This window comes from Rutidosis leptorrhynchoides, chromosome 6, assembly GCF_046630445.1.
Source record: "Rutidosis leptorrhynchoides isolate AG116_Rl617_1_P2 chromosome 6, CSIRO_AGI_Rlap_v1, whole genome shotgun sequence".
Lineage (NCBI taxonomy): Eukaryota > Viridiplantae > Streptophyta > Magnoliopsida > Asterales > Asteraceae > Rutidosis > Rutidosis leptorrhynchoides.
Genome location: NC_092338.1, coordinates 297,420,343 through 297,492,431, shown reverse-complemented (window position 1 = coordinate 297,492,431; position 72,089 = coordinate 297,420,343).

Here is a 72,089-nt window from a genome sequence, read left to right as displayed (position 1 = left end):
TTGCAAGTTTACTTCCAAGTTTTCTAAATCCATTCCAAGTAATCATCCAAGATCAAGAAACCTTTGTTACTTACAGTAGGTTATCTTTCTAATACAAGGTAATAATCATATTCAAACTTTAATTCAATTTCTATAACTATAACAATCTTATTTCGAGTGGAAATCTTACTTGAAATTGTTTTCGTGTCATGATTCTGCTTCAAGAACTTTCAAGCCATCCAGGGATCCTTTGAAGCTAGATCTATTTTTTTCATTTCCAGTAGGTTTATCCAAGGAACTTGAGGTAGTAATGATGTTCATAACATCATTCGATTCATACATATAAAGCTACCTTATTCGAAGGTTTAAACTTGTAATCACTAGAACATAGTTTAGTTAATTCTAAACTTGTTCGCAAATAAAAGTTAATCCTTCTAACTTGAATTTTAAAATCAACTAAACACATGTTCTATAACTATATGATATGCTAACTTAATGATTTAAAACCTGGAAACACGAAAAACACCGTAAAATCGGATTTACGCCTTCGTAGTAACACCGCGGGCTGTTTTGGGTTAGTTAATTAAAAACTATGATAAACTTTGATTTAAAACTTGTTATTCTGGGAAAATGATTTTTATTATGAACATGAAACTATATCCAAAAATTATGGTTAAACTCAAAGTGGAAGTATGTTTTCTAAAATGGTCATCTAGACGTCGTTCTTTCGACTGAAATGACTACCTTTACAAAAATGACTTATAACTTATTTTTTTGACTATAAACCTATACTTTTTCTGTATAGATTCATAAAATAGAGTTCAATATGAAACCATAGCAATTTGATTCACTCAAAACGGATTTAAAATGAAGAAGTTATGGGTAAAACAAGATTGGATAATTTTTCTCATTTTAGCTACGTGAAAATTGGTAACAAATCTATTCCAACCATAACTTAATCAACTTGTATTGTATATTATGTAATCTTGAGATACCATAGACACGTATACAATGTTTCGACCTATCATGTCGACACATCTATATATTTTTCGGAACAACCATAGACACTCTATATGTGAATGTTGGAGTTAGCTATACAGGGTTGAGGTTGATTCCAAAATATATATAGTTTGAGTGGTGATCAATACTGATATACGTATACATTGGGTCGTGGATTGATTCAAGATAATATTTATCGATTTATTTCTGTACATCTAACTGTGGAAAACTAGTTGTAGGTTACTAACGAGGACAGCTGACTTAATAAACTTAAAACATCAAAATATATTAAAAGTGTTGTAAATATATTTTGAACATACTTTGATATATATGTATATATTGTTATAGGTTCGCGAATCAACCAGTGGCCAAGTCTTACTTCCCGACGAAGTAAAAATCTGTGAAAGTGAGTTATAGTCCCACTTTTAAAATCTAATATTTTTGGGATGAGAATACATGCAGGTTTTATAAATGATTTACAAAATAGACACAAGTACGTGAAACTACATTCTATGGTTGAATTATCGAAATCGAATATGCCCCTTTTTATTAAGTCTGGTAATCTAAGAATTAGGGAACAGACACCCTAATTGACGCGAATCCTAAAGATAGATCTATTGGGCCTAACAAACCCCATCCAAAGTACCGGATGCTTTAGTACTTCGAAATTTATATCATATCCGAAGGGTGTCCCGGAATGATGGGGATATTCTTATATATGCATCTTGTTAATGTCGGTTACCAGGTGTTCACCATATGAATGATTTTTATCTCTATGTATGGGATGTGTATTGAAATATGAAATCTTGTGGTCTATTGTTACGATTTGATATATATAGGTTAAACCTATAACTCACCAACATTTTTGTTGACGTTTAAAGCATGTTTATTCTCAGGTGAATACTAAGAGCTTCCGCTGTTGCATACTAAAATAAGGACAAGATTTGGAGTCCATGTTTGTATGATATTGTGTAAAAACTGCATTCAAGAAACTGATTTCGATGTAACATATTTGTATTGTAAACCATTATGTAATGGTCGTGTGTAAACAGGATATTTTAGATTATCATTATTTGATAATCTACTTAAAGCTTTTTAAACCTTTATTTATGGAATAAAGGTTATGGTTTGTTTTAAAAATGAATGCAGTCTTTGAAAAACGTCTCATATAGAGGTCAAAATCTCGCAACGAAATCAATTAATATGGAACGTTTTTAATCAATAAGAACGGGGATTTATTACTAAAGTGATTAAAAACGTTCCATATTAATTGATTTCGTTGCGAGGTTTTGACCTCTATATGAGACGTTTTTCAAAGACTGCATTCATTTTTAAAATAAACCATAACCTTTATTTCATAAATAAAGGTTTAAAAAGCTTTACGTAGATTATCAAATAATGATAATCTAAAATATCCTGTTTACACACGACCATTACATAATGGTTTACAATACAAATATGTTACATCAAAATCAGTTTCTTGAATGCAGTTTTTACACAATATCATACAAACATGGACTCCAAATCTTGTCCTTATTTTAGTATGCAACAGCGGAAGCTGTTAGTATTTACCTGAGAATAAACATGCTTTAAACGTCAACAAAAATGTTGGTGAGTTACAGGTTTAACCTATATATATCAAATCGTAACAATAGACCACAAGATTTCATATTTCAATACACATCCCATACATAGAGATAAAAATCATTCATATGGTGAACACCTGATAACCGACATTAACAAGATGCATATTTAAGAATATCCCCATCATTCCGGGACACCCTTCGGATATGATATAAATTTCGAAGTACTAAAGCTTCCGGTACTTTGGATGGGGTTTGTTAGGCCCAATAGATCTATCTTTAGGATTCGCGTCAATTAGGGTGTCTGTTCCCTAATTCTTAGATTACCAGACTTAATAAAAAGGGGCATATTCGATTTCGATAATTCAACCATAGAATGTAGTTTCACGTACTTGTGTCTATTTTGTAAATCATTTATAAAACCTACATGTATTCTCATCCCAAAAATATTAGATTTTAAAAGTGGGACTATAACTCACTTTCACAGATTTTTACTTCGTCGGGAAGTAAGACTTGGCCACTGGTTGATTCACGAACCTATAACAATATATACATATATATCAAAGTATGTTCAAAATATATTTACATCACTTTTAATATATTTTGATGTTTTAAGTTTATTAAGTCAGCTGTCCTCGTTAGTAACCTACAACTAGTTGTCCACAGTTAGATGTACAGAAATAAATCGATAAATATTATCTTGAATCAATCCACGACCCAGTGTATACGTATCTCAGTATTGGTCACAACTCAAACTATATATATTTTGGAATCAACCTCAACTCTGTATAGCTAACTCCAACATTCACATATAGAGTGTCTATGGTTGTTCCGAAATATATATAGATGTGTCAACATGATAGGTCGAAACATTGTATACGTGTCTATGGTATATCTCAAGATTACATAATATACAATACAAGTTGATTAAGTTATAGTTGGAATAGATTTGTTACCAATTTTCACGTAGCTAAAATGAGAAAAATTATCCAATCTTGTTTTTCCCATAACTTCTTCATTTTAAATCCGTTTTGAGTTAATCAAATTGCTATGGTTTCATATTGAACTCTATTTTATGAATCTAAACAGAAAAAGTATAGGTTTATAGTCGGAAAAATAAGTTACAAGTCATTTTTGTAAAGGTAGTCATTTCAGTCGAAAGAACGACGTCTAGATGACCATTTTAGAAAACATACTTCCACTTTGAGTTTAATTATAATTTTTGGATATAGTTTCATGTTCATAATAAAAATCATTTTCCCAAAATAACAACTTTTAAATCAAAGTTTATCATAGTTTTTAATTAACTAACCCAAAACAGCCCGCGGTGTTACTACGACGGCGTAAATCCGGTTTTACGGTGTTTTTCGTGTTTCCAGGTTTTAAATCATTAAGTTAGCATATCATATAGATATAGAACATGTTTTTAGTTGATTTTAAAATTCAAGTTAGAAGGATTAACTTTTATTTGCGAACAAGTTTAGAATTAACTAAACTATGTTCTAGTGATTACAAGTTTAAACCTTCGAATAAGATAGCTTTATATGTATGAATTGAATGATGTTATGAACATCATTGCTACCTCAAGTTCCTTGGATAAACCTACTGGAAATGAGAAAAATATATCTAGCTTCAAAGGATCCTTGGATGGCTTGAAAGTTCTTGAAGCAGAATCATGACACGAAAACAATTTCAAGTAAGATTTCCACTCGAAATAAGATTGTTATAGTTATAAAAATTGAATTAAAGTTTGAATATGATTATTATCTTGTATTAGAAAGATAACCTACTGTAAGTAACAAAGGTTTCTTGATCTTGGATGATTACTTGGAATGGATTTAGAAAACTTGGAAGTAAACTTGCAATCTTGGAAGTATTCTTGATTTTATGAAACTAGAACTTTTGGAATTTATGAAGAACACTTAGAACTTGAAGATAGAACTTGAGAGAGATCAATTAGATGAAGAAAATTGAAGAATAAAAGTGTTTGTAGGTGTTTTTGGTCATTGGTGTATGGATTAGATATAAAGGATATGTAATTTTGTTTTCATGTAAATAAGTCATGAATGATTACTCATATTTTTGTAATTTTATTAATATATATATTAATGTAATTTTATAAATGTTTTTAATCAACTAAACACATATTCTATATCTATATGATATGCTAACTTAATGATTTAAAACCCGGAAACACGATAAACACCATAAAACTGGATATACGCCGTCGTAGTAAAACCGGGGGCTGTTTTGGTTGGAAGAAGAACTTTGATTTAAAAACTATACTTCTGGAAAAATGATTTTTCTTATGAACATGAAACTATATCCAAAAATCATGGTTAAACTCAAAGTGAAAGTATGCTTTTCAAAATGGTCATCAAGATGTCGTTCTTTCGACGGAAATGACTACCTCTTTCAAAAACGACTTGTAACTTGTATTTCTGACTATAAACTTATACTTTTTCTGTTTAGATTCATAAAGTTAAGTTCAATACGAAACTGTGGCCACTGGAATCACTCAAAATGGTTTAGAAACGAAGAAATGGCGAGTAAAACAAGATTGATAAAAACTACTCATTTTACCTACGTGAAAGTTAGTAATAAATCTATTCCAACCATAACCTAATCAACTTATATTGTATACCAATTTTCACGTAGCTAAAATGAGAAAAATTATCCAATCTTGTTTTACCCATAACTTCTTCATTTTAAATTAATAATATCATATTAATATAAAAATAAATTATTAATATTGGATAAGTTATTTATTAATTTATTAAATAATTTGATCGTCTCACCAAATCAGCACACTTCCTGCCAATAAGAGAAGATGACAAGATGGAGAAGTTAGCACGACTGTATTTGAAGGAATTCGTCTCCAGACATGGAATACCAATCTCTATTATCTCTGATAGGGATGGCAGATTTATTTCAAGATTCTGGCACACATTACAGCAAGCATTAGAAACTCGTCTAGACATGAGTACTGCCTATCATCCACAAACTGATGGGCAGAGCGAAAGGACGATACAAACGCTTGAAGACATGCTACGAGCATGTGTTATTGATTTCGAAAACAGTTGGGATCGACATCTACCGTTAGCAGAATTTTCCTACAACATCAGCTACCATTCAAGCATTGAGATGGCGCCGTTTGAAGCACTTTATGGTAGAAAGTGCAGGTCTCCGATTTGTTGGAGTGAAGTGGGGGATAGACAGATTACGGGTCCGGAGATAATACAAGAAACTACCAAGAAGATCATCCAAATTCAACAACGGTTGAAAACCGCCCAAAGTCGACAAAAGAGCTACGCTGACATTAAAAGAAAAGATAAAGAATTTGAAATTGGAGAGATGGTCATGCTTAAAGTTGCACCTTGGAAAGGCGTTGTTCGATTTGGTAAACGAGGGAAATTAAATCCAAGGTATATTGGACCATTCAAGATTATTGATCGTGTCGGACCAGTAACTTACCGACTTGAGTTACCTCAACAACTCGCAGCTGTACATAACACTTTTCACGTCTCGAATTTGAAGAAATGTTTTGCTAAAGAAGATCTCACTATTCCGTTAGATGAAATCCAAATCAACAAAAAACTTCAATTTATCGAAGAACCCGTCAAAATAATGGATCGTGAGGTTAAAAGACTTAAGCAAAACAAGATACCAATTGTTAAGGTTCGATGGAATGCTCGTAGAGGACCCGAGTTCACCTGGGAATGAGAAGATCAGATAAAGAAGAAATACCCACACTTATTTCCAGAAGATACGTCAACACCTCCAACTGCTTAAAATTTCGGGACGAAATTTATTTAACGGGTAGGTATTGTAGTGACCCGAACTTTTCCATGTTTATATATATTAAATGAAATTGTTATTTACATGATTAAGTGTTTCCAACATGTTAAGCAATCAAACTTGTGAAGACTTGATTAATTGAAATAGGTTTCATATAGACAATTGACCACCCAAGTTGACCGGTGATTCACGAACGTTAAAACTTGTAAAAACTATATGATGACATATATATGGTTATATATATAGTTAACATGATATTATGATAATTAAACATATCATTAAGTATATTAACAATGAACTACATATGTAAAAACAAGACTACTAACTTAATGATTTTGAAACGAGACATATATGTAACGATTATCGTTGTAACGACATTTAATGTATATATATATATCATATTAAGAGATATTCGTACATCATAATATCATGATAATATAATAATTTAAAATCTCTTTTGATATTATAAACATTGGGTTAACAACATTTAACAAGATCGTTAACCTAAAGGTTTCAAAACAACACTTACATGTAACGACTAACGATGACTTAACGACTCAGTTAAAATGTATATACATGTAGTGTTTTAATATGTATTCATACACTTTTGAAAGACTTCAAGACACTTATCAAAATACTTCTACTTAACAAAAATGCTTACAATTACATCCTCGGTCAGTTTCATCAACAATTCTACTCGTATGCACCCGTATACGTACTCGTACAATACACAGCTTTTAGATGTATGTACTATTGGTATATACACTCCAATTATCAGCTCTTAGCAGACCATGTGAGTCACCTAACACATGTGGGAACCATCATTTGGCAACTAGCATGAAATATCTCATAAAATTACAAAAATATGAGTAATCATTCATGACTTATTTACATGAAAACAAAATTACATATCCGTTATATCTAATCCATACACCAACGACCAAAAACACCTACAAACACTTTCATTCTTCAATTTTCTTCATTTAATAGATCTCTCTCAAGTTCTATCTTCAAGTTCTAAGTGTTCTTCATAAATTCCAAAAGTTCTAGTTTCATAAAATCAAGAATACTTCCAAGATTGCAAGTTTACTTCCAAGTTTTCTAAATCCATTCCAAGTAATCATCCAAGATCAAGAAACCTTTGTTACTTACAGTAGATTATCTTTCTAATACGAGGTAATAATCATATTCAAACTTTAATTCAATTTCTATAACTATAACAATCTTATTTCAAGTGGAAATCTTACTTGAAATTGTTTTCGTGTCATTATTCTGTTTCAAGAACTTTCAAGCCATCCAAGGATCCTTTGAAGCTAGATCCATTTTTCTCATTTCCAGTAGGTTTATCCAAGGAACTTGAGGTAGTAATGATGTTTATAACATCATTCGATTCATACATAAAAAGCTGTCTTATTCAACGTTATAAACTTGTAATCACTAGAACATAGTTTAGTTAATTCTAAACTTGTTCGCAAATAAAGTTAATCCTTCTAACTAGACTTTTAAAATCAACTAAACACATGTTCTATATCTATATTATATGCTAACTTAATGATTTAAAACCCGGAAACACGATAAACACCATAAAACTGGATATACGCCGTCGTAGTAAAACTAGGGGCTGTTTTGGTTGGGATAATTAAAATCTAAGAAGAACTTTGATTTAAAAACTATACTTCTGGAAAAATAATTTTTCTTATGAACATGAAACTATATCCAAAAATCATGGTTAAACTCAAAGTGAAAGTATGCTTTTCAAAATGGTCACCAAGATGTCGTTCTTTCGACGGAAATGACTACCTGTTTCAAAAACGACTTGTAACTTGTATTTCCGACTATAAACTTATACTTTTTCTATTTAGATTCATAAACTTAAGTTCAATACAAAACTTTGGCCACTGGAATCACTCAAAACGGATTAGAAACGAAGAAATGGCGAGTAAAACAAGATTGATAAAAACTACTCATTTTACCTACGTGAAAGTTAGTAATAAATCTATTCCAACCATAACCTAATCAACTTATATTGTATATTATGTAATTTTGAGATACCATAGACACGTATACAATGTTTCGACCTATCATGTCGACCCATCTATATATATATATATATATATTGCGGAACAACCATAGACACTCTATATGTGAATGTTGGAGTTAGCTATACAGGGTTGAGGTTGATTCGAAAATATATATATAGTTTGAGTTGTGATCAATACTGAGATACGTATACACTGGGTCGTGGATTGATTCAAGATAATATTTATCGATTTATTTCTGTACATCTAACTGTGGACAACTAGTTGTAGGTTACTAACGAGGACAGCTGACTTAATAAACTTAAAACATCAAAATGTATTAAAAGTTTTGTAAATATATTTTGAACATACTTTGATATATATGTATATATTGTTATAGGTTTGTGAATCAACCAGTGGCCAAGTCTTACTTCCCGACGAAGTAAAAATCTGTGAAAGTGAGTTATAGTCCCACTTTTAAAATCTAATATTTTTGGGATGAGAATACATGCAGATTTTATAAATGATTTACAAAATAGACACAAGTACGTGAAACTACATTCTATGGTTGAATTATCGAAATCGAATATGCCCCTTTTTATTAAGTCTGGTAATCTAAGAATTAGGGAACAGACACCCTAATTGACGCGAATCCTAAAGATAGATCTATTGGGCCTAACAAACCCCATCCAAAGTACCAGATGCTTTAGTACTTCGAAATTTATATCATATCCGAAGGGTGTCCCGGAATGATGGGGATATTCTTATATATGCATCTTGTTAATGTCGGTTACCAGGTGTTCACCATATAAATGATTTTTATCTCTATGTATGGGATGTGTATTGAAATATGAAATCTTGTGGTCTATTGTTACGATTTGATATATATTGGTTAAACCTATAACTCACCAACATTTTTGTTGACGTTTAAAGCATGTTTATTCTCAGGTGAATACTAAGAGCTTCCGCTGTTACATACTAAAATAAGGACAAGATTTGGAGTCCATATTTGTATGATATTGTGTAAAAACTGCATTCAAGAAACTGATTTCGATGTAACATATTTGTATTGTAAACCATTATGTAATGGTCGTGTGTAAACAGGATATTTTAGATTATCATTATTTGATAATCTACTTAAAGCTTTTTAAACCTTTATTTATGAAATAAAGGTTATGGTTTGTTTTAAAAATGAATGCAGTCTTTGAAAAACGTCTCATATAGAGGTCAAAATCTCGCAACGAAATCAATTAATATGGAACGTTTTTAATCAATAAGAACGGGGATTTATTACTAAAGTGATTAAAAACGTTCCATATTAATTGATTTCGTTGCGAGGTTTTGACCTCTATATGAGACGTTTTTCAAAGACTGCATTCATTTTTAAAACAAACCATAACCTTTATTTCATAAATAAAGGTTTAAAAAGTTTTACGTAGATTATCAAATAATGATAATCTAAAATATCCTGTTTACACACGACCATTACATAATGGTTTACAATACAAATATGTTACATCAAAATCAGTTTCTTGAATGCAGTTTTTACACAATATCATACAAAAATGGACTCCAAATCTTGTCCTTATTTTAGTATGCAACAGCGGAAGCTCTTAGTATTCACCTGAGAATAAACATGCTTTAAACATCAACAAAAATGTTGGTGAGTTACAGGTTTAACCTATATATATCAAATCGTAACAATAGACCACAAGATTTCATATTTCAATACACATCCCATACATAGAGATAAAAATCATTCATATGGTAAACACCTGGTAACCGACATTAACAAGATGCATATTTAAGAATATCCCCATCATTCTGGGACACCCTTCGAATATGATATAAATTTCGAAGTACTAAAGCATCCGGTACTTTGGATGGGGTTTGTTAGGCCCAATAGATCTATCTTTAGGATTCGCGTCAATTAGGGTGTCTGTTCCCTAATTCTTAGATTACCAGACTTAATAAAAAGGGGCATATTCTATTTCGATAATTCAACCATAGAATGTAGTTTCACGTACTTGTGTCTATTTTGTAAATCATTTATAAAACCTGCATGTATTCTCATCCCAAAAATATTAGATTTTAAAAGTGGGACTATAACTCACTTTCACAGATTTTTACTTCGTCGGGAAGTAAGACTTGGCCACTGGTTGATTCACGAACCTATAACAATATATATATATATATATATATATATATATATATATATATATATATATATATATATATATATATATATATATATATATATATATATATATATATATATATCAAAGTATGTTCAAAATATATTTGCATCACTTTTAATATATTTTGATTTTTAAGTTTATTAAGTCAGCTGTCCTCGTTAGTAACCTACAACTAGTTGTCCACAGTTAGATGTACAGAAATAAATCGATAAATATTATCTTGAATCAATCCACGACCCAGTGTATACGTATCTCAGTATTGATCACAACTCAAACTATATATATTTTGGAATCAACCTCAACCCTGTATAGCTAACTCCAACATTCACATATAGAGTGTCTATGGTTGTTCCGAAATATATATAGATGTGTCGACATGATAGGTCGAAACATTGTATACGTGTCTATGGTATCTCAAGATTATATAATATACAATACAAGTTGATTAAGTTATGGTTGGAATAGATTTGTTACCAATTTTCACGTAGCTAAAATGAGAAAAATTATCCAATCTTGTTTTACCCATAACTTCTTCATTTTAAATCCATTTTGAGTGAATCAAATTGCTATGGTTTCATATTGAACTCTATTTTATGAATCTAAACAGAAAAAGTATAGGTTTATAGTCGGAAAAATAAGCTACAAGTCGTTTTTGTAAAGGTAGTCATTTCAGTCGAAAGAACGACGTCTAGATGACCATTTTAGAAAACATACTTCCACTTTGAGTTTAAACATAATTTTTGGATATAGTTTCATGTTCATAATAAAAATCATTTTTCCAAAATAACAACTTTTAAATCAAAGTTTATCATAGTTTTTAATTAACTAACCCAAAACAGCCCGCGGTGTTACTACGACGGCGTAAATCCGGTTTTACGGTGTTTTTCGTGTTTCCAGGTTTTAAATCATTAAGTTAGCATATCATATAGATATAGAACATTTGTTTAGTTGATTTTAAAAGTCAAGTTAGAAGGATTAACTTTTATTTGCGAACAAGTTTAGAATTAACTATACTATGTTCTAGTGATTACAAGTTTAAACCTTCAAATAAGATAGCTTTATATGTATGAATCGAATGATGTTATGAACATCATTACTACCTCAAGTTCCTTGGATAAACCTACTGGAAATGAGAAAAATAGATCTAGCTTCAAAGGATCCTTGGATGGCTTGAAAGTTCTTGAAGCAGAATCATGACACGAAAACAATTTCAAGTAAGATTTCCACTCGAAATAAGATTGTTATAGTTATAGAAATTGAATTAAAGTTTGAATATGATTATTACCTTGTATTAGAAATATAACCTACCGTAAGTAACAAAGGTTTCTTGATCTTGGATGATTACTTGGAATGGATTTAGAAAACTTGGAAGTAAACTTGCAATCTTGGAAGTATTCTTGATTTTATGAAACTAGAACTTTTGGAATTTATGAAGAACACTTAGAACTTGAAGATAGAACTTGAGAGAGATCAATTAGATGAAGAAAATTGAAGAATAAAAGTGTTTGTAGGTGTTTTTGGTCGTTGGTGTATGGATTAGATATAAAGGATATGTAATTTTGTTTTCATGTAAATAAGTCATGAATGATTACTCATATTTTTGTAATTTTATGAGATATTTCATGCTAGTTGTCAAATGATGGTTCCCACATGTGTTAGGTGACTCACATGGGCTGCTAAGAGCTGATCATTGGAGTGTATATACCAATAGTACATACATCTAAAAGCTGTGTATTGTACGAGTACGAATACGGGTGCATACGAGTAGAATTGTTGATGAAACTGAACGAGGATGTAATTGTAAGCATTTTTGTTAAGTAGAAGTATTTTGATAAGTGTCTTGAAGTCTTTCAAAAGTGTATGAATACATATTAAAACACTACATGTATATACATTTTAACTGAGTCGTTAAGTCATCGTTAGTCGTTAAATGTAAATGTTGTTTTGAAACCTTTAGGTTAACGATCTTGTTGAATGTTGTTAACTCATTATTTATTATAACAAATGAGATGTTAAATTGTTATATTATCAAGATATTATGATATATAATATATCTTAGTATGATATATATACAGTTAAATATCGTTACAACGATAATCGTTACATATATGTCTCGTTTCGAAATCATTAAGTTAGTAGTCTTATTTTTACATATGTATTTCATTGTTAATACACTTAATAATATATTTACTTATCATTTAAAATAATTAACCAAGTGTATCAATATCTTAATATGATTCATATGTACCTAGTAAGATGTTGTTATAACGATAATCGTTATATATATCGTTTTCGAGTTTCTTAAATTAATAGTCTCATTTTTATGTATATAACTCATTGTTAAAATACCTAATGAGATACATACTTATAATAAAATCATGTTAACTATATATATAATCATATATATGTCATCTTATAGTTTTTACAAGTTTTAACGTTCGTGAATCACCGGTCAACTTGGGTGGTCAATTGTCTATATGAAACCTATTTCAATTAATCAAGTCTTAACAAGTTTTATTGCTTAACATGTTGGAAACACTTAATCATGTAAATAACAATTTCATTTAATATATATATAAACAGGGAAAATTTCGGGTCACTACAGTACCTACCCGTTAAATAAATTTCGTCCCGAAATTTTAAGCATTTGGAGGTGTTGACGTATCTTCTGGAAATAAATGTGGGTATTTCTTCTTCATCTGATCTTCATGCTCCCAGGTGAACTCGGGTCCTCTACGAGCATTCCATCAGACCTTAACAATTAGTATCTTGTTTTGCTTAAGTCTTTTAACCTCACGATCCATTATTTCGACGGGTTCTTCGATGAATTGAAGTTTTTCGTTGATTTGGATTTCATCTAATGGAATAGTGAGATCTTCTTTAGTAAAACATTTCTTCAAATTCGAGACGTGGAAAGCGTTATGTACAGTCGCGAGTTGTTGAGGTAACTCAAGTCGGTAAGCTACTGGTCCGACACGAACAATAATCTATAATGGTCCAATATACCTTGGATTTAATTTCCCTCGTTTACCAAATCGAACAACGCCTTTCCAAGGTGCAACTTTAAGCAAGACCATCTCTCCCATTTCAAATTCTATATCTTTTCTTTTAATGTCAGCGTAGCTCCTTTGTCGACTTTGGGCGGTTTTCAACCATTGTTGAATTTGGATGATCTTCTCGGTAGTTTCTTGTATTATCTCCGGACCCGTAATCTTTCTATCCCCCACTTCACTCCAACAAATCGGAGACCTGCACTTTCTACCATAAAGTGCTTCAAACGGCGCCATCTCAATGCTTGAATGGTAGCTGTTGTTGTAGGAAAATTCTGCTAACGGTAGATGTCGATCCCAACTGTTTCCGAAATCAATAACACATGCTCGTAGCATGTATTTAAGCGTTTGTATCATCCTTTCACTCTGCCCATCAGTTTGTGGATGATAGGCAGTACTCATGTCTAGACGAGTTCCTAATGCTTGCTGTAATGTGTGCCAGAATCTTGAAATAAATCTGCCATCCCTATCAGAGATAATAGAGATTGGTATTCCATGTCTGGAGACGACTTCCTTCAAATACATTCGTGCTAACTTCTCCATCTTGTCATCTTCTCTTATTGGCAGGAAGTGTGCTGATTTGGTGAGACGATCAACTATTACCCAAATAGTATCAAAACCACTTGCAGTCCTTGGTAATTTAGTGATGAAATCAATGGTAATGTTTTCCCATTTCCATTCCGGGATTTTGGGTTGTTGAAGTAGACCTAATGGTTTCTGATGCTCAGCTTTGACCTTAGAACACGTCAAACATTCTCCTACGTATTTAGCAACATCGGCTTTCATACCCGGCCACCAAAAATGTTTCTTGAGATCCTTGTACATCTTCCCCGTTCCAGGATGTATTGAGTATCTGGTTTTATGAGCTTCTATAAGTACCATTTCTCTCATATCTCCAAATTTTGGTACCCAAATCCTTTCAGCCCTATACCGGGTTCCGTCTTCCCAAATATTAAGATGCTTCTCCGATCCTTTGGGTATTTCATCCTTTAAATTTCCCTCTTTTAAAACTCCTTGTTGCGCCTCCTTTATTTGAGTAGTAAGGTTATTGTGAATCATTATATTCATAGATTTTACTCGAATGGGTTCTCTGTCCTTTCTGCTCAAGGTGTCGGCTACCACATTTGCCTTCCCCGGGTGGTAACGAATCTCAAAGTCGTAATCATTCAACAATTCAATCCACCTACGCTGCCTCATATTCAGTTGTTTCTGATTAAATATGTGTTGAAGACTTTTGTGGTCGGTATATATAATACTTTTGACCCCATATAAGTAGTGCCTCCAAGTATTTAATGCAAAAACAATCGCGCCTAATTCCATATCATGCGTCGTATAATTTTGCTCGTGAATCTTCAATTGTCTAGACGCATAAGCAATCACCTTCGTCCGTTGCATTAATACACAACCGAGACCTTGCTTTGATGTGTCACAATAAATCACAAAATCTTCATTCCCTTCAGGCAATGACAATATAGGTGCCGTAGTTAGCTTTTTCTTCAATAATTGAAACGCCTTCTCTTGTTCATCCTTCCATTCAAATTTCTTCCCTTTATGCGTTAATGCAGTCAAGGGTTTTGCTATTTTGAAGAAATCTTGGATGAATCTTCTGTAGTAACCAGCTAGTCCTAAAAACTGGCATATGTGTTTCAGAGTTTTCGGGGTTTCCCACTTTTCAACAGTTTCTATCTTTGCCGGATCCACCTTAATACCTTCTTTGTTCACTATGTGACCGAGGAATTGAACTTTTTCCAACCAAAACAATTCTTCCTTCCTCAATAAATCTAACACCTTTCTCAAATGTTCACCGTGTTCTTGGTCATTCTTTGAGTAAATAAGTATGTCGTCAATGAAAACAATGACAAACTTGTCAAGGTATGGTCCACATACTCGGTTTATGAGGTCCATGAACACAGCTGGTGCATTAGTTAAACCAAACGGCATGACCATAAACTCGTAATGACCGTAACGTGTTCTGAAAGCAGTCTTTGGAATATCATCTTCTTTCACCCGCATTTGATGATGCCCGGAACGTAAGTCAATCTTTGAATAAACAGACGAGCCTTGTAGTTGATCAAATAAGTCGTCGATTCTCGGTAGTGGGTAGCGGTTCTTGATGGTAAGTTTGTTCAACTCTCGGTAGTCGATACACAACCTGAATGTACCATCTTTCTTCTTGACAAACAAAACAGGAGCTCCCCACGGTGATGTGCTTGGATGAATGAAACCACGCTCTAAAAGTTCTTGTAATTGGCTTTGCAGTTCTTTCATCTCGCTGGGTGCGAGTCTGTAAGGAGCACGAGCTATTGGTGCAGCTCCTGGTACAAGATCTATTTGAAATTCAACGGATCGATGTGGGGGTAATCCCGGTAATTCTTTCGGAAATACATCGGGAAATTCTTTTGCGACGGGAACATCATTGATGCTCTTTTCTTCAGTTTGTACTTTCTCGACGTGTGCTAGAACAGCATAGCAACCTTTTCTTATTAGTTTTTGTGCCTTCAAATTACTAATAAGATGTAGCTTCCTGTTGCCCTTTTCTCCGTACACCATTAAGGGTTCTCCTTCTTCTCGAACAATGCGAATTGCATTTTTATAACATACGATCTCTGCTTTCACTTCTTTCAACCAGTTCATACCGATTATCACATCAAAACTCCCTAACTCTACTGGTATCAAGTCAATCTTAAATGTTTCGCTAACCAGTTTAATTTCTCGATTCCGACATATATTATCTGCTGAAATTAATTTACCATTTGCTAATTCGAGTAAAAATTTACTATCCAAAGGCATCAATGGGCAACTTAATTTAGCACAAAAATCTCTACTCATATAGCTTCTATCCGCACCCGAATCAAATAAAACGTAAGCAGATTTATTGTCAATAAGAAACGTACCCGTAACAAGCTCCGGGTCTTCCTGTACCTCTGCCGCATTAATATTGAAAACTCTTCCGCGGACTTGTCCACTCGTGTTCTCCTGGTTCGGGCAATTTCTAATAATGTGGCCCGGTTTTCCACATTTATAACAAACTACATTGGCATAACTTGCTTCGACACTACTTTCTCTGCCATTACTCGTTCCGACACCATTTGTTCCTTTCGTTCTGTTAACCCCTGGTCCGTAGACCTCACACTTCGCCGCGCTATAACCATTTCATTTACACTTGTTGAAAAATTTGGTGCAGAACCCCGAGTGATACTTTTCACACCTTTGGCATAGCTGCTTCTGATTGTTGTTGTTGTTGTTGCGGTTGTTATTGTTGTTGGGATGATTGTTGTAGTTGTTGTTGTTGTTGTTGTTGTTGTTGTTGTTGTTGTTGTTGTTGTTGTATTGGTGATTCTTATCACCATTTTCCTCTCACTTTCTTTTAACTTGCTTCACATTGGCCTCTTCAGCAGTCTGTTCTTTAATTCTTTCTTCAATCTGGTTCACTAGTTTGTGAGCCATTCTACATGCCTGTTGTATGGAGGCGGGCTCGTGTGAACTTATATCTTCTTGGATTCTTTCCGGTAATCCTTTCACAAACGTGTCGATCTTCTCTTCCTTATCTTCGAATGCTCCAGGACACAATAAGCACAATTCTGTGAATCCTCTTTCATACGTGGTAATATCAAATCCTTGGGTTCGTAACCCTCTAAGTTCTATCTTGAGCTTATTGACCTCGGTTCTGGGACGGTACTTCTCGTTCATCAAGTGCTTGAATGCTGACCACGGTAGTGCGTACGCATCATCTTGTCCCACTTGCTCTAGATAGGTATTCCACCATGTTAACGCAGAACCTGTGAAGGTTTGCGTAGCGTACTTCACTTTGTCCTCTTCAGTACACTTACTTATGGCAAACACCAATTCGACCTTCTCGGTCCACTGTTTCAATCCAATCGGTCCTTCGGTTCCATCAAATTCCAAAGGTTTGCAGGCAGTGAATTCTTTGTAGGTGCATCCTACACGATTTCCTGTACTGCTAGATCCAAGGTTATTGTTGGTATGTAGCGCAGCCTGTACTGCGACTATGTTTGAAGCTAGAAAAGTACGGAATTCCTCTTCATTCATATTCACGGTGTGTCGAGTAGTCGGTGCCATTTCCTTCAAAATAGTCAAATGGAACAAGTTAATCATACAGAATATTAAGAGTAGTTAATAGTATTTCGTAGCATAATATGAACTCATTAATAAAAGCTTTTTCTTCATATTAGCATTTTATAAGTTTAAATTCTGGTAATTCCTACCCGTTAAGTTCATACTTAGTAGCTAATATACAATTCAACTACTACAATTCTATATGAAAAACTGATTATAATAATATTTCGCGTTCAAACTTTTATACAATATTTTACAAACTTACAATACCGCCTATTGTTCATAAAGCATGAAATATAGCACACAATAACTTTGATACAAGATAGTTGTGAAGATAATTCTAGCTAGTACACAAGTAGTTCAGCAAAGGCAATAAAGACACGTAATTCATACGTCCAGAAATAAGTCACGCATTCTGGTTTTACTAGGACTACTTCCCATCCTTGGTCTTGTGGAACATAACCGTTATGGCCGTTGATAAGACAGCGTGTTGTAACGTCATCAAAGGGACGAGGGTTACGTAATGTCCAACAGTCCCGTAACAATCTAAAAACCTCATTTCTTACCCCAATTACCGACTCCGTCACTTGTGGGAACGTTTTGTTTAATAGTTGTAGCCCGATGTTCTTTTTCTCACTTTGGTGAGAAGCGAACATTACTAACCCATAAGCATAACATGCTTCTTTATGTTGCATGTTAGCCGCTTTTTCTAAATCATGAAGTCCTATATTCGGATACATTGAGTCAAAATAATTTCTTAACCCGTTGCGTAAAATAGCATTTGGGTTCCCCGCAATATATGCGTCAAAGTAAACACATAGTAACTTATGGGTTTCCCAATGTGATATCCCCCATCTTTCAAACGAAAGCCTTTTATAAACCAAGGCATTCTTGGAACGTTCTTCGAATGTCTTACAAACTGATTTTGCCATAAATAGTTGTGCCGAGGAATTCTGACCGACTCTAGACAAGATTTCATCAATCATATCTCCGGGTAGGTCTTCTAAAATATTGGGTTGTCTATCCATTTTGTGTTTTTATACTGTAAAATAGACAAGAGTTAGATTCATAAAAGATACTTATTAATACAAGCAATTTTTACATATATCGTAAAGCATAAGCACACTATATTACATATATTACACCGCACAAATACAACTATCTTATTCCGACTCGCTCGTTTCTTCTTTTTCAAACTTGGTTCTTTTTGCTAAGTTTTTAGGGATATATGATGTTCCCCTAATACGAGCCGTCGTTTTCCACATTGGTCTAGAAAAACCTGGTGGTTTAGAGGTTCGCGGGTTATTGTTACAACTTAAGAAATACGGGTGTTGACGATACATATAAAGTTCATCGGGGTTAGAATCAGATTTCTCTATTTTTATGCCCTTTCCCTTATTGTTCTCTTTTGCCTTTTTAAATTCAGTTGGGGTAATTTCTATAACATCATCGGAATCCTCGTCGGGATCCGATTCATCGGAGAATTGGTAATCCTCCCAATATTTTGCTTCCTTGGTGGAAACACCGTTGACCATAATTAACTTTGGTCGGTTGGTTGAAGATTTTCTTTTACTTAACCGTTTTATTATTTCCCCCACCGGTTCTATTTCCTCCTCCGGTTCCTCCTCTTCCGGTTCTGATTCTTCTTCCTGTTCCTCTTCGAGAACTTGTGAATCAGTCCAATATATATTCGACTCTTCGTTATTATTAGGTGAGTCAATGGGATTTGTGCTAGAGGTAGACATCTATCACACAATATCAAACATGTTAAGAGATTAATATATCACATAATATATACATGTTAATAATATATAGTTTCCAACAAAAAGGTTAAGCAATCATTTTTAAAGAAGACACGGTCGAAGTCTAGACTCACTAATGCATCCTAACAAACTCGATAAGATACACTAATGCAAATTTTCTGGTTCTCTAAGACCAACGCTCGGATACCAACTGAAATGTCTCGTTCTTATTGATTAAAAACGTTCCATATTAATTGATTTCGTTGCGAGGTTTTGACCTCTATATGAGACGTTTTTCAAAGACTGCATTCATTTTTAAAACAAACCATAACCTTTATTTCATAAATAAAGGTTTAAAAAGCTTTACGTAGATTATCAAATAATGATAATCTAAAATATCCTGTTTACACACGACCATTACATAATGGTTTACAATACAAATATGTTACATCGAAATCAGTTTCTTGAATGCAGTTTTTACACAATATCATACAAACATGGACTCCAAAACTTGTCCTTATTTTAGTATGCAACAGCGGAAGCTCTTAGTATTCACCTGAGAATAAACATGCTTTAAACGTCAACAAAAATGTTGGTGAGTTATAGGTTTAACCTATATATATCAAATCGTAACAATAGACCACGAGATTTCATATTTCAATATACATCCCATACATAGAGATAAAAATCATTCATATGGTGAACACCTGGTAACCGACATTAACAAGATGCATATATAAGAATATCCCCATCATTCCGGGACACCCTTCGAATATGATATAAATTTCGAAGTACTAAAGCATCCGGTACTTTGGATGGGGTTTGTTAGGCCCAATAGATCTATCTTTAGGATTCGCGTCAATTAGGGTGTATGTTCCCTAATTCTTAGATTACCAGACTTAATAAAAAGGGGCATATTTGATTTTGATAATTCAACCATAGAATGTAGTTTCACGTACTTGTGTCTATTTTGTAAATCATTTATAAAACCTGCACGTATTCTCATCCCAAAAATATTAGATTTTAAAAGTGGGACTATAACTCACTTTCACAGATTTTTACTTCGTCGGGAAGTAAGACTTGGCCACTGGTTGATTCACGAACCTATAACAATATATACATATATATCAAAGTATGTTCAAAATATATTTACATCACTTTTAATATATTTTGATGTTTTAAGTTTATTAAGTCAGATGTCCTCGTTAGTAACCTACAACTAGTTGTCCACAGTTAGATGTACAGAAATAAATCGATAAATATTATCTTGAATCAATCCACGACCCAGTGTATACATATCTCAGTATTGATCACAACTCAAACTATATATATTTTGGAATCAACCTCAACCCTGTATAGCTAACTCCAACATTCACATATAGAGTGTCTATGGTTGTTCCGAAATATATATAGATGTGTCGACATGATAGGTTGAAACATTGTATACGTGTCTATGGTATCTCAAGATTACATAATATACAATACAAGTTGATTAAGTTATGGTTGGAATAGATTTGTTACCAATTTTCACGTAGCTAAAATGAGAAAAATTATCCAATCTTGTTTTACCCATAACTTCTTCATTTTAAATCCGTTTTGAGTGAATCAAATTGCTATGGTTTCATATTGAACTCTATTTTATGAATCTAAAAAGAAAAAGTATAGGTTTATAGTCAGAAAAATAAGTTACAAGTCGTTTTTGTAAAGGTAGTCATTTTAGTCGAAAGAACGACGTCTAGATGACCTTTTTAGAAAACATACTTCCACTTTGAGTTTAACCATAATTTTTGGATATAGTTTCATGTTCATAATAAAAATCATTTTCCCAGAATAACAACTTTTATATCAAAGTTTATCATAGTTTTTAATTAACTAACCCAAAACAGCCCGCAGTGTTACTACGACGGCGTAAATCCTGTTTTACGGTGTTTTTCGTGTTTCCAGGTTTTAAATCATTAAGTTAGCATATCATATAGGTATAGAACATGTGTTTAGTTGTTTTAAAAGTCAATTTAGAAGGATTAACTTTTATTTGCGAACAAGTTTAGAATTAACTAAACTATGTTCTAGTGATTACAAGTTTAAACCTTCGAATAAGATAGCTTTATATGTATGAATCGAATGATGTTATGAACATCATTACTACCTCAAGTTCCTTGTATAAACCTATAGGAAATGAGAAAAATAGATCTAGCTTCAAAGGATCCTTGGATGGCTTGAAAGTTCTTGAAGCAGAATCATGACACGAAAACAATTTCAAGTAAGATTTTCACTCGAAATAAGATTGTTATAGTTATAGAAATTGAATTAAAGTTTGAATATGATTATTACCTTGTATTAGAAATATAACCTACTGTAAGTAACAAAGGTTTCTTGATCTTGGATGATTACTTGGAATGGATTTAGAAAACTTGCAAGTTTACTTCCAACCTTACACTTGTTCAATGACGTTATATGTATTTTTACTACGAAATACAGTATGGTGAGTTTCATTTGCCTTTTTACCCTTTATATTTTTGGGCTGAGAATACATGCGCAATTTTTATAAATGTTTTACGAAATAGACACAAGTAATCGAAACTACATTATATGGTTGAATTATCGAAATCGAATATGCCCCTTTTTATTAAGTCTGGTAATCTAAGAATTAGGGAACAGACACCCTAATTGACGCGAATCCTAAAGATAGATCTATTGGGCCTAACAAACCCCATCCAAAGTACCGGATGATTTAGTACTTCGAAATTTATATCATGTCCGAAGGAGGATCCCGGAATGATAGGGGATATTCTTATATGTATCTAGTTAATGTCGGTTACCAGGTGTTCACCATATGAATGATTATTTTTGTCTCTATGCATGGGACGTATATTTATGAGAACTGGAAATGAAATTCTTGTGGTCTATTACAATGATTATGATAAACTAATGAACTCACCAACCTTTTGGTTGACACTTTAAAGCATGTTTATTCTCAGGTGTTAAAGAAATCTTCCGATGTGCATTTACTCATTTTAAAGATATTACTTGGAGTCTTTCATAGCTTATTTTGAAGAACATTGCATTCGAGTCATTGAGTTCATCAAAGATTATTATTAAATCAATTTATAGTTAGATAGTGGATATTATGAAATGGTATGCATGCCTGTCAATTTTTGATGTAAAGAAAAATTGTCTTTTAAAAACGAATGCAATGTTTGTAAAATGTATCATATAGAGGTCAAATACCTCGCAATGTAATCAACTATTGTGAATCGTTTATAATGTATATGAACGGGTCCTTTCAGTTGGTATCATAGCGGTGGTCTTAGCGAACCAGGTCTGCATTAGTGTGTCTAACTGATAAGTCGACAGGATGCATTAGTGAGTCTGGACTTCAACCGTGTCTGCATGTCAAAAGTTTTGCTTATCATTTTGTGTCGAAAATTAACTACTTATCATCCTCAGGAAATTACTTGCTTATCATTTTTAGCCTAAGACACATCTTGCTGCATTGATTGCATGAATAGTGTATAGACAAAAATTCATATTTTAGCATATCTGCTAAATCATATCTTATCGCATCTGTTACTTTAAACTTTTCCTGACATATCCTGCAAAGTCCTCCGTAATCTACGAAATCTTTTGATCTATATATATATATATATATATATATATATATATATATATATATATATTCTATGTAATTAGAATACCATCAGTTAGCCAAAATCATTTCATATCGAAAAAAATCCTTTATCCAATCGTACGAAATGGAATTCTTCATCAGTTCAAGTCACTCAGATTCCGAAATGGAATCCCATTCAAGCTTCGAAAGCAGTGTGACCGGAATAGATCAACCAATCAGTCATCACCTATTCTGGATGAATTGGGGATGGGTTCGTAGCCTCCTCAATCATTGGAGACAAGAAGAAGGTGATCCCTTCCATCCACCACATTGCCCTCTTGACGAAGAACCTGAAGCACTTACCGGCGAACCTGTCCGAAACACCATGTTCTCGCTCATTTCCAGAGTATCTCGTCACGATTATATATTACATCAAATTTTAGATTTTATTTATCCGCTCGTCCGAACCGACAATCACCCCGGTGTAACAGTAGAAGTCAACGAGCTTCGCGCTCGGGTAGTCGCTTTGGAGAATATGGTGCAGAGATTACAAACACCAGCAGCAGCATAACCAGTACCACCATCATCAACGCCAACAGTACCATTACCACCTCCAACCACAACCGTGTCGTAAACCTCAACTTCACAATCTGTCCCACGAGCATCAACGTCATACGCACCATAGATACCAAGGAGTACCAACAACAATAACTGACGAAGTATTAATTCATAACTTCATTGGAGAAACATTCCGCGGCGATTAAGTAATCTCTAAAGTCTTAGAGATTATCTAATCTAGCCCTAACCATAAATCAGTTAAGCGAACCAAAAAATGATAGAAGGAAGAGTAGAAACCCTGACAAAAATAGTGTGTGATTAACAAGCTAAACTTGCTTTACCAACAGCATCAGCAGTACCGTCAGAGTTACCAGCATCGTCAGTACAGTCAACATCCGAATCAATAACACCGATAACATCACAAACTCCGTCAGTTCAAGAATCACTGTAGACATCATTACGAATCAATAACATGTATATTGTATCAACGAGTTATGAAGAATTAACTCATTCCCTCTGAAGAAATTATATGTATATTATATATATATATATATATATATATATATATATATATATATATATATATATATATATATATATATATTTGAAATAAATCTTTCCGTGCTAAACTATTGTGTGTGAATCTTAACTACTCGGTTAATTCATATTACAAATATACAATAATGTACGTCCTTCGGCCGCAACTTAACCAGCATTAACTACAATCTCTGTCGCAATTCAACAAATTCCAATTCATAATAAATCAAGTATATATTTGATTTTACACTTTCATCATCGATGTACCCGAAACTTTTCAGATAACATCATTCGTACTTTGCAAAATTCACAAGAATTCCACGAACCGAACATCATACATCAAAAAATAACGAAGTATTGATTCATAATTTCAATGTCATTAAAGAAATACTGCGTAAAAGTTATGTACTTTTTAAAGCCTTTAGGGATTATTAAATTCTAGTTTCAACCGTAAATCAAATGAGTTTAATTTAACATTAACTCATTAAATCTATGTTACATCTGAAGAAAATATACATATATATATTTTCATAAAGACTGTAATAAAATTCTTTTGTACAAAATATTAATTGTGAAATTTTTTTTTAACGGGTAGGTAATACCCGAGAGATATATAAATTCACAAATAATATATTACATTCTTCGAATCTGATTCAGCAAATCATCCATTATACTCCATACTTTCATAACAATATACATTCTTTTATAGAAATCAAAACAACCATACTCATTCAAAATTTAATTACATATTCTGATTTTGAAATCTCAAAATTCAACTCGAGATATGACCAAAATCATCACTCTTAGATCCTTACATCTTTCACAAGCTATATTTTGACTTCAAAACTGTGTTACAACATCAAATGTATGTTAACGATTACAATCTGTGTTCAAACCGTTCGAAAATTTCTGAAGACACTTCGAATGATGAGCAATCGAGATGATGATCCAACCACATGTTACCCACAGTTATGTACCCAAAAAACTCTTGAAACCAAAGTAAAAGTTTAAACAACGTATCCGTGTCATATTCTTTGGCATTTATTAGCAAAAAACTTTGCGACTCCTATTCAAAGTAGTCAGTTTTGTCACAGCTCCAGCAAGTCAACTTCGACTTTTCAGTCAGACTAAACTTATTATAACCTTGAGATATACACCATCGTTACCAGGGAACCTTTTACATTCCACCACATTATTAGCAGATGTACCAACAACTTCATTACCCTTTGACTTTAGCCTCTCCAAAAAGTCATTATAATTATTTATTGAAATCCCATCATTTACTCATTCGCATCTTGTAATGAGAATTGCCATACGAATCATTGGAAATTAGCAATCAGTATTTTGAAATCTCGCAGCATGTCTACGCCAATAGTTATATGTGTATATATAACGTCTATCTTCTGGACTTAATTTGAATGTGAAGTTTCTGAAAAACACTCCGAACTAAGAATTGGTTCTCCGAAAATGGAAAAAATGCTGATGAAGCAGCAAAAAACTAAAAACGACTTTAAACGGTAAAAGCTGAATGATAATGATGAAGTGTGCTGGCAAAGCGCAGAAAAATGGAAGTTTTGGAACTGGAAAACGGATTGAACAAAGTAGGAAGGAGGCTTTGGACAAATTACAAAGACTGAACCTGACTTCAAAGGATCCAAATGATTCAGTACCTACTGAAGTCATTAACGAATACCTTGCTCCTGACTCTAAACCCCTGCGGATAATATTCTTCATCATCCTCTGATATTAGAAATTCTAAAATATCATCATATCTTTCATTATAAATATCCTCCATATTTCTGAAGATATTTTCTTAATTTTTCTTATTTGAAATCATTTACCTCTTCGCACTATCTGTATTACATCATAAAAGAAACTATTTTAGTTTCTAAATTCTAAAACATTCAAGTTTAAAATAGGAATATTTTGAAGTAGTGTTGGGAACTGAAGCATGAATTAGTATAATATAATGACACTTGATCAACGTGATTATATTACAGTAAGTCATGCTGAGTTTCTAAATGGAACGTGATGATTCACAGATCATTATATCATCATGTGCCATGTTATACGACTCTTGTATTCTATTTAACCTCTAAAATATCAAGAAAATATTTCTTGATGATTCGGCCTTTTCCAAGGTATTTTAGTAATTTGACAAGTCAAGATCGTGCCATCACAATTTCCTTCCTAGAACATTAACAATGTTCATTCCGAAATTCATATCTGTGAATTCTGGACCATTACAAGCGGTGCTTAAGCGCAAGAAGAAGAAACAAAAGGACAAAACTCCGAAATAGAAATTGGGGTATAAATTACAGCAAATAAAAGAGAGCATTAACTGTGAATGATAATGATTATAGAAGACAGAAGCAGAGACTTTGAAATATAAGGGAACATATAAAGCCCAACGATAAACCAGAAATTATAAACCATATATATCGATGCATATAGCAATATAAAGACACGGGAGAACTAGAAACACTATAAACCCAAGAGTATAGTAGAAGTAAATAGATTCTTCCGGCGGTAGATGAAAAAGAAGAATGACCGATATGAAAGTTAGAAGTATATCGAGAATCAGAACTGGATATAGCATATTGATGAATACTTTAAAATATGAGTTGAGGGGGAAAGAATAGAAGGTGATGAAACATGACTAGGAACTTAGATATCAACAGATTTAACTCACACAATGGCGGAATAAGTGAATCAAACCCTCTAGTGAATAGGTTAAGTTTTTTTTAATTAATTTAGTCAAACCACAACTAAATCAAGTGTGATTAGATCAACACCTAGAGCTATTATTCACCACCTAGGTGATTTGGACTGAGAGAAAATCGAAGGAGCTCACTAGATCTGAGTGTGTGTAACAAATGAGAGGCTTAACCTAAAATGAAGAACATAAGACTTTATATACCCCTGATGTTGACTCACCCATACGATTCATTCATCACACGTACGAGTTGGCTTCATCAGCCATACGGGTGATCACTCACTCGTGTCTTCTCATTTTGGTTGTAATTGTGACTTAGCTCAGCATCAAACGTGCGTATGAGCCTATCAGCCGTACTAGTGAGGCTTCACTCGTACGTCTGACTAAGTCTAACATAGTCAAACATCTAAATCTCATTCATGCAGTTCCTGTAACCACATACAAACACAGATAGGATAATAACGAGCAATCATGGTGGCCTGTAAACTGTTGTACCTGCAATGGACATGGGTAGATGTCTAGGGACTTGCATAAAATGCATCAATAGAAGGTGTGAGTTGTAACGAAACGAAGGAGGTGAATTTATAAGAAAATCTCCGACAGAACAATTAAAATGGACGATCGCATTTAAAGCGGATCCTAATTCCCTTGATTACCGGAGAGTCAAATCTTATTAAGAAGATTTTCTTCAAATCCATTGAAATCTGGGAATCAATTATATCTACGTCAAATGATAAGATGAATCTACACTTACTCATTTCACTCTTCTATGTTAGCTTCATTCGTACTCTTCATATAAATGGATTGTTTATCCAAATTTTTCGCTGATGATAAAACTCTAATTTTCAGCCCGTATGCATCATGAAAACATACTTATTATCATTCACGACCTTTCCACTCAAATTTCGGGACAAAATTTCTTTAACGGGTAGGTACTGTGACAACCCAGAAATTTCCAACTAAATTTAAACTTTAATCTTTATATGTTTCCGACACGATAAGCAATATTTGTTAAGTTAAATTTCAAGAATTTTAAACTATGTTCATACATTCATTCAACCTCGACCAAGTTCCAACGATTCACGAACCATTAAACGAATATGATTATATATGTATATGTGTATATATATTATAACTTGAAACGTAAAAAATATTAGATTAAATACTTTATATGATTGTATCTGTTTCAAAATGTTTATCAATGGAATTAGAAGATAAGATCAAATGATTGAATTATCAGATATATTGAATTATGATTACAAGTCTCTGTTGAAAGGCCCACGTTGATTTGAGAAATCTTTCCATTTTAACAATATTCGGAAAATGGTAAAGTGATTTATAAATAAGAACAAATTGTCAATCATTGAGAACTAGACAAATGATAGTGGAAGATTGAATCTCATAAAGACTCGATTGATCTATTTAGTTTCAAATGTACAAAAACGTTTTCAGTTTAAAAACAACTTTATTATTAAAACGTATATAACATTTATAAATATCTAGAACCACTTTTGACAACTCATTACTTAACTAGTATGATAAAGATAACGATATTTATATTTTATTTTATTAAATATATATAACGATTTAAATTAATATTATATATATTTATACGCGTATTATACGTACATAGTTTTATACTTTTACTATACTTAAACTTTACCTTTACTTTATTTTTACTTTACTTTAACTTTAATAATTCACTTTAATAATTCATACTTTAATAATTCACTTTAATAATTCACTTTAATAATTCATACTTTAATAATTCACTTTAATAATTCATACTTTAATAATTCACTTTAATAATTCAAAAATCTATTATAAATAGAATTCAATAGGTTTCATTATTTCATAGAAACTTGAAAATATTTTTCTCTAAACTCTCTCAATCGATTTACATATATATATTTACTCCGTATTATTTCAAGATATTATTAGTATACATAAAATATTACGACGGAGTGTTGTCCGAGTGATTTCGAAATTGTTTTTCGAGTGGGATAGGATTAAGGAAATTATGGGTTATAGCTATGTAGGTGATTGAGTATGGTTCATGGGTATGCTCGTGAGGTCAATAGAGTGTTTATCATTTCCGTTGCGTCTACGTACCTTTCCTGTAATATTGAATCTCAATATTGATACGTGAGTACTCATAATTTAACTTTTACATACTAATAGTGTATCCCTGACTAGTGCTCGAGTATTTAGGATTATGCATGCTTGTACTTTTGATATTGCCCTTAGACAGGTTAGGTTGAATGTTGAATTAGTTACACTTGCGGTTGAGATAAGGTATAAGATATGCATGTCCTTGGAAAGCTAGCGAAAAATTAAGAACTTTTCCTTTAGATATCGAATGGTTTCGATGAACGGATTAGAAGTTATAATCAATTGAATTTTTGATATTTTTATTAAAAATGATCATTATTATCGTCGTTTTTATCGTCGTTCTAGTTTTATCTTATTATTATTATTATTATTATCTTTATCAATAAAAGGAATTTATCATTAAAAATTGTTATTTTTTTATTATTACTATTGTTATTATCGTTAAAGTTACAATTAGTATTATTATTATTATTATTATTATTATTATTATTATTATTATTATTATTATTATTATCCAATTATTATTATTATTATTATTATTATTATTATTATTATTATTATTATTATTATTATTATTATTATTATTATTATTATTATTATTATTGGTATTATTATTATTATTTTCATTATTAATATATATATCATTATTTAAAAATGGTTATTGTTATTGTTATTGTTATTATTATTATTACTATATTATCATTAAGATAATTATTAGTATTATCGTTAATAATGTTATAGTAACTATCATTATTAATATTAGTGTAATTAAAACAAATATTTGTAACACCTAATTATTTTGATTACTATTATTATCATTATTATGAACACGATATAAAAGACGATTAAAAGCTATTAAACGAAACGATTAGGAAATAATGGGTAAGAGTATCATGATGAAATTAATATATTATAAGATATTGATTTAGATAAAATTATCGTTCTTATTATTTTTATCATTACTATTATTATTAAAAGTATCGTTAGTATTAAAACTATCATTTTAACAAAAATTATCATTTTAGTAGATATGTCATTGTTACTATAAAATATCATTATTATTATAATTTTAAATAGAATTATTATTTTAAAGATAATATTAAAAATTATCGTAAATATTAAAGTTATCATAATTAGAATTATCGTTTTATCATAATGTCATCTTAGTAATTATAAATATTGATATTTTTATAATAATAATTATTATTACAAAATAATACAACTTTTACTTACTATCATTATAGATATTATTTTATCAAATAAATATGTGATACAAACATATTTTACTACGTGTAATAACTTACTTTAATAATACCTATCATATTATCTTTATGATATTAAATGAACCCTATAAATTTTATTACTTAATATATATAAAAGTATATTTTATTATATAAATTTAATATAAAATTTTATTTATTAATAAATAAAATACATTATTTACTCTAATAAATCTTTTAAAAATATTTAAAAATATAAAACAACGATATTTAAACTATATATTAATCATGTATAGATTTTTAGAAATTATTTTGAGTCAAATTTACTTTTGTTGACTTTTGCATATTAGTCTCGAGCATTAGGATTGTGGTACACTATGACTTGACCTAATTTGTTAGACAAATATTGACCAACACATAAATATATATAATTAATTTAGGTTCGTGAATCCGAGGCCAACCTTACACTTGTTCAATGACGTTATATATATTTTTACTACAAAATACAGTATGGTGAGTTTCATTTGCCTTTTTACCCTTTATATTTTTGGGCTGAGAATACATGCGCAATTTTTATAAATGTTTTACGAAATAGACACAAGTAATCGAAACTACATTATATGGTTGAATTATCGAAATCGAATATGCCCCTTTTTATTAAGTCTGGTAATCTAAGAATTAGGGAACAGACACCCTAATTGACGCGAATCCTAAAGATAGATCTATTGGGCCTAACAAACCCCATCCAAAGTACCGGATGCTTTAGTACTTCGAAATTTATATCATGTCCGAAGGAGGATCCCGGAATGATAGGGGATATTCTTATATGTATCTAGTTAATGTCGGTTACCAGATGTTCACCATATGAATGATTATTTTTGTCTCTATGCATGGGACGTATATTTATGAGAACTGGAAATGAAATTCTTGTGGTCTATTAAAATGATGAAAATAAATGATTATGATAAACTAATGAACTCACCAACCTTTTGGTTGACACTTTAAAGCATGTTTATTCTCAGGTGTTAAAGAAATCTTCTGCTGTGCATTTACTCATTTTAAAGATATTACTTGGAGTCTTTCATAGCATATTTCGAAGAACATTGCATTCGAGTCATTGAGTTCATCAAAGATTATTATTAAATCAATTTATAGTTGGATAGTGGATATTATGAAATGGTATGCATGCCTGTCTAAAGAAAGATTGTCTTTTAAAAACGAATGCAATGTTTGTAAAATGTATCATATAGAGGTCAAATACCTCGCAATGTAATCAACTATTGTGAATCGTTTATAATGTATATGAACGGGTCCTTTCATATCGGACTGACAACCCCAACCGGACTGGACGACCAGCATTCAACGGTTGCACAGTACTTTGTTTCGGTGACTACACTTGGTACAGTGTAGTGAGATTTCATAATGAAGGGAATATACGATGTTGATTAAATGTTAAGTATGGTTACCAAGTGCTCAACCACTTAGAATATTTTTATTAAAATGTTTATGAATATGAAATCTTGTCGTCTATATTTATAACACTGCTAGCATTAAACCTATATCTCACCAACTTTATGTTGACATTTTAAGCATGTTTATTCTCAGGTGATAAATTAAAGCTTCCGCTGCATTATGCCTAATTTAAGCAAGATTTGGACTATGCATATTTGTGTCAAAAATAAAACTGCATTTCGGAAGATTTGTAATGTGAAATATGTTAGAAATCGTATTGTTGTTATCACATGTAAAGTTTGTAAGACTAAGATTATCGCTAAACGATAATCATTATTATGTTGTTTAAATCCTTTGGTTATAATAAAGGTTATGGTTTGTATTATAAAAACGAATGCAGATTTTGAAAAATGTCGCATATAGAGGTCAATACCTCGCAATGAAATCATATGTTATTGTATTCGTCCTTATGGATTAGGACGGGTTTTCACATGTGGTATCAGAGCGGTGGTCTTAGCGAACCAGATTTTTTTGCATAAAACGTCTAAACTAGTTTTGATGCATTAGTGAGTCTGGACTTTGACCGTGACTGATTTCGAAAATTATTGCTTATCATTGTTGGTTAAAAATTAATATGTAAATATTATGTGGTACTAATGTGCTAGTTGTTGTGTGATAGATGTCTGGTTCAAAATTTGTTATCACGTTCAGCCACTCCGAAACAGAATCCCAAGATAGTGTTCCAGTCATTAACCTGTCCGACGATGAAAACGACACCTTTGGGGAAGACTCACAATTTCCGGATGAATCAATTGAAGAGGAACCGGAAAGTGATCATGAGGAGGAAGAAATACAGGAAATTACGAAAGACAAGTTTGAACGAGGAAAGAAACGAAAGGCTACTGAATTGGAAAATCCAAATCCCGAGTTTGGTGAGGATGTTGTGGAACCAACTCCACCAAATACTACTACCCCTATTCCACTAGTTCTATCCCGGCATTCAGTTCTTCGGCCCCTCAGCCAAAATGCAGGGAGATAACCAGGATAAGCGTTAAGCGATTTTTTTGAACACAAACGTTTTGGGTTAAATGATGCGCTGTTGTTTTAAACCATGGGATCATATAACATTTTGTATAATATTACTAGTGTGGTTTGCTTAATATTTGATGTAAGATAAGCATATGTAAAATAGTGAATTGTGAAATGCAATAATTATCCATGGTGGAGTATTATTTGGATGATAGTAATTAATTTCCGTACTAAGCTATTAAGTATGAACTTTAACGGGTATGTACTACCCTAGATATAATTATAAAATGCTAATAAGAAGAAAAGGCTTTTATAATAATAACTGGTTCATATTATTAATAAGCTACGATGTACTGTAAATACACACTACATCTATAATATTCTATGTGAATAATTATTTTTTTCATTCTTATTAAAGAATATGGCGCGATTGAACCGAATGACGGAATAAGAAATCGAGGAACTCATCAATCAGCGAGTGAACGACAGAATGTTATAGGTCGAGGCTGCAAGAGGTGCTGCAGTTAACCCAAATCCTCGTGTGGGATGCACCTACAAAACTTTTCAAGGTTGCAAGCCCTCATCATTCAGTGGAACAGAAGGACTGATCGGTTTAACCCGGTGGATCGAAAAGATTGAGTATGTGTTTAAAATCAATGGTTGTGTTGAGAAGGACATGACCAAGTATGCATCATGCACCTTACAAGATAGTGCACTCACGTGGTGGAAAAACTATGTGAAGGCTGTAGGAGGAGATGTAGCTTATGTACTCCATGGGAAGAATTCAAAACAATGCTAATCAACGAGTATTATCCAACGAACGAGGACAGGAAGTTGGAAGCTGAACTACGAAGCCTAAAAGTTGTGGTACTGAACTCACCAACTACAATCAGCGATTCATGGAATTAGCTTTGCTATGTCCCGAATTGGTACCAATCGAAGAACGGAAGATAGAACTGTACAAAATAGTTTGCCTAAAAATGTCAAGACAAATGTTACAGCATCGAAACCCAAGACTATTCATGGAGCCATCACTATGGTAAACGAGTTGATGGACTAGATTATTCTGGATAAGAACACCGAAGTCAAGACATCGGAAAACAGAAGAAAGTGGGAAGGTACTCATCAACAATCCAACAAGAAACAAGAAACCACGCAAGGTGCGGGTAGTGGTTCAAGCTCAGGTTACAAAGGACGAAATCCTTTATGTAACAGATGCCACAAATATCACTCTGGTTATTGTAATGTGATGTGCAACAATTGTAATCGAAGGGGTCATCTTGCTGAAGATTGTAGGATTCCCGTTACAAATACAAATGGCACCAAGACTCCTACCACCAATGCAAATAGAACTGCCCTGGCCACTGTTACTTGTTATGGATGTGGGAAACAGGGTCATATTAAGAGTAAGTGCTCGAATTCAGAGAAGAATAACGGATCTGCACGTGGAAGAGCATTTATTATTAATGCTAGAGAGGCGTGTGAAGACCCGGAGCTTGTTACGGGTATGTTTACCATTAATAACTTATCAGCATCTATTATATTTGATACTGGTGCTGATAGAAATTACGTGTGTAGAGACTTTTACGCTAAATTGAATTGTTCATCATTATCTCTAGATGCTAAGTAAATGATTGAGTTAGCTAATGGTAAACTAATTAAAGCCGATAAAATTTGCCGTGATTGTAAAATAAATTTAGCCGGAGAAATGTTTAAAATTGATTTGATACCCTAGAATTAGGAAGTTTTGACGTAATAGTCGGCATGGACTGGATGTCCAAAATAGTAGCTGAAGTTGTTTGTGCCAAGAAGGCAATTCGCATTCCTCGTAAGGATAAAATGCCAGTAATGATTTATGGAGAAAAGGGTAACTCAAAGTTAAAACTCATTAGCTGTTTGAAAGCTCAAAAGAGCTTGAAGAAAGGGTGCTATGCTATCCTAGCACATGTTAATAAAGTTGAAACGAAAGAAAAAGAGAAGTGCATCAACGACGTGCCTGTGGCAAAAGATTTTCCTGAAGTCTTTCTGGAAGAATTGCCGGAATTACCTCCATTTGGATATGTAGAATTTCAAATAGATCTAGTACCGGGAGCTGCACCAGTGGCTCGTGCTCCATACAGACTTGCACCGTCTGAAATGAAAGAGTTACAAAGCCAGTTACAAGAATTACTGGACCGTGGATTCATTCGACCGAGCACTTCACCGTCGGGAGCTCCAATTTTATTTGTTAAAAAGAAAGATGGATCTTTTAGGATGTGTATAGATTATCGTGATTTAAATAAGTTAACTATCAAGAATCGGTATCCACTACCGAGAATTGACGACTTATTTGATCAACTGCAAGGATCATGTGTTTACTAGAAAATCGACCTAAGATCTGGCTATCATCAACTACGTGTCAAAGAAGAAGATATTCTGAAAACTGCTTTTCGGACACGCTACGGTCATTAAAAATTTTTGGTCATGCCGTTTGGGTTGACAAATGCGCCAGCTGTATTCATGGACCTCATGAATCGAGTTTGTAGTCTCCGTATTTAGATAAGTTTGTTATTGTTTTAATTGATGATATTCTCATCTATTCCAAGAATGAGAAAGAGCATGAGCAGCACTTAAGGTTGGTATTAGAATTGTTAAGAAAAGAACAGTTATATGCCAAATTTTCTAAATGCATTTTTTGGTTGAAAGAAGTGTAATTTCTTGGCCACGTTGTTAGTAGCAAAGGAATTCAGGTTGATCCAGCTAAAATTGAGGCCATTGAAAAATGGGAGACTCCTAAGACACCAACGCAGATACGTCAATTTTTGGGCTTAGCCGGTTATTATAGAAGGTTTATTCAAGATTTTTCCCGAATAGCTAAACCATTGACAGCGTTAATGCAAAAAGGGAAGAAGTACGAATGGGCCTCTGAGCAGGAGAGTGCACTTCAATTACTGAAGAAGAAGTTGACTACAGCGCCTATTTTATCGTTACCTGAAGGGAACTATGATTTTGAGATATATTGTGATGCTTCGCGACAAGGTTTTGGTTGCGTCCTTATGCAACAAAAGAAAGTTATTGCGTACGCATCCCGACAATTGAAGATTCACGAGCGAAATTATACGACGCATGATCTAGAACTAGGAGCAGTAGTGTTTGCATTGAAGATATGGAGACACTACTTATATGAGGTTAAATGCACTGTGTTTACCGATCATAAAAGCCTCCAACATATTTTCGATCAAAAATAGCTGAACATGAGGCAACGTAGGTGGATCGAGCTGATAAACGACTATGATTGTGAGAATCGCTATCATCCTGGAAAAGCGAATGTAGTGGCTGACGCTCTAAGCAGAAAGGAACGAGAGCCAATTCGAGTACGAGCAATGAACATAAAAATTCGCATAAATCTCAACTCACAAATCAAAGAGGCTCAACGAGAAGCTCTTACTAAAGAAAACATAGGAAATGAAATAATGAAGAAGTATGAGAAGCAACTCATTATACGGGAAGATGGAATTCGATATTTTGCAAAACGTATTTGGGTACCAAAGTTGGGTGGATTAAGGAAGTTGATATTGAACGAAGCACATAAGACAAGATACTCGATACATCCTGGAGTTGGAAAGATGTATCAAGATCTTAAGACGCATTATTGGTGGCCTAATTTAAAGACAGACGTTGCAACATATGTCGGGGAATGTTTAACTTGTTCCAAAGTCAAAACAGTACACCAGAAGCCGTCAGGGTTACTTCAACAACCAGAAATCCTAGAATGGAAGTGGGACGATATTACCATGGATTTTATCACAAAGTTACCCAAGACTGCATGGGGTTATGACACCATTTGGGTAATAGTTGATCGTATCACCAAATCTGCACATTTCTTGCCTATAAAGGAAACGGATAGAATGGAGAAACTATTACGATTATACATAAAGGAAATTGTTTCGAGGCATGGAATACCTATTTCCATTATATCCGATCGTGATAGTAGATTTACATCAAAGTTCTGGCAATCACTACAGGAGGCCCTGGGAACTCGTTTGGATATGAGCACCGCATATCATCAGCAAACTGATTGGCAGAGTTAAAGAAAAATTTAGACTCTTGAAGACATGCTCAGGGCATGTGTGATCGATTTTGGAAACGGATGGGATATATATCTACCATTAGTAGAATTCTCGTATAATAATAGTTATCATGTGAGCTTTAAAGCTGCACCATTCGAAGCACTATATGGAAGGAAGAGTAGATCCCCTATCTGTTGGAATGAAGTAGGAGATCGATGTTTAACTGGTCCCGAGATCATACACGAAACTACTGAGAAGATAGTACAAATTAAGGAGAGATTGAAAACAGCCCGTAGTCGCCAAAAGAGCTACGCCGATGTCCGAAGGAAACCATTAGAGTTTCAGATCGGTGACATGGTTATGCTAAAGGTGTCACCTTGGAAATGTGTAACACGTTTTGGCAAAAGGGGTAAACTGAATCCAAGGAATGTAGGCCCGTTCAAGATCATTGAACGCATTAGACCGGTAGCTTATAGACTCGAGTTACCACAACAACTCGCTGGAGTACATAATATGTTTCACGTTTCAAACCTTAAGAAGTTTCTAGCAAAGGAAGACCTCACCATTCCTCTTGAAGAAATCCAAGTCGACGAGAAACTACAATTCATAGAAGAACTAGTCGAAATCATGGACCGTGAAGTTAAACAGCTCAAGCAGAGCAACATACCAACCGTTAAGGTTCGTTGGAATGCTCGAAAAGGTCCCGAGTTTACTTGGGAATGAGAGGATTAGATGAAACAAAAGTACCCACATTTGTTTCCCGATAACGCAAAATAGGTACAATTTTAAAATTTCGGGACAAAATTTATTTAACGGGTTGGTACTGTAACGACCCGGATTTTTCCGATCATTTTATACATATAAAATTAATATTTACATAAATTAAACATTACTAACATGATAAGAAATCCAAATTGTTGAGTCTTGTGTTTTTGAAAAGAGTTTTACACAACATTTGACCGTCCAATTTGACCGATGATATCATGAACTATATAACATACGATAATTATACGATTGTGTATATATATGTATTTATACATATTTAACTTGATTTAAGGATGGTTTAACATCTCATTGTGTATTAATAACAATGAGTTATAAGTATACTTTGAGACTACTAACTTAAGTTTTCAAAACGGTAACTATACGTAACGTTCTTTGACATATATACCTATAACCTATAATGCTTATACAAGTATCATATAAATACGTATTTAATCACTTTTAAAGGGCTTAAATACATAAAACAATATAAGTATATTCACAAAAGATAGTTATATTTGAATTCTTGTTCCGTTTCCTTAAGATTTCTACAAGTATATCAAGGGTATATGTAACCGTATCATACCCAGTTTCTATACGTATTTACTATTGATATATACAAATCACAATCACTTTAGTAGTAGCCATGAGTCAGAAAATTTTGGATCTTAGTATGCATGATTAATCAACTTGGCATATTACAAGACTTTTGTACAATATTACAAACTTATACATCATTTTACCACCATTTATACTCCATTCCATTTTCATTTTTACTACACATTTTCTCTAGCTAAAAATACCTACTTGTAAGCTTCATTCACCTCTAAGAAATCCAACAAAAACTCTCTCAAGAGTCACCTTAATAACCATCATATTAAGATCAAACAAGAACACTACAAGATACTACTTTCATTTCAAGTCTATATTCTAAGTTTACTTCCAATCTTTCAATCCAACTTCACCACTCTTTAGGATCAAGAGTTATACTTCCTTTCCAGTAGCTTTATCTAAGTAATTTGAGGTAGTAACCTTATTCATAATCTTATTCGATTCATATTTATATAGCTATCTTATTTTGAGTGATAAATTATATCAACAAGAACATAGTTTGAATGATTTCAAACTTGTTCGTAAACTAAATAGATCCTTCTAACTTGACTTTTAAAACATTTCAAGACCTTTAATATATCATAATAATATGCTAACTTAACAAGATACAACTTGATTTTGCAAAAAAACACCTTAAAAACTTAATCTACGTCGTCGGAGTACAAACAGGGGCTGTTTTGGGTTGGATAATTAAAAACTATCTTAAACTTTGAATTGGAAGTTTATATTCTGGCAAAATGATATTTCTTATGAATATGTTAACATATAAAATCTCATGGTTTAACTCAAAGTGTAAGTATTTTTAAAAAATAATCATATAGATGTTGTTTTTATGACGGAAAGGATCACTTTCATAAGATTCACCTAAGTTTGACCTATAACCTGTGATTTTGAATACAAACCAAGGTATTTACTATTTATATTCATAAATAATGGCTCGATCCAAGGAAGTGGTAAGTTGAACCAACAAAAACGGAGTTGTATTGAAGAAACTACGGCTAAAACAAAATCGGGTATCCGAAGCTAGTTTAGCTACGAAAATATTTAAGTAAAACTAAACTAATCATATCCTTGCTAATTAATATGATATTTTATATATATTTACTCATGATTTGATTTTATATATTTCAGGACCACCAGTAAACAACACGTGAAGATTAATTATAAGACCTCATGATTGTACACAACACGTCATTTGACAATACGGTACTTTGGGTCACGATTTTAAATCATAAGACACCATGTGACAACCCGAAAATTTCCAACCAAATTTAAACTTTAATCTTTATATGTTTCCGACACGATAAGCAATATTTGTTAAGTTAAATTGCAAGAATTTTAAACTATGTTCATACATTCATTCAACCTCGACCTTCCAACGATTCACGAACCATTAAACGAATATGATTATATATGTATATGTGTATATATATATTATAACTTGAAACGTAAACAAAATATTAGGTTAAATACTTTATATGATTGTATCTGTTTCAAAATGTTTATCAATGGAATTAGAAGATAAGATCAAATGATTGAATTATCAGATATATTGAATTATGATTACAAGTCTCTGTTGAAAGGCCCACGTTGATTTGAGAAATCTTTCCATTTTAACAATATTCGGAAAATGGTAAAGTGATTTATAAATAAGAACAAATTGTCAATCATTGAGAATTGAATCTCATAAAGACTCGATTGATCTATTTAGTTTCAAACGTACAAAAACGTTTTCAGTTTAAAAAGAACTTTATTATTAAAATGTATATAACTTTTATAAATATCTAGAACCACTTTTGACAACTCATTACTTAACTAGTATGATAAAGATAACGATATTTATATTTTATTTTATTAAATATATATAATGATTTAAATTAATATTATATATATTTATACGCGTATTATACGTACATAGTTTTATACTTTTACTATACTTAAACTTTACCTTTACTTTATTTTTACTTTACTTTAACTTTAATAATTCACTTTAATAATTCATACTTTAATAATTCACTTTAATAATTTATACTTTAATAATTCACTTTAATAATTCATACTTTAATAATTCACTTTAATAATTCATACTTTAATAATTCACTTTAATAATTCATACTTTAATAATTCACTTTAATAATTCAAAAATCTATTATAAATAGAATTCAATAGGTTTCATTATTTCATAGAAACTTGAAAATATTTTTCTCTAAACTCTCTCAATCGATTTACATATATATATTTACTCCGTATTATTTCAAGATATTATTAGTATACATAAAATATTACGACGGAGTGCTGTCCGAGTGATTTCGAAATTGTTTTTCGAGTAGGATAGGATTAAGGAAATTATGGGTTATAGCTATGGAGGTGATTGAGTATGGTTCATGGGTATGCTCGTGAGGTCAATATAGTGTTTATCATTTCCGTTGCATCTATGTACCTTTCCTGCAATATTGAATCTCAATATTGATACGTGAGTACTCATAATTTAACTTTTGCATACTAATAGTGTATCCCTGACTAGTGCTCGAGTATTTAGGATTATGCATGCTTGTACTTTTGATATTGCCCTTAGACAGGTTAGGTTGAATATTGAATTAGTTACACTTATGGTTGAGATAAGGTATAAGATATGCATGTCCTTGGAAAGCTAGCAAAAAATTAAGGACTTTTCCTTTAGATATCGAATGGTTTCGATGAACGGATTAGAAGTTATAATCAATTGAATTTTCGATATTTTTATTAAAAATGATTATTATTATCGTCGTTTTTATCTTCGTTCTAGTTTTATCTTATTATTATCATTATTATTATCTTTATCAATAAAAGGGATTTATCATTAAAAATTGTTAATTTTTTTTATTATTACTATCGTTATTATCGTTAAAGTTATAATTAGTATTATTATTATTATCCAATTATTATTATTATTATTATTATTATTATTATTATTATTATTATTATTATTATTATCATTATTAATATATATATCATTATTTAAAAATGGTTATTGTTATTGTTATTATTATTATTACTATATTATCATTAAGATAATTATAATTATTAGTATTATCGTTAATAATGTTATAGTAACTATCATTATTAATATTAGTGTAATTAAAACAAATATTTGTAACACCGAATTATTTTGATTACTATTATTATCATTATTATGAACACGATATAAAAGACAATTAAAAGCTATTAAACGAAACGATTAGGAAATAATGAGTAAGAGTATCATGATGAAATTAAAATATTATAAGATATTGATTTAGATAAAATTATCGTTCTTATTATTTTTATCATTACTATTATTATTAAAAGTATCGTTAGTATTAAAACTATCATTTTAACTAAAATTTTCATTTTAATAGAAATGTCATTGTTACTATAAAATATCATTATTATTATTATTTTAAATAGAATTATTATTTTAAAGATAATATTAAAAATTATCATAAATATTAAAGTTATCATAATTAGAATTATCGTTTTATCATAATGTCATCTTAGTAATTATAAATATTGATATTTTTATAATAATAATTATTATTACAAAATAATACAACTTTTACTTACTATCATTATAGATATTATTTTATCAAATAAATATGTGATACAAACATATTTTACTACGTGTAATAACTTACTTTAATAATACCTATCATATTATCTTTATGATATTAAATGAACCCTATAAATTTTATTACTTAATATATATAAAAGTATATTATATTATATAAATTTAATATAAAATTTTTTTTATTAATAAATAAATTATATTATTTACTCTAATAAATCTTTTAAAAATATTTAAAAATATAAAATGACGATATTTAAACTATATATTAATCATGTATAGATTTTTGGAAATTATTTTGAGTCAAATTTACTTTTGTTGACTTTTGTATATTAGTCTCGAGCATTAGGATTGTGGTACACTATGACTTGACCTAATTTGTTAGACAAATATTGACCAACACATAATTATATATAATTAATTTAGGTTCGTGAATCCGAGGCCAACTTTGCACTTGTTCAATGACGTTATATGTATTTTTACTACGAAATACAGTATGGTGAGTTTCATTTACCTTTTTACCCTTTATATTTTTGGGACTGAGAATACATGCGCTTTTATAAATGTTTGACGAAATAGACACAAGTAATTGAAACTACATTCTATGGTTGAATTATCGAAATCGAATATGCCCTTTTTATTAAAGTCTGGTAATCTAAGAATTAGGGAACATACACCCTAATTGATGCGAATCCTAAAGATAGATCTATTGGGCCTAACAAACCCCATCCAAAGTACCGGATGCTTTAGTACTTCGAAAATTATATCATGTCCGAAGGAGGATCCCGGAATGATAGGGGATATTCTTATATGTATCTAGTTAATGTCGGTTACCAGGTGTTCACCATATGAATGATTATTTTTGTCTCTATGCATGGGACGTATATTTATGAGAACTGGAAATGAAATTCTTGTGGTCTATTAAAATGATGGAAATAAATGATTATGATAAACTAATGAACTCACCAACCTTTTGGTTGACACTTTAAAGCATGTTTATTCTCAGGTGTTAAAGAAATCTTCCGCTGTGCATTTGCTCATTTTAAAGATATTATTTGGAGTCTTTCATAGCATATTTCGAAGAACGTTGCATTCGAGTCATTGAGTTCATCAAAGATTATTATTAAATCAATTTATAGTTGGATAGTGGATATTATGAAATGGTATGCATGCCTGTCAATTTTCGATGTAAAGAAAGTTTGTCTTTTAAAAACGAATGCAATGTTTGTAAAATGTATCATATAGAGGTCAAATACCTCGCAATGTAATCAACTATTGTGAATCGTTTATAATGTATATGAACGGGTCCTTTCAGTTGGTATCAGAGTGGTCTTAGTGAACCAGGTCTGCATTAGTGTGTCTAACTGATAAGTCGATAGGATGCATTAGTGTGTCTGGACTTCGACCGTGTCTGCATGTCAAAAGTTTTGCTTATCATTTTGTGTCAAAAATTAACTACTTATCATCCTCAGGAAATTACCTGCTTATCATTTTTAGTCTAAGACACGTCTTGCTGCATTGATTGCATGACTAGTGTATAGACAAAAATTCATATCTTAGCATATCTTCTAAATCATATCTTATCGTATCAGTTACTTTAAACTTTGCCTGACATATCCCGCAAAGTCCTCCGTAATCTACGAAATCTTTTGATATATATATATATATATATATATATATATATATATATATATATATATATATATATATATATATATATATATATATATATATATATATTCTATGTAATTAGAATACCATCCGTTAGCCAAAATCATTTCATATCGAAAAAAAAATCCTTTATCCAATCGTACGAAATGGAATTCGTCATTAGTTCAAGTCACTCAGATTCCGAAATGGAATCCCATTCAAGCTCCGAAAGCAGTGTGACCGGAATAGATCAACCAATCAGTCATCACCTATTCTGGATGAATTGGGGATGGGTTCGTAGCCTCCTCAATCATTGGAGACAAGAAGAAGGTGATCCCTTCCATCCACCACATTGCCCTCTTGACGAAGAACCTGAAGCACTTACCGGCGAACCTATCCGAAACACCATTTTCTCGCTCATTTCCAGAGTATCTCGTCACGATTATATATTACATCAAATTTTAGATTTTATTTATCCGCTCGTCCGAACCGACAATCACCCCGGTGTAATAGAAGAAGTCAACGAGCTTCGCGCTCGGGTAGTGGCTTTGGAGAATATGGTGCAGAAATTACAAACACCAGCAGCAGCATCAGCAGCATAACCAGTACCACCATCATCAACGCCAACAGTACCATTACTACCTCCAACCACAACCGCTTCGTAAACCTCAACTTCACAATCTGTCCCACGAGCATCAACGTCATACGCACCATAGATACCAAGGAGTACCAACAACAATAACTGACGAAGTATTAATTCATAACTTCATTGGAGAAACATTCCGCGGCGATTATGTAATCTCTAAAGTCTTAGAGATTATCTAATCTAGCCCTAACCATAAATCAGTTAAGCGAACCAAAATGATAGAAGGAAGAGTAGAAACCCTGACAAAAATGGTGTGTGATTAACAAGCTAAACTTGCTTTACCAACAGCATCAACAGTACCGTCAGCGTTACCAGCATCGTCAGTACAGTCAACATCCGAATCAACAACACCGATAACATCACAAACTCCGTCAGTTCAAGAATCACTGTGGACATCATTACGAATCAATAACGTGTATATTGTATCAACGAGTTATGAAGAATTAACTCATTCCCTCTGAAGAAATTATATGTATATTATATATATATATATATATATATATATATATATATATATATATATATATATATATATATTGAAATAAATCTTTCCGTCATAAGCTATTGTGTGTGAATCTTAACTACTCGGTAAATTCATATTACAAATATGCAATAATACATTATTAAACTCGTCTAACATTTCTCGATATCCGAATGACTTATTCTGTCATTTACTTAATAAATGTCTTTAATGATCTTCAATGACTCGAATGCAACGTTCTTGTAACATGACTTAAATGGTCCCAACTAGTATTCTTTATATGAGCTAATGCACAGCGGAAGTCTTAATTCGTACCTGAGAATAACATGCTTTAAAAAGTCAACATAAAGTTGGTGAGATATATAGGTTTGATGCTAGCAGCGTTATAACAATGGACCACAAGATTTCATATTCATAAGCGTTTAAATAAAAATATTCTAAGTGGTTGAGCACTTGGTAACCATACTTAACAATTAATCACGTCGCATATTCCCTTTAATATGAAATCTTACTACACTGTACCAAGTGTAGTCACGAAACGAAGTACTGTGCAACCGTTGAATACTGGTCGTCCAGTCCGGTTGGGGTTGTCAGGCCCGATAGATCTATCAACAGGATTCGCGTTTACAATACCGCTGTAAATAATAGTTGCCAAGCTACAGGGAAGTATGCCAGTGGTACAACTCAACGTAGAATATATTTTTCAGTTACTTGTGTCCATAACGTAAATCATTTATAAAAACAGCGCATGTATTCTCAGTTCAAAAATATTTAGAGTTCAAAAGGGATCTATATACTCACCTAATGTATTTTGTAGCAAAAATACATATAACACCGTTGAACACTTATAAGGTTGGCCTTCGATTCACGAACCTAATTAATTATATATTTATATATTGGTTAATAACAAAATAAAGTCAATTTACAGTGTTCCACAATCCTAATGCTCGAGACCAATATGTAAAAGTTAATAAAAATTCGTTTGACTCAAAAAGATTTCCAAAAATTCTAAATATAACTATATATCACTGTTTTATATCCTCAAATATTTTTACAATACTTATTAAGGTAAATAATAATATAATTCTTTTTATAATATCTTAAAATTATACCAAATTTTGATATAAAGATACTTTTTACTTTTAAACAATATTTTTAAATAATAATTTTAATATTAATATTATTGATGATAATAATTTTATAGTTTTAGTATCAATAATATTTTTAATTACAATAAAAATAATAACTTTATAGTTTTGATAAAAATATTATTTTCTTTGAAATATTAATAACAACAATCATAATAATCGTAAAAATAATATTTTTAGTAAAATGATATTTAATAGTTTTAATAACAATAACCATTAAAATAAAAAATTTATAGTTGTTAATAAAAATATTAGTTTTCGCATAAAAATCATAATATCAATAATAATAGAAATTTATAACATCGACGTAATGTTAAAATATTCATTTTTGATAATTTGTACAAAAGTTCAATTGACTATAACTTCAAATCCATCCGTCGAATCCATTCGACATCTAAATGAAAAGTTTATAGTTTTTCGCCACCTTTCCAAAAACATATTATTCATATACCTTATCTTAACCGCAAGAGTAACTAATTCAGATTCTATCCTAAATATATTTTAACAAAAATAGATATAAAAATGTACACGATCCTAACTTCTCGAGCACTAGTCAGGGACACACTAAAAGTAAATAAAAGTTAAGTTTAGAGTGCTCACGTATCAATATTGAGATTCAATATTGCAGGATATTATTTAAACGCAACGGAGATGACAAACACTAGTTTGTCTCATGAGAAAAACCCCCGATCCATACTCATAACTTTCATAGATTTGACCCATAATCTCCTTAATCTTATCCCATTCATGAAACCAGTTTTGGAACATTTGGGCAGAGCCCCGTCATAACATTTGGTATATTTTTAGAATTAACAACACTCCTAATCTTAAGATTAATAATTTTAATCTTAAGATTAATACTAATAATTATAACAATCATAATATTAATCATAATAATATTAATAATTATAATTATAATAATAATAATAAGTTAAGTATACGGAGTAATAAATATATGTGCGTGTGTGTTAGCGTTGAAATGAAATAAAAGTTATCCTAGAAGGCCTTTTAAAGAAATTTTCGTCACCTACCCACTTTATGTCGGCAAAACATTACACGATTCGTGTAGATGGGTACACGATTCGTGTAAGGTATAGTCACGAAAGTTGTAGATTTTTGAGTTACGGTCGTTTGGACACTAAGATCACCCCTTTTCGAGTCCGAATGAATTAGTTATGATTTTTCTCGTGCAAGTGCGCAGGTTTAGTGATTTACAATGTTTTAACTTACAATCATGTGATGAAATGTTGTAGTCTTTTGGTGTCATTAAAAATCTTTATATTATCTTTATTTTTATTTTTATATTATTGAAAATCCATAAAAATATTTTATAATCAAATTATATTATATCAAAAAAAAAAAAAATGTGTTCGTTGTTTAACTAAGTGTTTTTAAATACAAAACGTTTTATATTTAGTTAAAGACTATATTTAATCATTTTGTAAAATACATAAATATATATTTAATAAACACGTTTTAATTAAATATTTATTTTTATAAAAATCACGGACCGTTACATTTATCGTTTAACAAAAGGTTTCTAGAAAAGTTATGACTTTTAAAATAACGTTAAAACGTTTAATCTTATTAAAATGATTCTTAAATAATTTGACAAAAATGGTTTCAGATATTTATTAAACATATTATCTTTTACTCTTGCCAATATAATAATCTTATTTCAAAACCTATTACATATCTAATACTTTTGTTATCGTTAACTATAAATAATCATATAACACATATACACATAATCATTCGTGAATCGTCAGGCTTGGTCAAAAGGGTAACTAATCTTTCAGATTTAGATTTCAGACTTTCTAGACTCAATCATCAAGGTTTTTGCTTATCGTGTCGGAAACATATAGAGTTTAAGGTTTAAATTTGGTCGGAAATTTCCGGGTCGTTACAGTACCCACCCGTTAAAGAAATTTCGTCCCCGAAATTTGTTAGAGGTCATCATGGATAACAATAGGAATGCTTTCATGACGAATATGAGGTGATAACGGAGTTTTATCATTATTGATAGATATAGATAAAACATTTCGATTATGTGAAGCGTACTAGCGAAGCTATCACAAAAGAGAGTGAAATGAGTAAATATAGAATTGTTGTAACCGATGACGTGATTATGATCGATTTCCGGAATTTAAGGGTTTTGAGGAAAATCTTATGTAATAAGATTTAGTTTTGCGGCGATCAGGATCTTCTTTGATTTAATGTGGTAATCTGTTTCAATTTCTTTGTCGGATATTTCACTATAAAACTACTCCCTTCGTTTCTTCTTCCCGTCCTTGAGTCACGCGAACAATAGTCCGGAATTCGTAGGTATGAGATTTGGAATGAACATAGTTAATGCTCTAAGAAAGAAAAGATATTGGCATGGTTTTGATTTGTTAAATTACCAGAATACCCTGAAAAAGATAAAACTATCAAGACGGTATGTTCCTAATACGTTTGAGAATTGGACAGAATGTAAGAGCCGTGTAACATGGCACATGATAACGGTACTGTGAATCATCACATTCCATTAGAATCTTAACATGGCTTACTATAATATAATGAAGTTGATCAAGTTTTATTATATTATACTAATTCATGTATCAGTTCCCAACACTGCTTCAGAACATTCCTATTTTTAACTCGAAAGTTTTAGAACTTAGAAACTAACGCAGTTTCCTTGGTATTGTAACGCAGAAGTTACGGAAGGATAAATGATCTCAGATAGGAATAGTTGTGAAAATATTTCTAGAAATATGGAGAAAAGGTATGAAGATATCTTATAATATCTAAGATAAGATGATGATGAAGAATATCATCCGGCAAGGTTTAGAATAAAGAGTAGGGTTCTTACTAACGGTTTCAGCAGACACTGAATTATTTGGATTCTTTGAAAGCAGATTCAGTTCTAATGATTTATCCACACCTTCTTTCATACTTTGCTCAATTCATTTTCTAGTTCCAATCCTTCTCCTTTTCTGAGCTTTTCCAACACACTGTACTTTTAGTAAACTTGTGACTTGTTAAAGTCGTTTACAATTTTTGCTGCTTCATCAGCATTTCAAGAACTAGTTCGCAGTTCAGAGTGTTTTTCAGAAACTTCACATTCGATGTATGAAATTCTTAGGGATAGACGTTGTAGATATAACTGGCGAAGTTTTGCGAGATTTTCAAAATACTGATTGCTGTTTTCACCAAAGGGATGAAGATCTGCTGGTACATCTGCTGATAATGTCGTGGAATATAAAAGGTTCTCCAGTAACGTAGGCGAAATAACAACGTGTATATATCAAGGTTGTAATAAGAGTAGTTTTACTGAAATATCGAAGTGGAGCTGTGACAAAATTAGCTGATTAAAAAGGAATCGCATGATTGTTTTTGAATGATAAGGAATTCGATGCGGATACGTTTTAACTATAACTTCGAGTTCGAAAATTTTTCAGGTGCATAACTGTATGTATGAATCTTTCTTCCATAGACGAGGTGCGGCTGGTTCAACTTCTCGATAGAGGTGTTTTCAAGAATCATGAAAGATTTGAACGCGAATTGTAATTGTCGAGGTACAAATGAGGTCTAGGATAAAATCAAGTGGAAAACTTGAAGAATTGTTTAGTTTCATATGTTATAATCAACATTTTAATTCATTTTTAATTGTCCAAAGTTAGCAGTCCAATAGTCCGATGATTCATATACAGTTATAATATTCGAATTAATTAATACGTATCGTGACCCGTGTACCGGTCTCAGTATAGATCACAACTCAAACCATATATATATTTTGGAATCAACTCCGACCCTGTATAGCCAACTCCCACCTTCACATATAGAGTGTCCACGGTTGTTCCGAAATATATATATAGATGGGTCAATATGATAAGTCGAAACCTTGTATACGTGTCCCGTTTATTTAAAGTGCGTAAAATAAATATATATCATGACCCATGTACCATGTTGTCTCAGAATTAATCCGACGTATTGCGTACATGTGTCCCGACTTAAAAATGCATAAAAGTAAATAACAGAAATTAAATGACGATAAATAAAATTGCGAGAAAGTAAATTGCGATAAATTAAATGTCAATCAGTTAACTGGGAACAGTTAGCCGGAACAGTTAGCGTGGAATCCTTAATAGATTTTCAATTAGTTTATCCGTTTGTTTCTAACAAATTTTATTATATCCAATGTTTTCTTCGTTATGCCACTTGTTGGATTCTGATAGGTAAAAATCCAAATATGAAATTTGAATGAAAATGGTTATTCTGAGGTAAGCGGATACGAATATCGGTGATTATAAGTAGGATATTATATAATCGTTGAATCAGATTCAAAGAATGTACAGTGTAACTTATTAATGTGAATTCTAAATATTCCTCGGGTACTACCCACCCGTTAAAATATTTTCATCATTAACAGTTTGTACGAGAGAATTTTTAATTACATTCTTTATGAAAATATACTTGCATATATATTTTCATCGGATGTAATCATGGATTTAATGAGTCAATAAGATATTAAACTCATTTGATTTATCATTAGTACTGGATTACATGATCTCTAAAACATTAGAGATTACGTGATTGCCATGTCGAACGAAGATATATGAGGTAAAACATAAAGCGAAAGTAATCGATTTAGAATAATATGTCAAACAAAAATTTAGTAGATAGAATGATACGTAGAACGGTGACTATACTCAAGGTATAGTTTATGACGTTGAGGTTTACGACGCGGTTGTGGCTGCTGCTGGTGTTTGTAACCGTCGCACCATATTTTCCATAGCCGTCACACGAGCGCGAAGTTTATTAACTTATGCTTGTACACCGGGATGATTGGCGATTGAAGCGAGCGGATGTATAATATTCAGAATATGAAATGATATGTAATTATGATGAGATATCTGTAAAAAGGGGAAAAGAAATGATTTCTCGAACAGGTTCGTCGGTAAGTGTTTCAGGTTTATCGCCAAAAGGATAATTTAGTGGATGGAAAGGTTCCTCGATGTGAAATGATTTTCGGATGTCGTATGATATTCTAACTATATAGAATATCTATATATATTACCAAAAATTTCATAGACTTCAAAGGAATTTACGGCATATGTCCGGCAAATCTAGGATGCGCTAAGATATGAATTTTTGTCTATACACTATCGATGCACTAAATGCAGTAAGACGTGTCTAGACTAAAGAATGATAGGCAGGCAATTCCCTAAGGATGATAAGCAGATGGTTTCCGACTAGAAATGATAAGCAAAACTTTTTAACAGGCAGACACGGTCAAAGTCCAGAATCACTAATGTATCCTAACAACTACCAGTTAGACACACTAATGGGTAACCTGGTTCGCTAAGACCAACGCTCTGATACCAACTGAAAGGATCCGAAACTAATCATCCGGACAGTGTCCATATTGATTACAAACGAATTACAACAGTTGATAACATCGCGAGGTACTAGACCTCTATATGATACATTTTACAAACGTTGCATTTATTCTTAAAAGGCAATCTAACTTTACATCAAACATTATTAAACTCGTCTAACATTTCTCGATATCCGAATGACTTATTCTGTCATTTACTTAATAAATGTCTTTAATGATCTTCAATGACTCGAATGCAACGTTCTTGTAACATGACTTAAATGGTCCCAACTAGTATTCTTTATATGAGCTAATGCACAGCGGAAGTCTTAATTCGTACCTGAGAATAACATGCTTTAAAAAGTCAACATAAAGTTGGTGAGATATATAGGTTTGATGCTAGCAGCGTTATAACAATGGACCACAAGATTTCATATTCATAAGCGTTTAAATAAAAATATTCTAAGTGGTTGAGCACTTGGTAACCATACTTAACAATTAATCACGTCGCATATTCCCTTTAATATGAAATCTTACTACACTGTACCAAGTGTAGTCACGAAACGAAGTACTGTGCAACCGTTGAATACTGGTCGTCCAGTCCGGTTGGGGTTGTCAGGCCCGATAGATCTATCAACAGGATTCGCGTTTACAATACCGCTGTAAATAATAGTTACCAAGCTACAGGGAAGTATGCCAGTGGTACAACTCAACGTAGAATATATTTTTCAGTTACTTGTGTCCATAACGTAAATCATTTATAAAAACAGCGCATGTATTCTCAGTTCAAAAATATTTAGAGTTCAAAAGGGATCTATATACTCACCTAATGTATTTTGTAGCAAAAATACATATAACACCGTTGAACACTTATAAGGTTGGCCTTCGATTCACGAACCTAATTAATTATATATTTATATATTGGTTAATAACAAAATAAAGTCAATTTACAGTGTTCCACAATCCTAATGCTCGAGACCAATATGTAAAAGTTAATAAAAATTCGTTTGACTCAAAAAGATTTCCAAAAATTCTAAATATAACTATATATCACTGTTTTATATCCTCAAATATTTTTACAATACTTATTAAGGTAAATAATAATATAATTCTTTTTATAATATCTTAAAATTATACCAAATTTTGATATAAAGATACTTTTTACTTTTAAACAATATTTTTAAATAATAATTTTAATATTAATATTATTGATGATAATAATTTTATAGTTTTAGTATCAATAATATTTTTAATTACAATAAAAATAATAACTTTATAGTTTTGATAAAAATATTATTTTCTTTGAAATATTAATAACAACAATCATAATAATCGTAAAAATAATATTTTTAGTAAAATGATATTTAATAGTTTTAATAACAATAACCATTAAAATAAAAAATTTATAGTTGTTAATAAAAATATTAGTTTTCCCATAAAAATCATAATATCAATAATAATAGAAATTTATAACATCGACGTAATGTTAAAATATTCATTTTTGATAATTTGTACAAAAGTTCAATTGACTATAACTTCAAATCCATCCGTCGAATCCATTCGACATCTAAATGAAAAGTTTATAGTTTTTCGCCACCTTTCCAAAAACATATTATTCATATACCTTATCTTAACCGCAAGAGTAACTAATTCAGATTCTATCCTAAATATATTTTAACAAAAATAGATATAAAAATGTACACGATCCTAACTTCTCGAGCACTAGTCAGGGACACACTAAAAGTAAATAAAAGTTAAGTTTAGAGTGCTCACGTATCAATATTGAGATTCAATATTGCAGGATATTATTTAAACGCAACGGAGATGACAAACACTAGTTTGTCTCATGAGAAAAACCCCCGATCCATACTCATAACTTTCATAGATTTGACCCATAATCTCCTTAATCTTATCCCATTCATGAAACCAGTTTTGGAACATTTGGGCAGAGCCCCGTCATAACATTTGGTATATTTTTAGAATTAACAACACTCCTAATCTTAAGATTAATAATTTTAATCTTAAGATTAATACTAATAATTATAACAATCATAATATTAATCATAATAATATTAATAATTATAATTATAATAATAATAATAAGTTAAGTATACGGAGTAATAAATATATGTGTGTGTGTTAGCGTTGAAATGAAATAAAAGTTATCCTAGAAGGCCTTTTAAAGAAATTTTCGTCACCTACCCACTTTATGTCGGCAAAACATTACACGATTCGTGTAGATGGGTACACGATTCGTGTAAGGTATAGTCACGAAAGTTGTAGATTTTTGAGTTACGGTCGTTTGGACACCAAGATCACCCTTTTTCGAGTCCGAATGAATTAGTTATGATTTTTCTCGTGCAAGTGCGCAGGTTTAGTGATTTACAATGTTTTAACTTACAATCATGTGATGAAATGTTGTAGTCTTTTGGTGTCATTAAAAATCTTTATATTATCTTTATTTTTATTTTTATATTATTGAAAATCCATAAAAATATTTTATAATCAAATTATATTATATCAAAAAAAAAAAATGTGTTCGTTGTTTAACTAAGTGTTTTTAAATACAAAACGTTTTATATTTAGTTAAAGACTATATTTAATCATTTTGTAAAATACATAAATATATATTTAATAAACACGTTTTAATTAAATATTTATTTTTATAAAAATCACGGACCGTTACATTTATCGTTTAACAAAAGGTTTCTAGAAAAGTTATGACTTTTAAAATAACGTTAAAACGTTTAATCTTATTAAAATGATTCTTAAATAATTTGACAAAAATGGTTTCAGATATTTATTAAACATATTATCTTTTACTCTTGCCAATATAATAATCTTATTTCAAAACCTATTACATATCTAATACTTTTGTTATCGTTAACTATAAATAATCATATAACACATATACACATAATCATTCGTGAATCGTCAGGCTTGGTCAAAAGGGTAACTAATCTTCCAGATTTAGATTTCAGACATTCTAGACTCAATCATCAAGGTTTTTGCTTATCGTGTCGGAAACATATAGAGTTTAAGGTTTAAATTTGGTCGGAAATTTCCGGGTCGTTACAGTACGTCCTTCGGCCGCAACTTAACCAGCGTTAACTACAATCTCTGTCGCAATTCAACAAATTCCAATTCATAATAAATCAAGTATATATTTGATTTTACACTTTCATCATCGATGTACCCGAAACTTTTCAGATAACATCATTCGTACTTTGCGAAATTCACAAGAATTCCACAAACCGAACATCATACATCAACAAATAACGAAGTATTGATTCATAATTTCAATGTCATTAAAGAAATACTGCGTAAAAGTTATGTACTTTTTAAAACCTTTAGGAATTATTCAATTCTAGTTTCAACCGTAAATCAAATGAGTTTAATTTAACATTAACTCATTAAATCTATGTTACATCTGAAGAAAATATACATATATATATTTTCATAAAGACTGTAATAAAATTCTTTTGTACAAAATATTAATTGTGAAATTTTTTTTAACGGGTAGGTAATACCCGAGAGATATATAAATTCACAATTAATATGTTACATTCTTCGAATCTGATTCAGCAAATCATCCATTATACTCCCTACTTTCACAACAATATACATTCTTTTATAGAAATCAAAACAACCATACTCATTCAAAATTTAATTACATATTCTGATTTTGAAATCTCAAAATTCAACTTGAGATATGACCAAAATCATCACTCTTAGATCCTTACATCTTTCACAAGCTATATTTTGACTTCAAAACTGTGTTAGAACATCAAATGTATGTTAACGATTACAATCTGTGTTCAAACCCTTCGAAAATTTCTGAAGACACTTCGAATGATGAGCAATCGAGATGATGATCCAACCACATGTTACCCACAGTTATGTACCCGAAAAACTCTTGAAACCAAAGTAAAAGTTTAAACAACGTATTCGCGTCAGATTCTTTGGCATTTATTAGCAAAAATAACTTTGCGACTCCTATTCAAAGTAGCCAGTTTTGTCACAGCTCCAGGAAGTCAACTTCAACTTTTCAGTCAGACTAACCTTATTATAACCTTGAGATATACACCATCGTTACCAGGGAACCTTTTACATTCCACCACATTATTAGCAGATATACCAACAACTTCATTACCCTTTGACTTTAGCCTCTCCAAAAAGTCATTATAATTATTCATTGAAACCCCATCATTTACTCATTCGCATCTTGTAATGAGAATTGCCATACGAATCATTGGGAATTAGCAATCAGTATTTTGAAATCTCGCAGGATGTCTACGCCAACAGTTATATGTGTATATATAACGTCTATCTTCTGGACTTAATTTGAATGTGAAGTTTCTGAAAAACACTCCGAACTACGAATTGGTTCTCCGAAAATGGAAAAAAAAAATGCTGATGAAGCAGCAAAAACTATAAACGACTTTAAACGGTAAAAGCTGGATGATAATGATGAAGTGTGCTGGCAAAGCGCAGAAAAAGAGAAGTTTTGGAACTAGAAAACGGATTGAGCAAAGTAGGAAGGAGGCTGTGGACAAATTACAAAGACTGAACCTGACTTCAAAGGATCCAAATGATTCAGTACCTGCTGAAGTCATTAACGAATACCTTGCTCCTGACTCTAAACCCCTGCGGACAATATTCTTCATCATCCTCTGATATTAGAAATTCTAAAATATCATCATATCTTTCATTATAAATATCCTCCATATTTCTGAAGATATTTTCTTAATTTTTCTTATTTGAAATCATTTACCTCTTCGCGCTATCTGTATTACATCATAAAAGAAACTATTTTAGTTTCTAAATTCTGAAACATTCAAGTTTAAAATAGGAATATTTTAAAGTAATGTTGGGAACTGAAGCATGAATTAGTACAATATAATGACACTTGATCAATGTGATTATATTACAGTAAGTCATACTGAGTTTCTAAATGGAACGTGATGATTCACAGATCATAACATCATCATGTGCCATGTTATACGACTCTTGTATTCTATTTAACCTCTAAAATATCAAGAAAATATTTCTTGCTGATTCGGCCTTTTCTAAGGTATTCTAGTAATTTGACAAGTCAGGATCGTGCCATCACAATTTCCTTCCTAGAACATTAACGATGTTCATTCTGAAATTCATATCAGTGAATTCTGGACCATTACAAGCGGTGCTTAATCGCAAGAAGAAGAAACGAAAGGACAAAACTCTGAAATAGAAATTGAGGTATAAATTGCAGCAAATAAAAGAGAGCATTAACTGTGAATGGTAATGATTATAGAAGACAGAAGCAAAGACTTTGAAATATAAGAGAACATATAAATCCCAACGACAAACCAGAAATTATATACCATATATATCGATGCATATAGCAATATAAAGACACGAGAGAACTAGAAACACTATAAACCCAAGAGTATAGTAGAAGTAAATAGATTCTTCCAGCGGTAGATGAAAAAGAAGAATGACCGATATGAAAGTTAGAAGTATATCGAGAATCAGAACTGGATGGAGCATATTGATGAATACTTTAAAATATGAGTTGAGGGGGAAAGAATAGAATGTGATGAAACATGACTAGGAACTTAGAAATCAACAGATTTAACTCACACTATGGCAGAATAAGTGAATCAAACCCTCTAGTGAATAGGTTAAGTTTTTTTTGATTAATTTAGTCAAACCACAACTAAATTAAGTGTGATTAGATCAACACCTAGAGCTATTATTCACCACCTGGGTGATTTGGACTGAGAGAGAATCGGAGAAGCTCACTAGATCTGAGTGTGTGTAACAAATGAGAGGCTTAACCTAAAATAAAGAACATAAGACTTTATATACCCCTGCTGTTGACTCACCCATACGATTCATTCATCACACGTACGAGTTGGCTTCATCAGCCATACGGGTGATCACTCACTCGTGTCTTCTCATTTAGGTTGTAATTGTGACTTAGCTCAGCATCAACCGTGCGTATGAGCCTGTCAGCTGTACTAGTAAGGCTTCACTCGTACGTCTGACTAAGTCTAACATAGTCAAACATCTAAATCTCGTTCCTGCAGTTCCTGTAACCACATACAAACACGGATAGGATAATAACGAGCAATCATGGTGGCCTGTAAACTGTTATACCTGCAATGGACGTGGGTAGATGTCTAGGGACTTGCATAAAATGCATCAACAGAAGGTGTGAGTTGTAAGGAAACGAAGGAGGTAAATTTATAAGAAAATCTCCGACAGAACAATTAAAATGGATGATCGCATTTAAAGTGGATCCTAATTCCCTTGATTACCAGAGAGTCAAATCTTATTAAGAAGATTTTCTTCAAATCCCTTGAAATCTGGGAATCAATCATATCTACGTCAAATGATAAGATGAATCTACACTTACTCATTTCACTCTTCTATGTTAGCTTCATTCGTACTCTTCATATAAATGGATTGTTTATCCAAATTATTCGCTGATGATAAAACTCTAATTTTCAGCCCCTATGCATCATGAAAACATACTTATTATCATTCACGACCTTTCCACTCAAATTTCGGGACGAAATTTCTTTAACGGGTAGGTACTGTGACAACCCGGAAATTTCCAACCAAATTTAAACTTTAATCTTTATATGTTTCCGACACGATAAGCAATATTTGTTAAGTTAAATTGCAAGAATTTTAAACTATGTTCATACATTCATTCAACCTCGACCAAGTTCCAACGATTCACGAACTATTAAACGAATATGATTATATATGTATATGTGTATATATATTATAACTTGAAATGTAAATAAAATATTAAATTAAATACTTTATATGATTGTATCTGTTTCAAAATGTTTATCAATGGAATTAGAAGATAAGATCAAATGATTGAATTATCAGATATATTGAATTATGATTACAAGTCTCTGTTGAAAGGCCCACGTTGATTTGAGAAATCTTTCCATTTTAACAATATTCGGAAAATGGTAAAGTGATTTATAAATAACAACAAATTGTCAATCATTGAGAATTAGACAAAAGATAGTGGAAGATTGAATCTCATAAAGACTCGATTGATCTATTTAGTTTCAAACGTACAAAAACGTTTTCAGTTTAAAAAGAACTTTATTATTAAAACGTATATAACTTTTATAAATATCTAGAACCACTTTTGACAACTCATTACTTAACTAGTATGATAAAGATAACGATATTTATATTTTATTTTATTAAATATATATAACGATTTAAATTAATATTATATATATTTATACGCGTATTATACGTACAAAAATTATGGGTTATAGCTATGGAGGTGATTGAGTATGGTTCATGAGTATGCTCGTGAGGTCAATATAGTGTTTATCATTTCCGTTGCGTCTACGTACCTTTCCTGCAATATTGAATCTCAATATTGATACGTGAGTACTCATAATTTAACTTTTACATACTAATAGTGTATCCCTAACTAGTGCTCGAGTATTTAGGATTATGCATGCTTGTACTTTTGATATTGCCCTTAGACAGGTTAGGTTGAATATTGAATTAGTTACACTTGCGGTAGAGATAAGGTATAAGATATGCATGTCCTTGGAAAGCTAGCGAAAAATTAAGGACTTTTCCTTTAGATATCGAATGGTTTCAATAAACGGATTAGAAGTTATAATCAATTGAATTTTCGATATTTTTATTAAAAATGATTATTATTATCGTCATTTTTATCGTCTTTCTAGTTTTATCTTATTATTATCATTATTATTATCTTTATCAATAAAAGGGATTTATCATTAAAAATTGTTATTTTTATTATTATTACTATCGTTATTATCATTAAAGTTATAATTAGTATTATTATTATCCAATTATTATTATTATTATTATTATTATTATTATTATTATTATTATTATTATTATTATTATTATTACTATTATTATTATTACTATTATTATTATTATTATTATTATTATTATTATTATTATTATTATCATTATTAATATATATCATTATTTAAAAATGGTTATTGTTATTGTTATTATTATTATTATTACTATATTATTATTAAGATAATTATTAGTATTATCGTTAATAATGTTATAGTAACTATCATTATTAATATTAGTGTAATTAAAACAAATATTTGTAACACCTAATTATTTTGATTACTATTATTATCATTATTATGAACACGATATAAAAGACGATTAAAAGCTATTAAACGAAACGATTAGGAAATAATGAGTAAGAGTATCATGATGAAATTAAAATATTATAAGATATTGATTTAGATAAAATTATCGTTCTTATTATTTTTATCATTACTATTATTATTAAAAGTATCGTTAGTATTAAAACTATCATTTTAACAAAAATTATCATTTTAATAGAAATGTCATTGTTACTATAAAATATCATTATTATTATTATTATTTTAAATAGAATTATTATTTTAAAGATAATATTAAAAATTATCGTAAATATTAAAGTTATCATAATTAGAATTATCGTTTTATCATAATGTCATCTTAGTAATTATAAATATTGATATTTTTATAATAATAATTATTATTATAAAATAATACAACTTTTACTTACTCTCATTATAGATATTATTTTATCAAATAAATATGTGATACAAACATATTTTACTACGCGTAATAACTTACTTTAATAATACCTATCATATTATCTTTATGATATTAAATGAACCCTATAAATTTTATTACTTAATATATATAAAAGTATATTATATTATATAAATTTAATATAAAATTTTTTTTATTAATAAATAAATTATATTATTTACTCTAATAAATCTTTTAAAAATATTTAAAAATATAAAACAACGATATTTAAATTATATATTAATCATGTATAGATTTTTGGAAATTATTTTGAGTCAAATTTACTTTTGTTGACTTTTGTATATTAGTCTCGAGCCTTAGGATTGTGGTACACTATGACTTGACCTAATTTGTTAGACAAATATTGACCAACACATAATTATATATAATTAATTTAGGTTCGTGAATCCGAGGCCAACCTTGCACTTGTTCAATGACGTTATATGTAGTTTTACTACGAAATACAGTATGGTGAGTTTCATTTGCCTTTTTACCCTTTATATTTTTGGGACTGAGAATACATGCGCTTTTATAAATGTTTGACGAAATAGACACAAGTAATTGAAACTACATTCTATGGTTGAATTATCGAAATCGAATATGCCCCTTTTTATTAAAGTCTGGTAATCTAAGAATTAGGGAACAGACACCCTAATTGACGCGAATCCTAAAGATAGATCTATTGGGCCTAACAAACCCCATCTAAAGTACAGGATGCTTTAGTACTTCGAAATTTATATCATGTCCGAAGGAGGATCCCGGAATGATAGGGGATATTCTTAAATGTATCTAGTTAATGTCGGTTACCAGGTGTTCACCATATGAATGATTATTTTTGTCTCTATGCATGGAACGTATATTTATGAGAACTGGAAATGAAATTCTTGTGGTCTATTAAAATGATGGAAATAAATGATTATGATAAACTAATGAACTCACCAACCTTTTGGTTGACACTTTAAAGCATGTTTATTCTCAGGTGTTAAAGAAATCTTCCGCTGTGCATTTGCTCATTTTAAAGATATTACTTGGAGTCTTTCATAGCATATTTCGAAGAACGTTGCATTCGAGTCATTGAGTTCATCAAAGATTATTATTAAATCAATTTATAGTTGGAAAGTGGATATTATGAAATGGTATGCATGCCTGTCAATTTTTGATGTAAAGAAAGTTTGTGTTTTAAAAACGAATGCAATGTTTGTAAAATGTATCATATAGAGGTCAAATACCTCGCAATGTAATCAACTATTGTGAATCGTTTATAATGTATATGAACGGGTCCTTTCACACCATGTACACAACACATCATTTGACAACACGGTACCATGGGTCGAGATTAATTCCGATCAATACGAATACGATGGGGTCTTTATTTATTTTATTGAGCAACTAACATCGGACTGCTAACTACGGACTATTAGAAATTAAAAGTATTATAAGTATATATGTAACGATTATTTGAAAAGAAAATATGTTGATATATTATATATGGTTAGGTTCGTGATATCTATCGGAGACCAGGTTGTGTTATATATCTTCAAGGCAAAAGTGAGTATTTAGTCCCACTTTTAAACTCTAAATATTTCGGGATGAGAATACATGCATTTTATGATTTACGTTATGGACACAAGTGATAAAAAAATATATTCTACTTTGAGTTGTACCACTGACATATTTCCCTATAGCTTGGTAATTACTATTTACATGTGGTATTGTAAACACGAATCCTATTGATAGATCTATCGGGCCTGACAACCCCAACCGGACTGGACGACCAGTATTCAACGGTTGCACAATACTTCGTTTCGGTGACTACACTTGGTACAGTGTAGTGAGATTTCATAATAAAGAGAATATGCGACGTTGATTAAATGTTAAGTATGGTTACCAAGTGCTCAACCACTTAGAATATTTTTATTAAAATGTTTATGAATATGAAATCTTGTGGTCTATATTTATAATGCTGCTAGCATTAAACCTATATCTCACTAACTTTATGTTGACATTTTAAGCATGTTTATTCTCAGGTGATAAATAAAAGCTTCCGCTGCATTATGCTGAATTTAAGCAAGATTTGGAGTATGCATATTTGTGTCAAAAATAAAACTGCATTTTAGAAGATTTGTAATGTGAAATATGTTGAAAATCGTATTATTGTTATCACATGTAAAGTTTGTAAGACTAAGATTAGCGCTAAACGATAATCATTATTATGTTGTTTAAATCCTTTGGTTATAATAAAGGTTATGGTTTGTATTATAAAAATGAATGCAGATTTTGAAAAATGTCGCATATAGAGGTCAATACCTCGTAATGAAATCATATGTTATTGTATTCGTCCTTAAGGATTAGCACGGGTTTTCACAGTTATGACCTGTATATGAGATATTTTTCAAAGACTGCATTCATTTTTAAAACAACCATAACCCTTATTTTATCGATAAAGGTTTAAAAAGCATTACGTAGATTATCAAATAATGATAATCTAAAATATACCGTTTACACACGACCATTACATAATGGTTTACAATAAGAATATATTACATTAAAAATAAGTTTCTTGAATGCAGTTTTTACATAATATCATACAAGCATGGACTCCAAATCTTGTCCTTCTTTTAGTATGCAACAGCGGAAGCTCTTAATAATCACCTGAGAATAAACATGCTTAAAACGTCAACAAAAATATTGGTGAGTTATAGGTTTAACCTATATATTATCAAATCATAATAATAGACCACAAGATTTCATATTTCAATATACATCCCATACATAGAGATAAAATTCATTCATTTGGTGAACACCTGGTAACCGACATTAACAAGATGCATATAGAATATCCCCATCATTCCGGGACACCCATCGGATATGATAATTTCGAAGTACTAAAGCATTCCAAATTCCAGAATGGGGCTTGTTGGGCCCGATAGATCTATCTTTAGGATTCGCGTCAATTTGGGGGTCTGTTCCCAAATTCTTATGCTACCAAGCTAAAAAGGGGCATATTCGGCTTCGATCATTCACCCATATAATGTAGTTTCATTTACTTGTGTCTATTTCATAAAACATTTATAAAATTGCATGTATTCTCATCCCAAAATATTAGATTTTAAAAGTGGGACTATAACTCACTTTCACATATTTTTACTTCGTCAGGAAGTAAGACTTGGCCACTGGTCGATTCACGAACCTATAACAAATATGTACATATATATCAAAGTATGTTCAAAATATATTTACAATATTTTTAATACGTTTTACTGTTTTAAGTTTATTAAGTCAGCTGTCCTGGTTAGTGACCTACAACTAGTTGTCAATAGTTAGATGTACAGAAATAAATCGATATATATATATTATCTTGAATCAATCCATGACTCAGTGTATACACGTCTCAGGCTAGATCACAACTCAAAGTATATATATTTTTGGAATCAACCTCAACCCTATATAGCTAACTCAAATATTACTGTATATAGAGTGTCTATGGTTGTTCCAAATAATATATATACATGGGTCGATATGATATGTCAAAACATTTGCATACGTGTATATGGTATCTGAAGATTACATAATATATTAGAATACATGAATAATACAATATAAGTTAGCTAGGATATGATTTGTATAGAATTGTTACAATATTTCCCGTAGCTACAACAATCAAAAAATATCCAATCTTGTTTTACCCATAACTTCTTCGTTTTAAATCCGTTTTGAGTGAATCAAATTGCTATGGTTTCATATTGAACTCTATTTTATGAATCTAAACAGAAAAAGTATAGGTTTATAGTCAAAAATATAAGTTACAAGTCATTTTTGTAAGAGGTAGTCATTTCAGTCGAAAGAACGACGTCTTGATGACCATTTTGAAAAACATAATTTCACTTTGAGTTTAACCATGATTTTTGGATATAGTTTTATGTTCATAAGAAAAATCATTTTCCCAGAAGAACAACTTTTAAATCAAAGTTTATTATAGTTTTTAATTAACAAACCCAAAACAGCCCGCGGTGTTACTACGACGGCGTATGTCCGGTTTTACGGTGTTTTTCGTGTTTTCAAGTTTTAAATCATTAAGTTAGCATATAATATAGATATAGAACATGTGTTTAGTTGATTTTAAAAGTAAATTTATAAGGATTAACTTTATTTGCGAACAAATTTAGAATTAACTAAACTATGTTCTAGTGATTACAAGTTTAAATCTTCGAATAAGATAGTTTTATATGTATGAATCGAATGATGTTATGAAAATCATTACTACCTTAATTTTAGTAGGTAAACCTACTGGAAATGAGAAAAATAGATCTAGCTTCAAAGGATCCTTGAATGGCTTGAAAGTTCTTGAAGCAGAATCATGACATGAAAACAAGTTCAAGTAAGATTTCCACTCGAAATAAGATTGTTATAGTTATAAAAATTGAATCAAAGTTTGAATATGAGTATTACCTTGTATTAGAAAGACATCTTACTGTAAATAAGAAAAATTTCTTGAGGTTGGATGATCACTTTACAAGATTGGAAGTAAGCTAGCAAACTTAGAAGTATTCTTGATTTTATGAAACTAGAACTTATAGAATTTATGAAGAACACTTAGAACTTGAAGATAGAACTTGAGAGAGATCAATTAGATGAAGAAAATTGAAGAATGAAAGTGTTTGTAGGTGTTTTTGGTCATTGGTATATGGATTAGATATAAAGGATGTGTAATTTTGTTTACTTGTAAATAAGTCATGAATGATTACTATTATTTTTGTAATTTTATGAGATATTTCATGCTAGTTGCCAAATGATGGTTCCCACATGTGTTAGGTGACTCACATGGGCTGTTAAGAGCTGATCATTGGAGTGTATATACCAATAGTACATACATCTAAAAGTTGTGTATTATACGAGTACGAATACGTGTGCATACGAGTAGAATTGTTGATGAAACTGAACGAGGATGTAATTGTAAGAATTTTTGTTAAGTAGAAGTATTTTGATAAGTGTCTTGAAGTCTTTCAAAATTGTATGAATACATATTAAAACACTACATGTATATACATTTTAACTGAGTCGTTAAATCATCATTAGTCGTTATATGTAAATGTTGTTTTGAAGCCTTTAGGTTAACGATCCTGTTAAGTGTTGTTAACCCATTATTTATTATATCAAATGAGATGTTAAATTATTACATTATCATGATATTATGATGTAGTAATATATCTTAATATGATATATATACAATTAAATGTAGTTACAACGATAATCGTTACATACATGTCTCGTTTCGAAATCCTTAAGCTAGTAGTCTTGTTTTTACATATGTAGTTCATTGTTAATATACTTAATGATATGTTTAATTATCATAATACCATGTTAACTATATATATATATATATATATATATATATATATATATATATATATATATATATATATATATATATAACATCATATAGTTTTTATAAGTTTTAACTTTCGTGAATCATCGATCAACTTGGGTGGTCGATTGTCTATATGAAATGTATTTCACTTAATCAAGTCTTAACAAGTTTGATTGCTTAACATGTTGGAAACACTTAATCATGTAAATAACAATTTCCTTTAATATATATAAACAAGGAAAAGTTCAGGTCACTACAACGGATATCTAATGTTGAGTGAGATTATAGCTTGGTACAAGAGTAAGAATAAGAAGATGTTGAAGTTTAAAGTCAATTTTGAAAAAGCATACGATTCGGTTAACTAGGAGTATTTGTTATTTATGCTCTCGTCTCTTGGTTTTGGTGATAACTAGGATTATTTGTTATTTATGCTCTCGTCTCTCGGTTTTGGTGATAAGACAGGGTGACCCCTTAAGCGTTTTCATGTTCATCATCGTTATGGAGGGTTTACACCTCGCATTTCAACGTGCTATGGAGCTTAATTATATCCGCGGGATACATATTGGGGCTGATAAGATCCATCTTTCTCACTTTATTTATGCGAACGATGTCATTATTTTTTCTGAGTGGAATAATATTGAACTTAAACATATCCTGCTTGTTTTGGAAATTTTTTTACCGCGTTTCAGGACTTAAACTAAATGTTTCAAAGTCTCATTTGTTCGGCATTCGTGTTTCTGATCAAGAGGTTAATTGTCTTGCAAACGCTTTGGGCACTCGGGTAGGTGTTTTTTCGACCATTTATCTTGGTGTTCCTATAGGAGCAAATATGAAACACATTTCCAATTGGGATTCTTCCTGATAGGTTTCGCTCTAAATTGTCTAATTGGAAAGCTAGTCTTATTTCAGCAGGTGGTAGACTCACTTTGATCAAGTCGGTCATGGGTAGTCTCGGGATATATTTTATGTCTCTTTTTAAATGTCCCGAAACTGTTCTTAAACGCTTAGAATCGATCCGGGCTAGATTTTTTGGGGGTGGTAGTAATTCGATTAAAAAACTATCTTGGGTTAAATGGGATCAAGATATTGCTTCATTTGACAAAGGTGGCCTTAATATCGGGAGTCTCAAAGCATTTAATCTAGCTCTAATTTTTAAATGGAGATATCTTACGAAACCGAATGATATGTGGGTGAAAATTATGAAGTCCATTCATGGTGATGTCTTTGAAAAGATGACGGGTTTCAGCAGTACGTGGAACAATATTGTTTCATGCTGCAATGTGTATATTCGAGACGAGCTGTTACCTTCGGATATGATTAAGATGGCAGTCGGGAATGGAGAATCTATTCGCTTTTGGCAGGATTTATGGATTGGTAACGTTCCTCTAGCTACTCGCTTTAATAGATTGTTCCACCTTGATTCTGACCCGAACGGAACTATTGTTTCCAAAGTCGTTAATGGGTCTTGGCATTTTAATTGGTCTCGAGATTTCACAGGTGGCAGAAGCGCCCACCTTTTTTCTTCTCTGATCGACTTGATAGGCACTCCCATGATTGTTGATAAGTCAGATTCTTGGGTTTGTTGGTCACATAAGGAGGGGATTTACACTGTTAAGAATGCGAGACATATTATTGATAGTCGTCATCTTCCATCATCCCATGTACTTACGGCTTGGTTTAAATTTGTCCCGCGTAAAATAAATATTTTTTTTGTGGCGCTTTCGTTTAGATCGTATTCCTGTCCGCTGGAACCTTTCCGCCAAAGGAATAGATGTTGATTCTATTATTTGTCCCGTTTGTTATAATGGTGTTGAAACGAGAGACCATTTATTTTTTTATTGTATTGTGGCTCGTGATATTTGGCACAAAATTCGGATTTGGCTCGGTTGTGGTATGCCAGTTTTAGCTATATGAGACTCGTTTGTGGTTTGGTTAGAAGGCGTCAGGTTATCGAGCACTTCAAAGAACCGGATCATTGCAGTTACGATTACTACTTTGTGGGCATTATGGCGTTACAGGAACGGTGTTGTTTTTCAAGATTCTTTTTGTTCTAGAAGTAGTTTATTTAATGTTATTAGAATGTATTCTTTTCGTTGGATTAAAAATAGAAGTCACTTAGTTTCAAACTGGAACTTGTGGCTTGCTATTCATTTGTAATCATCCCTTAGCGCCTTGCTAGGGATCATTTTTTTTATAAAGTTATTCTTTGGCCGTTAAAAAAAATGGTACAGTAACATAGTTTATATATTAAATTAAATTAAATACAATATATATATATATATATATATATATATATATATATATATATATATATATATATATATATATATATATATATATATATATATATATATATATATATATATATATATATATATATATATGCTGAAGATCCAGAGAGAATTAAGGGTGAGAGAAAACTCAGAGAACTCACATATGAATGCATATGCACATACCATATTCACCCATTCTTTGAAAAAAAAGTCAAAAATAATTTAAAAAACAATCAAAATTTTTTTTTTTGATAAAAATTTTTTTAATTTTTTTTTAAATTCCACGTCAGTAGACTGACTGCCACGTCATAATTAGTCTGCTGATGTGGCAGTCAGTCTGCGCTGACATGGTTTTTCTTTTTTTTTAATTTTAAATTTATTCCCAAAAAATTTTTTCACCCGAAAAAAAAAATTTGAAACTTTTTTTTTCAAAGAATATGTGCATATGATAAGTGAATGTGCATTAATATGTGAGTTCTCTAGGTTTTTTTCCACGGTTAGTTATATATATATATATATATATATATATATATATATATATATATATATATATATATATATATATATATATATATATATATATATATATGTATATATGTATATGTGTGTGTGTGTGTGTATATATATATATATATATATATATATATATATATATATATAGAGAGAGAGAGAGAGGATTCAATGAGCACTTTTTTAGTGTGAGAACTCTAGGAACTCCAAATACAATTAAAATACAACAAAATTTGAGCAAAAAAAGTGGCGGACGAGCAAAAAAAGGAAATTCGAGCAAAAATCAAAAACACGGACGAACAAAAAATTCATAGTCGAGCAAATTTTTTTTTTTTCAAATTTTAAAAATGTAGAACACATTTTTGTTCGACTATCATGTGTTCTACATTTTTTTTGTTCGAATTTCAAACATGTAGAACACATTTTTGTTCGAATTTCACAATTTTTGTTCGCCCGCCTTTTTTTGTTCGAATTTCAAAAATGTAGAACACATTTTTGTTCGACTATCATGTGTTCTACATTTTTTTGTTCGAATTTTAGAAATATAGAACACATTTTTGTTCGAATTTCACAATTTTTGTTCGCCCGCCACTTTTTTGTTCGCCAGCCTTTTTTTTGTTCGAATTTCCCCATTTTTGCTCGAATTCCTTGTTTTTTGCTCGTCCGCCACTTTTTTTTGCTCGAAATTTCAGTGTGTTTTAGTGTTTTTTGAAGTTCTCAGGGTTCTCACACAAAAAAGTTCTCATTTGATCTCTCTACTATATATATATATATATATATATATATATATATATATATATATATATATATATATATATATATATATATATATATATATATATATATATATATATATATATAATAAGGATCTAGTGAGAACTCAGCATGTGTGAGAACCTGAGAACTCCAATTAGAATAATTTTGGTGAAATTCGAGCAATATTTGGTGAAATTCGAGCAATTTTAGTGAAATTCGAGCAATTTTGGTGAAATTCGAGCAAAAAAAATTGGCGGACGAGCAAAAATCAAGAAATTCGAGCAAAAAAATGGCGGGCGAGCAAAAATGGTGAAATTCGAGCAAAAATGGGAGCTGCTGAAAATGTAGAACGGAAATTATAGAACCGAATTTGTAGAACAGAAAAATGTAGAACATGTTCGAATTTCTCTAAATTTGTTCGAATTGCACCTGTTCTACATCAAAATCAACTTTTTTTTCTTTTTAAATTTAGCCCGATTTAGAGTTTAGGGTTTAGGGTTTTGGGTTTACTCCGTAAACCCTCAACCGTAAACTCTAAACCATAAACCATAAACTCTAAACCGTTCGTGTAAAAAAGTCAATCTAAACCCTAAATCTAAACCTTAAAATCTAAACCCTAAACTTAATTTGAAGAAAATCGATGTAGAAATGAGTGTAGAACATGTCGTTCTACAAAAATTGTAGAAACAAAGCAAATGCAACTAAAATTGTAGAATTGTTCTAATAGCTCAAAAATTGCTCGCTCTTCTTTTTTTATTCTAATTCAAACTTTTTTGTTCTAATTCAATAATTTTTGTTCTAATACAAAAAATGCTCGCCCTTCCTTTTTTTTTTTGCTCGAATTTCCTTTTTTTGTTCGCCCTTCTTAGTTCTCAGGGTTCTCAATACAAAAATGGTTCTCATTTGATCCCTTGAGTATATATATATATATATATATATATATATATATAAGTGAAAAGAGCAAACGTTCATGAAATAAAAATATTTTCATGTTCGTTTAATTAAGTAAACTAACAAAAATTCATAATTGTCTTCCTTCGTTTCAAAAAATCATGTTCATGTCCATTCATATAAATTGTGAACAGACACAAACGGTTCGCCTTAAATTACAAAATATTAATCTCAACTAGGTAAACACCCATTCTTTTATTTACATAAATTTTCAAATCGCTTTGCAAGTTGACTATTCACATGACGAAAGGTTGGACAATTAACTTAGAAGCACCTAAAAGCTATATTCAATTGTAAGTGTTTGTATTGATTTTAAAGTTATCAAAAACACATAACCATGATGTAATCCGTTAATTCATAAGCATCGGGCAATTAACAGGGATGATAAGCCCAATGTCAATTGTATTGGTGGATATGCTACGTATTGTTGGACCTGCTACGACTCAAATTATGTAATGTATGTTGTGATGTATGAGATTGGTATAATCATATAAATACCATCTACTCACCTAGTTTCATAATACTTCCCTCACAAATACATCAATACTAACACCTTAGGTTTCACCTAGTTAACCATTTTCCTTTCAACACTTATAACCAATTCTTATTCCTCTTGTAAGAATTCAGCAAACAATAACATTCAGATACATTCTCATCCGATTCTGTTATCAGAATCATTTTCATCATCATTACTATTACATATACACTATATACATACACATATATTACACAACTTGAATCAAATACACGAACACGAATTGAACGAAATCAGATATTAACACGTGGTATCAAAGCGTATGAACATTATGTTCATTGATCCAGAGCTCAATTTGTGTTCAAATTAACCGAAAATCAGATTTCAAGCTTTTTCATGTTTTAAACTGATTTTTGGCGGTCTCGAATTTCAAAGTGTTTTGTTCAAATCAGTTAATAGAGAACGTTTCATAATCATCTCGTGCAACTTCGATCCAAATCTCAGAAGCTAATTCGTTAAATCGAGTTCAAATTTTGAAAAATTCAGCTACAAAGTATTTTTCTCAAAAACGAAATTAAAACTGCAAGTTCTTTGTGTTTTCGGATCGAATTGTTTCTGATTAGTGTTAAACGAGCATAAGGAGTAAATTTCAATAAGTTTTAGTCATTTTACCTTTGATTTGAGTGATTTCAACCTAGAACCACCATAAGACCACTACAAACTACCATAATTGTCACCGGAAACTTCTTGTGTTTCTTCATCTTCTTCAAGAACTACTGTTGATCGATTCACATCTCTGTCGACCAATACACTTCTTCAATCGATAGATACACAAACCCTATAGTCGACTAGAAACCTTGTCTGTGAACCAACTGAGTATCATACCAATTCGAACAATAATAACGAAACTCTGCCCAATTTTTGTTATAAACAACTTAGTAATGATCGACAGATATCACTGCTTCAGTTAATCGAAGTTTTTAAATACCAATTTGAACTGATTTACGAAATTAGGGCTCTTGGTCATATAGAAATCGTTCAAAGAAGAAACAGTGAAAAGAATGAAAAAAAGAATTGAAAACACTTCTTTGCTTACGCTTCGGCAAAAATTACTTACTAAAGACAAAACAGGTCGCTCAGCATTTAACATGTAACGACCCGGATTTTTCCGCTAATATATATAAGATTAATATTTACATAATTAAATGTTTCCAACATATTAAGCAATCAAACTCATTAAGACTTGGTTATTTGGAATGAATTTTATACAAACGTTTGGACACCCAGTCTGTCTGACGATTCACGAACGTCATATATCGTAATAATTAATTAAAGGAATATATATTTGGATATATATATTTATGATTTGATTAAATGATATTTAAGTATCTCATTAAGTATAATAACAATGAGTTATATATATAAGATGAGACTACTAACTTAAAGACTTCGAAACAATATACATATATGTAACGATTATCGTTGTAATAGTATTTCACACATATATATATGATATTAGATATGATAATACACCATGTTAACATGTTAACATAACAATTTAACATCTCATTTAAGTGTAATAACAATGGGTCAATTATATTTAACAAGATCGTTAACCTAAAGGTTTCGAAACAACACTTACATGTAACGACTAACGATGACTTAACGACTTAGTTAAATATATATACATGTAATGTATTATGATGTATTTATACACTTTTAAAAGACTTTAAGACACATATCAAAGTACTTCTAGTTAAAAAAAAATGCTTACAATTACATTCTCATTCATTGTCATCAAAAATTCTACTCGTACATGTATGGTATTGTATTCGTATAATACACAGCTTCTAGATGTATTTACTATTCATCTATACTAATAAAAATCTGCTCCTTAGCAGCCTTAAATGATTAAGGATCATGTGGGAACCATCATTTGTCAACTTGCAAGAATTATTTAGCAAGAAAACAAACTTAAGTATCTTTTTTTCTTTATAAAATGTAAAAAATGTATTCATGAATGCACACCATTTCTTCACTCCATTTTCTCATACTTACACTCCAATTTCTCTCTCAAAATACTCCTAACATCATACTTGATCATCTCTGTAACAACCCGTCCTTATCCACCTGGACAAAGTCATCAACATCTGGTACCATTGCGAGGCGCTGTCCTAA